This window comes from Mauremys reevesii, linkage group 3 (genome assembly GCF_016161935.1).
Source record: "Mauremys reevesii isolate NIE-2019 linkage group 3, ASM1616193v1, whole genome shotgun sequence".
Classification (NCBI taxonomy): Eukaryota; Metazoa; Chordata; order Testudines; family Geoemydidae; genus Mauremys; species Mauremys reevesii.
Window position 1 is genome coordinate 78,511,050 of NC_052625.1, and position 71,635 is coordinate 78,582,684.

The 71,635-nt window shown below is 43.8% G+C and overlaps 2 protein-coding genes and 1 non-coding gene across 4 annotated transcripts; all 3 read left to right on the top strand.

The window, feature by feature from the left end:
• Positions 1-3,017: 3,017 nt before the first annotated feature.
• RBM34 (RNA binding motif protein 34) lies at positions 3,018-29,357 on the top strand. 2 transcript variants are annotated; one of them, XM_039532104.1, is made up of 11 exons: positions 3,018-3,237; positions 8,087-8,261; positions 10,993-11,132; positions 12,292-12,523; positions 14,792-14,851; positions 15,710-15,753; positions 16,637-16,720; positions 16,986-17,049; positions 17,134-17,176; positions 28,216-28,334; positions 29,016-29,357. In XM_039532104.1, the coding sequence occupies exons 1-11, from the start codon at positions 3,185-3,187 to the stop codon at positions 29,286-29,288; spliced, it is 1,287 nt and encodes a 428-aa protein (XP_039388038.1). In that variant the 5' UTR covers positions 3,018-3,184; the 3' UTR covers positions 29,289-29,357. The 2 variants fall into 2 exon arrangements, with proteins under 2 accessions (XP_039388038.1, XP_039388039.1); XM_039532105.1 differs by having other exon boundaries at positions 8,090-8,261.
• An 8,677-nt stretch (positions 29,358-38,034) lies between these two features.
• TOMM20 (translocase of outer mitochondrial membrane 20) lies at positions 38,035-57,095 on the top strand. The gene is made up of 5 exons (XM_039532066.1): positions 38,035-38,320; positions 52,452-52,498; positions 53,326-53,407; positions 54,421-54,563; positions 56,686-57,095. The coding sequence occupies exons 1-5, from the start codon at positions 38,197-38,199 to the stop codon at positions 56,728-56,730; spliced, it is 441 nt and encodes a 146-aa protein (XP_039388000.1). The 5' UTR covers positions 38,035-38,196; the 3' UTR covers positions 56,731-57,095.
• On the top strand, positions 39,359-39,496 carry LOC120402483. The gene has a single exon (XR_005597264.1). It is a non-coding gene; the product is annotated as a small nucleolar RNA SNORA14 (small nucleolar RNA).
• Positions 57,096-71,635: the final 14,540 nt, after the last annotated feature.

Consider the following 71,635-nt stretch of genomic DNA (forward strand, 5'->3'; position numbering starts at 1 on the left):
GGGCCAACTGACCTGCAATTCCTTCTTACTGCCTGTGGCTGTGAGACAGAACTGAAAGTTGTGTCCCTGTCCTTCTCACATTTGTGATTCCAAAACAAAAATGTGAGTACACAGTTACCAATTTGATGTAGACTTGTACTTAGGTTAGGATTTGATCTGGGCACAGTTTTTCATCTGAAACTTGTTTTTTGCCAAAAAAAAAATTGCAGATTTGGATTGACCAAAACACTTCGTGAATTTGTATAGAATTTGGCAAATTGTCAGAAAAAAAAAATGGAGATGTCAAAATGATTGTTAGACTTTTTTTTTTAAACAAAATATTTTGATTTTTTGGGGATAGATTCCCAAACAGACTTAGAGTGCCAGTCATAAAACCGAGGAGGAGGAGCCCTGGTCTTATACAAATAGCCATGGGGTTAGGGTACTCACATGCGAAGTAGGAGGCCCAGATTTGAATCCCCATTCTGGAGAAGGAATTGGAACTCAGCTGTCCCAATCCCAGGTGAGTACTCAACAGCCAGGCTATAAGGTCACTCTCTCACTGTGACCAAAATAATGTTTAATTATTTAAACAAGTGGATCAGCTTCAACAGGAGAGGTTCCTCTTTGGCTTTGAGATCTGTGCCTAAGTCCTCTTGAGACTCTAGCTTTCCATTTCCAAATTTCCTTTGCTTTTGCTAAATAATGCCCAAAATCAAAATCAAACATTCTGTCCAACCCAAAACATTTTTGTAACTTACTGATTTGCCAAAAATTCCCCCCCAAAAAGTTTTTGGGTTTACCTTTTATTTTTATTTTCTAGCCAATGCCTGCTCCACATGTAATTTACACATAGCTGAATTTGGTCCAGAAACTTCCATGAGAATCCTGGCTGCTGAAGAAGGGCAACATCATCTCCCTATTTGGAGACTCAGAAGAAGTAGGGAGCAGAATTTTCAATTCATCTCATGGCAAAAAGTGAATCCTTGAGTCTTGTTATAACCCAGCAGTTCATGGATGTGAGAAAATTGAACAGGCAGTTCAATCCTTCTCATATCTAAAGGAAAACCAACATTCTGTCGTAAACCCCGCCCCCATCTCCCCCAAAACACTAATGTAGCAAACTTGTAATGAAAAGCTTTATAAAGAGAGAGCAGGTTGCCTTCATCTGGTAGTGGGATCCATATCAAAAGTTTATTCATTGGGTGCCAATAATTTAAAATAAATGTTTTGACATCTTAGGTTATTTGTAATAATGTGAATATTTTGTTTGAATTTCCAGGAACACCTCTTTTCTCACATGTCAGACACAGACATGAATATTCAAATACAATGATCAGAACAAGAAATTAACGTAAGTAGAGAACTCTCTCCAATCAAAACATGACCGAGGAAGGGAATTGTCCCTTGGTTCTGAAGACCTTAGATGTTAGTGACAGATTGTGATGTTTCCTTTTACAGTTCGTTCTTGAAGGACGCCTCATTACAATACTTTCTATTTTCCATTGTCTAGTAGGTATTTAGGTGAGAATTGTTTTGTTCCACATGCTACTACAGGGTCATCCTTCTTTACACAGACTCCAGTCCTAGAGTCACTTTCAGGCTGACAAAAGCGCTAGAAATACTGGAATAGATTTGTCCTAGGTCAGATGGCAAAAACAGTGAACCAGTGGCCAGCCCGAGATTATGCAGTAGTGCCTTTTGTTAAAGGTGCTCCTTTACCAGTCACACTGCTCCTGCGCATTTGTCAAAAGGGGCAGAAATTTAGCAAAGCCATCAGAAACCCAAATAAGAACATAAGAATAGCCATATTGGGTCAGACCAAAGACCCATCAAGCCCAGTATCCTGTCCTGATCCATGCTCTGTCACCCAATCCCAGCTTCTGGCAAACAAGAGGCTAGGGACACCACTCCTACCCATCCTGGCTAATAGCCAATGATGGACCTATCTTCCAATAATCTATCTAGCTCCCTTTTGAATCCCGTTATAGTACTGGCCTTCACCATACCCTGTGGCAAGGAGTTCCACAGGTTGACAGTGCATTGTGTGAAAAAATACTTTCTTGTGTTTGTTTTAAACCTGCTACCTATTAATTTCAATTGGTGGCCCCTTGTTCTTGTATTATGAGGTGTAAATAACACTATCTTATTTACTGTCTCTATACCACTAATGATTTTATAGACCTCTATCATATCCCCCTTTAGTCACCTCTTTTCCAAGTCGAAAAGTCTCAGTCTTACTAATCTCTCCTCATACGGAAACCATTCTATACCCCTAATCATTTTTGTTGCCCTTTTCTGAACCTTTTCCAACTCCAATATAACTTTTTTGAGATGGGGGGAGGACCACATCTGCTCGCAGTATTCAAGGTGTGGGTGTACCATGGCTTTATATTAAATAAACCCCAGCCACTAACAAGGGCAATAAAATGAACCCGCCCCTCCGCTGTGGCTATGGTGTTGGTACTGCACCTTCGGGGCGGAAGGAGACTGCTCCACTGATTCTTGCCACAGGCACGTTCCTTCGTTCCAGAGACTGGGAGTAAGGTGACCAGATGTCCCAATTTTATAGGGACAATCCCAACATTTGGGGCTTTTTCTTATATAGGCTCCTATTATCCCCCACCCCCGTCCTGATTTTTCACACTTGCTGCCTGGTCACCCTAACAGGGATCGAGAGGCAGGTCTCCCCGCCCTGTGGCCCTGCTCGGGCGAACGGCCCCTGACGGGCCGGGCGGGGAAACCCACGGACGCGCCAACGCTCCCCCCGGGCAGGGGCGCGCGCCCCGTGGCCGCCGCTCCCCACGGCAAGGGGGCGGCTAGCGGGGCCCAGCAGCGCCTGGGGATAGCCAGGCAGCCCCGCCCCCTGACAGCGCCGTGCCAAGGCGTCAGGCGGGCAGGGACTCGGAGCAGAACTAGCCCGGCTCGGTGCCCATGTACGCGCACGGCTCCACCCCCCGGGGCGGGGCCTTTGGGAAGCCTGTTGGCTCACGCCCGTAACGGCCTCGCTTTCCCTCTCCGCTAGGGGCGCGCGGCGCTTGAGCCTGACCCGGACCCCGTAGGAGCGGCGCCGCCGCCGGGCGCGCCGGAAGTGACGTAATATCGATGGGCTGGGGCTGGTCGTGTGCTCCGCTCTGCTGCTCGCTTGTCGCGGCGCTTCCTGGGGCGAGGTCGGGTCTAAACCGAGCTCCCCGCTCCCACCCAGATGAAACCTTCTAAAGCAGCGGGAGCTCCACGGCCCGCGCCGCGCGGAGCAGGGTGAGAGCGCGCGGCACACGCCCCTTCTCAAGCCTCAACCGTCGCCCCCCCGCGCGTGCGGTCCCGGTGCCTCCGTCCCGCCCAGCCTCGCCTGAGGGTGTTGGGTGAAGGGGCCTGGCCTCTGTCTGCTGCCGCCTGCCCAGTAGTGGGGGTGAGGGGATGGCGCGTCACCGCTCCCAGCCCCGCGGCGGAGAAATCCAAGGACCCGGGCGCTGCTCCTACCCGGGGGGAGGGGATCCCGCCTGCAGGGGGCGTCCCGAGTAACGTCGGGGCGAGGGTGAGTCCCGCGTTGGCACGAGGAGCCGGGCACTGCGCCGCAGCGTGCCCGGAGTGACACGTCTTCGCCCTGCGTTTGTCAGACAGGGCTTGATCACGTCAAAAGTACATAGCTGGTCCCCGCAGAGCCCCGGACTCCCTTTCGTGCCCCCCCCCCGTATTGTGCAGGGTGCTGTCACTCAGTATGTCTCAAAGCCCCACTATAATTTTGCACAACTGAAAATTTAAATTGGTCTGGGGGGGGGGGGGGAAACCTGACAATAAACGTGTCAAATTATTAGGGTGACCAGACAGCAAGTGTGAAAAATCGGGGTGGGGGTTAATAGGAGCCTATATAAGAAAAAGACCCAAAAATTGAAACTGTTCCTATAAAATTGGGACATCTGTTCACCCTACAAATTATGTATACGAAAAAAAATCAAATTCTGCTAAGCCTAACTATAGTATATGACTTGAACTGTCATCTAAAGATATAAAAATATAATCTGCCAGCTGTGTATAGAGGAGAGATAACAAGCAAAAAGGGAAAAGATGAGCCTTGGAAATTTAAACAATATAGCCTACATAAGCTACAAGAATGCAGAGTTGACTTCAAAGTGCTTTTACAGTCCCCTGATTATGGGGCTACCCAGATGTCAGTCTTGTTTCATGCCCTTGCTGCAAGTTAGAACAGATCTTAGAATGATTCTGTCTTGTGGCAGTTACCTATGGGACATTGCTGCTGCCAGGGATCCTCTGGCCATGTTCCCTGTGCTAGAGAGGCCAAGAGGAACCTCTACTGCAGCTCTGTGGCACGCAAGGTTTTCCATAGTAAAGGGCCATCATCAAGTAACTAAATCCACTGGATTTAGGGAGCTCTGTGCTACAAGATAGACTCTAGTGTGGATCGACTCCTTAGTATTTGCATGTTGTAGCTAATGTGGGTCCCAGAATAAGAGAGAAACAAGGTGGGTGAGGTAGAAGAGCTCTGCTAAGCTTGAAGGCTTGTCTCTCACTAACATAACAAAAACCATATCCACTCTGACAAGTTAGTGGAGATTTGTAGCTATACCCATAAGAACATAACAAAAGAATGGCCACAGTGAGACAGACCAATAGTCCATCTTGCCCAATATCCTGGCTTTCAACAGTGGCTGGTGCCAGATGCCAGAGTGAGTAGAACAGGGCTATGATTGAGTGATCCATCTACTGTTGTTCAGTTGACCTTCTGGCAGTCTGAGGTTTAGGGGATTGCATCCCTGATGATCTTGGCTAATAGCCATTGATGAACCTATCTGCCATGAATTTTTCTAATTCTTTTTTTTTAAATGCAGTTATGCTTTTGGCCTTGGCAACATCCCCTAGCAACCAGTTCCACAGATTGTCTATGCATTGTTTGAAGAAGTACTTCCTTATGTTTGTTTTAAATCTGTTGTTTTCATTAGGTGACTTCTGTTTTTTGTATTATGTGAAGAGAGGTAAATAACATTTTCCTATTGGCTTTCTGTACACCATTCATGATTTTATAGACCTCTGTCATATCCCCCCTTAGTCATCTAATTTCTAAGCTAAACAGTCTGAGTCATTTTAGTCTCGCCTCATATGGAAGTTGTTCCATACCCCTAATAATTTTTGTTGCCCTTCTTTGTACTTTTTCCAGTTCTTTACTCCATCTCAAAATAGATAAATCAGAACTACAAACAGTATTCAAGATGTGAGATTTATATAGTGGCATTATGATATTTTCTGTCTTATTATCTATCCCTTTTCTAATGGTTCTTAATTCTCTTCACTTTTTTGGCTGCTACTGCACATTGTCTGAAACCATCTGCTCAATTATCCACCTTAACTCCAGGATCTCTGTATTAAATGGTAACGGCTAATTTAGACCCCATCATTTTGTATGTAGAGTTGGGATTATGTTTTCCAATGAGCATTACTTTGTATTTATCAGCGTTGAATTTCATCTGCCATTTTTTGCCCCGTCACCCAGTTTAGTGAGATACCCTTGTAACTCTTTGCAGTCAGCTTTGGACTTGACTACTTGGAGTAATTTTGTATTGTCTGCAAACTTTGCCACCTCACTGTTCAACACCCTTTTCCAGATCATATATGAATGTGTTGAACAGCACGGGGGACCCCACTATTTACCTCCCTTCACTGTGAAAACTGACCACTTATTTCTATCCTTTGTTTCCTATCTTTGTAACCAGTTACTGATCCATGAAAGGACCTTCCCTCTTATCCCATGGCTGCTTGCTTTGCTTAAGAGGCTTTGGTGAGGGATCTAGTCAAAGCTTTCTGAAAGTAAACTATATCCATTGGATCACCCTTGTCCACATATTTGACTCTCTCAAAAAATTCTAATAGATTGGTGAGGCATGAGTTCCCTTTACAAAAGCCGTGTTGACTTTTCCCCAACACATTGTGTTTATCTATATGTGATAATTCTGTTCTTTACTGTAGTTTCAGACAAATTGCCTGGTACTGAAGTTAGGCTTACCAGCCTGTAATTGCCAGAATTACCTCTGGAAGTTTTTTTGAAAATTGGTGTTACATTAGCCAGTCATCTGGTACAGAGGCTGATTTAAGCGATAGGTAGCATATCACAGTTAGTAGTTTTTCAGTTTCATATTTGAGTTCCTTCAGAATTCTTGGGTGAATACTGTCTGGTCCTGGTGACTTATTACTGATTAATTTATTAATTTGTTTCAAAACCTCCTCTACTGACCCATCAGTCTGGGACAGTGTGACGTGTTGGATAACAGAAACCCCCTTGGGACTGCCAACTGATGTGCCAAGGCTACTTCTGCCACTGCTTTCCCTGCCAGCTGGGGACTCCAGAGCCCTGCCTGGATGTGCCAGACACGATTGCTGGCCACAAACACAGACCCAGGTCTGAACCATGTCCCACAAACAGCAGGCTTAACTGAAAGCATCTTAAGAAGTGTTCCTGTCTTTAACACTCAGATGTCCAACTCCCAATGGGATCCAAACCCCAAATAAATCCGTTTTACCTGTATAAAGCTTATACAGGGTAAACTCATAAATTGTTCACCCTTTATAACATTGATAGATATGCACACTGTTTGCCCCTTCTGCCACCCTGGTATCAGTGCATACTCTGGGTTAAATAATAAGTAAACTGTGATTGTATTAAATCCAGAAAGTAGGATTTAAGTGGTTCCAAGTAGTAACAGTCAGAACAAAGTGAATTACCAAGTAAAATAAAATAAAACATGCAAGTCTGTGCCTAATACAGTAAGAAAACTGAATACAGATAAAACCTCACCCTCAGAGGCATTCCAGTAAGCTTCCTTTTACAGACTAGTTTCCTTCTAGTCTGGGTCTAGCAATCACTCACAACTCCTGTGGTTACTGTCCTTTGTTCCAGTTTTTTCAGGTATCCTTTGGGGTGGAGCTGCTTTTCTGGGTGGATACACTTCCCTTCCCCTGTGTAGAATTCCAGCTACAAGATGGAGTTTTAGAGTCACATGGGCAAGTCACATGTCCATGCATGACTCCGAACTTACAGGTAGCAGCCATGTTTCACATGCTACCTTGAATGTCCTCATGTGGACTTCTTATGTGGATTGGAGCCTTCCAAGGTCCATTGTCTGTTAGGTGCTTCTTGATTGGGCACTTAACTTGCAAATTCCTTTCTAAAGAAGCTGACCAAATGCCTTACTATGGCTATTTAAAATTAAACAGGTATATAGCCAATATTCATAACTTCGAATACACTAATGACATGCATACATATAGGATGAATATATTCAGTAGATCATAACCTTTACATAGATATATCACGTGGGATATATAGCATAAAACATATTCCAGTTATGTCATATATACATTCATAAGCATATTTACATAAAGCCTTATGGGGTGCAACGTCACAGATAGTTCCTCAGATTTGTCTTCTAAAAAAGAATGGCTTAGGTATGAGAATCTCCCTCAGATCCTCTATGGAGAACACCAGTGCAAACAATTCATTTAGCTTCTCCACAATGGCCTTATCGTCTTTGAGTGCTCCTGTAGTTCCTTTATCCTTGGTCGCCCCTCCGATTGTTTGGCAGGTTTCTTGTTTCTGATGTTATTTGCAAATAACTTTTAAATGGAAGGTTTAGAGAAAAGTAAAGTATTTGTTAATACTTCCATTTCCTCTATTATTGATACAGCCACGTATTTATGAACAGTTATGCCCACTCTGCTCCCCTGTCATAATGTCATTCAAGATATAGTTGCTTAGCTCTTAATTTTTTTCTTCAGTTAATTTCTTCATCTACAAGATTGTTATTCATCGTAAGAAATTCAGCACTAAGTTTAATTTCTTTTACATTTTTGCAGCTTTTAACACACGGTACAGTGTGTTTGAGATAACTGATGGTTTAATTTACAAAATAGTTTCCCTTAAACTTTTGAACAGTTGGAAAGTGTTTTAGCCACATGACTCCCGTTAAAGTTATTGGCTATAGTGATTATTTCCTCATGCAACATTTTGAAAAATTTTGTCTTTATCTGTATTGTTTTAGGAGAGACCTTTAGCAGTATTGAATGACACCAGATGAACAATTTCTTCTCCTTTTTTTAATAGCCAGGAATGTGAGAGAAATGAAGCAGGTACATCATCTGAAGACTATGTCATTGGACAAGTGGTCAACAGTTTGTTTCAAAAGAAGTCCGCAACATGCAGACCACACCCCCTGGCACATCTTTTTAAGGCTTCTGAGTCTGAAACACAGCCAGTGTTTGTTGCTGTGCCAAGAGTAAGTAACTTTTTTTTAATATAGATATAGATATATATAGTTACTTCACTGTAAATGGATGATCCTTCTCATAAGAAATGGTTTTGGTTTTTCCTTTAGACCAGGCAGATTCTATTGAAAACTTCTTGGAACGCTAGGATCTAACTCCCAGTTTTCAAGTGTCTGACCAGTGCTCCTTGTCTGATGAGGACTGTGAATATAAATAAAATCCATATATCAGAAAACTAACTTGTCTGACAGTTGAAGGAAGTAGTGGCAGCTTTCCATATATATCTTCTGTTCCCACGGGGGAAGCAAGATGACTAAAAATGTCTTCTTCATCTTGAGTCCCAAAATAAAAACAAACAAAACAGTACACGTAAATGGGGAGAGGGAACAAATATTTTAAACATATAAATATAATAGTGATGAAGCACTCCTTACAGGTCCTTTGTCAGTTCATTAAAGACCAACAAGTGTCCTTGGCTTCACAGAGTTAACCATGTCTGATTTTAGATTAATAAAAGACAATATGTTGGGCTTTTGTATTTAAAACGAGCTAAGGGCCTGGCATATGATAGAGTGTAACTAATACACTGTTGTGGTTATTCTGCATGCCATCATATCACCTCATTTCATTGTCCCGAATGTTAGTATGTTTGGCAGGTGCAGGGGTAGTTGTGGTATCTTACCTCAGTAATTATTTACAAGCTGTTATAGAACTTGTATAGAAGATCAAATTTTATTTTATTTCCACAAAAAGAAGAAAATTTAATGAAAGAATTACAGAAAACTTCACTTGCTAAACAGCAATTTCTGCCCTTAATAGCGTTGTAAGACAACTCACATTCAGATGACTTGTACAAAGTAAGCAAACTGGCTTCTGATTTGTTGTCAGATGATTGATTTAAAAACTTTGACTTTTTTTTGACATTTATGTATTATGAGCTTTTGATTGGTGTATGATACATCCAGATTGTTGTCCATTGAAAAATTTTCCCTATTGAATCAAATCATTAAGGTTTAGAAGTTATATTAGACATAATGTCAATGGACAATATGATCAGTTTTGTTTGTTATCAGATCCTTTCTTAATTTAGCTTTTGCTACATATCTTTGGTTTCAGTTGAATTTGAAAATGGTGGTTATGCAATAAATAGAAGTTAAGTAATTTTTCAATTTTATAGTTTATTTTTAAAACAAAAAAATGGGAGTTGACAAATTGGTAGGAAAAACTTTTATCAAGTTTTTAAAAGGAAAATGAACATAAAATATAAAAATTAAAGTAGTCGGCAGCATTAAATTAATCAGAGGAGGTAAGAATCCTGCTTACGTATACAGTACAAGAAATTACAATGGCTATGTTCATTTCTTCTAGTGACTTTACCCCAAAACCAAGATGAATTATAAACTTTATGGGTTCTCCAATCCAATTGTAAGCTAATGTATAATCTAACCTTTGCAGTAATATTGGCACTATTACTACGTCTAGATTGAATTGTCACAGAAACAACAATACTTTATTAACATGACAAGCTGTAGAAGTGATGCCATTTTTACTTTTGTCTGCTCGTGCATGTATTACAGAGACTGAGCAATGACAGTTTAATGACTTTACTCTCATCTTAAGATAAAGCAATGTCTTTATTTCTGACATGGACTTTTTTTCTTTAAAACAATCATTTGGGGAATAATATGTAGATGCGCACAGCACATTAACATTCTTCCATGTTTGCCAGTATTATTTTTATTTATGGTCCTATGCAAATTGAGGGAAATCCAGTTAACATTAAAAAAGACATTTTAGTAAACAGCAGCTGTACAATAATGATAAGCCTTAAGTGTCATGTAATACATTAGCGATTGTTGTTTCATTGCAGACTTGCTGAACAAAAAGGCTTTTTAAAATACCTACGTCAGCTTCATCAGAACTGTTTAAGCGGTTTTGTGACAGACTTGGGCCAACATAGCACTTTTCTTCTCTTGTCTCCAAGAAGCATGAGATACAGTTTCTCAGTGATCTCTTATCCATGAATCTGCCCTGATTTATACTTTACAGTATGTAAAGGAAGGATTTGGCCCCACGAAAAGTATGGGTCACACATCATACTCTTAACAACTGAGCTTGGTCCCTTCATGAAATCACTGCCTCCAGTGGTCTGGGGTGTGGGAGTTTGAGACATCACTTTCAAACCTCATCTTGAGTATCTGTCAGAACTATCTACGTCTATGCCACCTGAAATGGCCAACTTAGAAAGATCTACCAGAAGTTCATGAAAACTTTTAAAAGTTTACTTAAATTTTATCTTGATTGAATAGTTTTGATCTTCACCTTTTTCTTGCTGGTAAAAACAGTTGTACTAAAGAGACCTTTGTACTCTAGAGGGTATTCTTGTTCTGAATTCATCTCTGTGCTGCAAGACTGCAGGCATTTTTATTTAAATTTAAGAACCCTTGATAACATCAACATTATGGATGTCCTCCAAGACCTCAGTAAAATAAAATAAAATAAAAATGAAGATTCTTCTGTGTACTTAAGTATTTTGTCGTTGAATGTACTTGGATGTCATATAAAATATTCTGTAGGCGTTGAAACTGAATTGGGTTTTTTGATCATATGATAGAAAACATTGGAATGGCTTTTCAGTGTGTCATATAAAATTAGGAGATTATTATGTAATAGCTTTTCTGTTTTGTAACAGGTCATATATTAAAAAAACGTTTATACACCATACAATTTATTTTTTTTAAGGAGAATAAGAAACGAAAGCATACAGACGTGGAAAGGGCAACAGAAGATCAGAGCTCATCTACTAAACGAGAACCTCCTGTAAAATTGAAGAAAGCCAAAAAGAACAAATTGTCTATAGCAGAGAAAAGGTTGGCAAACAGGTATGTAAACACATTTTTTAAATGCGATGCAGCCTAGCCTCACATAGATAGGTCAAAATCTTGCTGTTATAGTTACGTCAGAGAATAAAAGGCTTATTTGTTCTGTTTTACTATTTCTAATCTTGACTTTAAAGAGACTATGGATAATTTCATAAAGACTGTCCCAATAGGGAATAAAATCCCTCACCTTTTGGGAGTTAAGAGCAGAGACTGTCTGGAACATTAATCCCCTACCCTGAGAGGCATGGACTAAGGTGTCCTCTTGCAGGAGGTGAGTTCCCTAAGGTTACAGTCTGCTTTATACAAGAAAGAAGCCTAAATCTCAAAGAGGAGATGTGCTGGGAGATGAGCAGGCTGTCCATGACTTTCTTCTCTTAGCAATCCCATACCCGAGAGGCAGGTTAGAGCAACCCTCTGTTATGTTGTCTATTCCCTTAGAAATGTATGTGTGAGCGAGGTACTACCATTCCAGTGATGAAAAAGTTATTCTTTTTATTAGCCTGTTGACGATGAAATTCGCTCAGTTCCAGCATTGGGAAATAAGGTTACCGCTGTGTATGCTCTCTGACACATCTGTTGCATCTTTAACTGACAGCCTCCATATCCAAATCTGCAGTCTTACATTTGCTGTTTCTGCTTACATCATCCATAACATTTGAGAGCTGCTTTTAAAACTGAATAGATGTCAGTTATCGATCACATAACCTTTTTGGCATATGCCTTGGATAGACCGAGATCTAGTAGCATGTAGACAGAGAACTTCCCCAACGGATTGTGTGTGCCCTTAATGGTAGAAAGACAACAACTCGCTTTTAGTCTTAATTTAGGTAAAATAAATTGAATTTCTTTTAAAATTTTAATCTGTATCAAATTGATTTACTTTTGCCATCTACTCAGTCACACCTATTAAATGGCAATAATGACCACTCAGTACACCGGTAAATAATTCCTTTCAGTGTTATGGTCAGTTTTTTGCTTAATCTATATAACATTTCAACCCTTCCATTAAAAATGGAAGTTGTCTTGTTATTGCACCTGTACAATTTAATTCATAAATACAATTTAAGAACAATTACAATGAAGAACTTCCCTTTTGTGACTGAAAAAATCAAAGCTTTTCATAACAATCATCTGGTTGTGTTTTTCGCTTGTGCCAAAGAGAGTGTGCATTGGAACAGGCAGATGAAAAAGAGGAAGAAAGAAGGCTCAAGGTCAAACAGAAGCTAAAAAATAGAACATCTCAAGCTGTCACCAAAAGCCTTGCTAGTTCAGCTAATGAAATTGATGTAAAACAGTGCAAGAAGAAAAGTCAAATTAATGAAGCTGAGGAGATGCTGAAGAATCAGAGAACTGTGTTTGTTGGGAATTTACCTATCAGCTGTACTGTACAGGTAAGTGAATAGTTTTCTGTGGGTTAAAGGGAGCCACAGCAGGTCTCCGTTTAAAGGTGCTCTCTCAAGTTGAAAAGGACAGTTGTCTGAAAACTGACACTTATGACTGAAAGATGCTAGAGAGAAAATATCTTCATGTATTTTGTGCATTTGGCACCACTTTGTATATAATTACCCTGCTTCCCTGTATAGTTAATGAATTTCTCCCTTGCTGAAAAACTCTTTTTAAATGTTAATGAGGATCAGAAAGACCTACTGTTTTTGTAAGGAAATGTTAAAATCAGAGCATATCATTTACAGGATGCTTTATCAGAAACTAGACATTTAAAACAATTAGTCATTTTCAGAAAAACTTCAGATTGACGGTGTCTTTTTAATAAATGAAAGGTCTTGGTGATACTTTTACACTAGTTACTACGGGGAAAATTCTGTCCTTAGGTGCATACAAAGGGCTTCCTTTGAAGACTTTGTGATTGGTGAGCCTGCATCTAAGGGTAAAATTTGATCCTTAATTGTTCAAGTCTAATAAGGGAATAGTCCCAAAATAACTCTGGCAAGATGGGTTTCAGAGTAGCAGCCATGTTAGTCTGTATCCGCAAAAAGAACAGGAGTACTTGTGGCACCTTAGAGACTAACAAATTTATTTGAGCATAAATTCTGGCAAGATGGAAAATTTAAAGTTTTCTCTTCCTATTCAATCTAGTCTAAGCCAATTCCAGAGATAAGTGGATTATATTAATAACTCCAGATACTAGTTAGATATGAGTTTTAGCTTGCCCATGATTGTACAAGTGCCCCTCAATTAACCAAATGGCCATTTTCTGGACCATAGATACTTCTCTTACGGAAAAGACACAAAAGAAGAATATATATCTGCATTTTCCTATATATAGTTATACTCAGGGGCGGCTCTACAAAGTAGGCTGCCCCAAGCAGCGCGGAGCGCTGCGCCGCCCTTCCCCAGTCCCGCGGCGGGTCCCCTCTTCCCCGCCCGCCATCCTGGGGGGGGTTATTTCTGTGGAGAGGGAGCTCCCCATGCCTGCGCCTGCGGGGGGCCCACCGGGCGGCGCGGACCCGGCGACCTGCCGCCTGCGCGGGTCCCGCGGCCTCCCGCTCCTCCGCCGCCGCCTCCGCGCGCAGCGCGGCCGCTCGGGCGCGGCGGGCTCCGTGTGGCCTGCCCGCATGCGGGAGCTCAACAACGCCATGCTCCTCCTCCCCCCCGCCCTGCGCTTTCATGCCCCGCCGCCCCCTGCGCCCCCCTACCCTGGTTATACTGTATACTCATTGGTTGTCTAGATTTTTCCTAAATGTACAATCTTCCACTGTTACTTCTTACAGATTGTGGGTATTTTAAATTGATATATTTGCTTCTTTACTACCAGTAGCAGAGAAATAGGAGAAATTAGGATTAAATAGGTTGCTCTATTATGGGGATTGGCAACCTTTCAGAAGTGGTGTGCCGAGTCTTCATTTATTCACTCTAATTTAAGGCTTCACATGCCAGTAATACATTTTAACGTTTTTAGAAGGTCTCTTTCTATAAGTCTATAATATATAACTAAACTATTATTGTATGTAAAGTAAATAAGGTTTTTAAAATGTTTAAGAAGCTTCATTTAAAATTAAATTAAAATGCAGAGCCCCCCGGCCCAGTGGCCAGGACCTGGGCAGTGGAATGCCACTGAAAATCAGCTCACGTGCCGCAGGTTGCCTACCCCTGCTTTTTTTTTTATATATATATATATATATATATATATATATATATATAGCATTTGAATCTAGAAATTCCTGTTATATGATATGAAATGTGCAAATTTCAAATAAATACCAGGAGCATGGGGAAAGGCGGGTGAGAGAGGCTAAATTCAGACCAGCTTCTTTTTTTTCCATCAGCTGGAGTCTGCAGAGAATTTGGAACCCAACGAATAATTGTGATGGTTAAAGAAAATAAATAAGGATCATACTCTTACAATCTTATAGGTGTTTCTTGTATTTAAACATCCAGAGTGCTGAATTCAGTTTTTGCACTCAGTATTTTTCTTGCTTTTGACAGAGCAAAAGCACAACAAGATATTTTGACCTTTTTCCTTATCTATCTTATAGTAATAGTAATTCATAGAAATTATAGGGTTGGAAGGGACATTTTAATGGTCACCTAATTCCTCCTACCTTATATGAGTGACATAAAAATGCTTTCTTATTCAACAATAATAATTCATGTTACTGGGTTGAAAAAATGAACTGAAAATACATGCAATTTCTGTTTAGATGCTGAAGTCATTTTTTAAAGAATATGGACAGATAGAATCAATTCGATTCCGTTCTTTGGTATGTTCTTTCCTCTTACATTATATGATAAAAGTAGTTGTGTAATCTTAAAGGATAGCATTCATAAATCTTATATCTTTATTAGTTCACTAGCCATATTTCTTGACTTAGAAATTCTTAACTTGAGCCTTTTGAGAGCAGCGACTGGCTTCTGCAGTAGATCTTGCTGTCAACACAAATTATTCTTCCTATAATAACACTTGATTACAGTGTAACCACATTCTCTTTGGGAGAAAAATGTCTGAAATATTGTTGCTTGTTTTGCTAAAGATAATCTTTGACTGAAGTACCATAACACAGATTTAGAGGACATTTTACAGAGCTAGCAATTTCATTGTAAATCAGTGCTGTGTATAAATAAAAATCACCATGCTAGAATGCAAGAAACATAAACTAACCCAACTGAGGCTTTGGCTACACTTGCACTTCAAAGCGCTAAGTGTAGTCAAAGCGCCAGCGCTGGGAGAGAGCTCTCCCAGCGCTGTCCGTACTCCACCTCCCTGTGGGGAATAACGTACAGCGCTGGGAGCCGCGCTCCCAGCGCTGGGGCTTTGACCACACTGGCGCTTTGCAGCGCCACAATTTGCAGCGCTGGAGAGGGTGTGTTTTCACACCCTGCTGCAGCGCTGCAAATTTGCAAGTGTAGCCAAGGCCTGATTTTCATTCTTTATCATTTTAAGGTCTTCCTTGGAATTTCCCCTAATTGCTGTTTGATTAATTTTGCCTGATAGAGCAGCTATATTGCTTTGGGTGGAAATACTTGTTGAAAACTAAGGTGGAGGAAAGTTCAAGCATAAATATTTGAAATATTTTCATAAGCAGTCAGGCATTTCAGCTAATGCTTCTTTTGTCTTGAAGGTTCCAGCAGAGGATACTTTATCCAAAAAGTTAGCAGCCATAAAGTAGGTTTTCCTTTGAGTTTCAGATTTTATTGCTAAAGGGGAAACATTTTTTTTTGTTAGCTTTTTTTATGTTATATCACACACACTTACACTTGGTCATGATTGTTTCCTTCCTAACTTTTATTTTGTGTGGTTTTATCTTTAAAAATAATTATAATCAACTCTGTGTATATAAAATAGACAAGGTGGGTGAGGTAGTAACTTTTATTGAAACAACTTCTGTTGGTGTGAAAGACAAACTTTCAAGCCACAAAGAGCTCTTCTTCAGGTCTGGGAAAGGAACTCCCAGTGTCACAGCAAAATGCAAGGTGGAACAGATTGTTTAGTATAAGTCGTTAGCACATATTGTAAGGGACCATTCAAGGTAGAGTGACCTGTTAATAGCTTTGCAGTCATAGGACAAAAAGGAGGGCTATTGGGTTACAGATTGATGTAATAAACCAAAACTCAGTATAAAATAGGCATTCCATGATTTCTGTGATTAAAAACTTCTTAAATTCCTACAAGTAGTTTTACTGCTGTAGATAATCACTTGCCACTACACAAATTTTTCTCTTTACTAAAGACCAGATCCTGCAAGGTACTAAGAATTCTCAACTCTTGGGGATTTCATTAGGGGTTGAGGATGCCCAGCAAGTTGCAGAAACTGGCTCTGAAAAAGATGACTGTTAAAGGGGGTGGTAAAGGTCCTTTGGCTACTGTGGTAGATATTGCTATTTGGGGCACAATCCCCAGGCTAACTGTATATTTGAGAGAACTGAAGTCATTATCATGCAAGCCTTGATGTAATTTAAGATATGTGCACAAGACCATGGGGTGGGAGGTGTGGGGGAAAACCCTAAGAATTGCTTAAGTAGGATAAACTTTCTGTCTTTCTCTTCAGGCATAAGATCCATCCTAATATGAAATATATTAATGCTTATGTGGTTTTTAAGGAAGAAGGTGCTGCCACTAAAGCTCTTAAAAGGTATGTTTCATTTTAGTTCCTCATTAATGGCATTATATTTTGTGAGAATGGATTTACAGGATATCAGATTACAAGTATGAATTGTCTATTTTATTGTGTTTGACTCAAAATAAAAGCACTTTCGTCTAACTTTTTTTTAAACTGCCTTTGTTAAGAATGTTATGTTTGAAACCAGTGATAGGTTGTAAACCAAACATTTTAGTTATTCATTGGCCGTTTCTGTTTGCATTCTAATAGCCTTCCTTTTTCTCTTGTGCTACAATAGAAATGGAACTCAAATTGCCAATGGATTTCACATCAGAGTTGACCTTGCTTCAAAAGCCACTTCTGTGAGTAATATACATGATTTCAGAAGAACTTTTCTATATTTGCCTATAACCTAGTAGCTTATTGTTCTTTTTGTTGTTTTTTAGCATGACAATAAGAGGTCTATATTTGTGGGAAATCTCTCATATGGTAAGTTTAAATGGATGTTCACATTCAGTCAATATTCCATAATTTTATTTTTTCAGCAAATGTAAAATAATTGATGCTTATGTTGATAGTAATACTTCTTTACTTGTTAAGATTTAGGGTAATATATATAGATACCAAACTATTAAAAAAACCTTCAAAATTAGATCACCTATTCTAAAACTTAACTGTGAAATGGCAAAATTATTGGTGGTTATAAATTTCTAGCAATGTAAATACATTGTTTTTCACCTTTTTTTTTTTAGTAACGTCCCTGTGGGTTTTCCATTTCAGGTGCACATGCACCTTTTGTATCTTTGATCAGGGATTTGTGGTAGCAGTGCCCGTCTGGTCCACACGTGCACCCTCACTATCCTCATGCTCTGTATTGAGAGTATATAGGGCTGCGATGGACAAACCACCCTCAGTTCCTTCTCAACCATCTTGGCCTCAGACATAGTGTCTGGTGGTGCCTGTTTATTTAGCTAGCTACCTAGTTTGTACTTTATAGTGTAGTTAATCTTTAGTTTAATTAATACTAATAGATTAGATTTAACAGTTTATTTTTTTGGGGAGGGGGCTGGGGGGTGTCTGAGAGGCTTTTAGATTCTTCCTGTGCCCTCTCTTTCCTGGAGGAACTCTCCTTCCCTTTTTTCCATGGGGCATGCCTAAATCCCCAGGGTTTAAGTATTGCCTCACTTGCCAGTTAGTGACAGCCGTTCAAACTGAATCATAAAATCATAGACTTTAAGGTCAGAACGGACCATTATGATCATCTAGTCTGACCTCCTGCACAATGCAGGCCACAGAATCTCACCCACCCACTCCTGTATCAAATCTGTGTCTGAGCCATTGAAATCCTCAAATCATGATTTAAAGACTTCAAGGTGCAGAGAATCTTCCAGCAAGTGACCCGTGCCCCACGCTGCAGAGAAAGGCGAAACCCCCCCAGGGCTTCTGCCAATCTGCCCTGGAGGAAAATTCCTTCCCAATCCCAAATAGGGCGATCAGCTAAACCCTAAGCTTGTGGGCAAGACTCGCCAGCCAGACACCCAGGAAAGAATTCTCTGTAGCAACTCAGATCCCACCCCCTCTAACATCCCATCACACGTCATTGGGCATATTTACTGCTAGTAGTCAAAGACGAATTAATTGCCAAAATTAGGCTATCCCATTATATCATCCCCTCCATCAAGCTTAGTCTTGAAGCCAGATATGTCTTTTGCCCCCACTGCTCCCCTTGGAAGTCTGTTCCAGAACTTCACTCCTCAGATGGTTAGAAACCTTCGTCTAATATCAAGTCTAAACTTCCTGATAGCCAGTTTATATCCATTTGTTCTTGTTTCCACATTGGTACTGAGCTTAAATAATTCCTCTCCCTCCCTGGTATTTATTCCTCTGATATATTTATAGAGAGCAATCATATCTCCCCTCAGCCTTCTTTTGGTTAGGCTAAACAAGCCAAGCTCTTTGAGTCTCCTTTCATATGACAGGTTTTCCATTCCTCGGATCATCCTAGTAGCCCTTCTCTGAACCTTTTCCAGTTTGAATTTATCCTTCTTAAACATGGGAGACCAGAACTGCACACAGTATTCCAGATGAGGTCTCACCAGAACCTTGTATAACGGTACTAACACCTCCTTATCTCTACTGGAAATACCTCGCCTGATGCATCCCAAGACCGCATTAGCTTTTTTCACAGCCATATCACATTGGCGGCTCATAGTCATCCTGTAATCAACCAGTACTCCGAGGTCCTTCTCCTCCTCTGTTACTTCCAACTGATGCCTCCCCAGCTTATAACAATAGTTCTTGTTGTTAATCCCTAAATGCATGACCTTGCACTTTTCACTATTAAATTTCATCCTATTACTATTACTCCAGTTTACAAGGTCATCCAGATCTTCCTGTATGATATACTGGTCCTTCTCTGTATTGGCAATACCTCCAAGCTTTGTGTCATCCACAAATTTTATTAGCACATTCCCACTTTTTGTGCCAAGGTCAGTAATAAAAAGATTAAATAAGATTGGTCCCAAAACCGATCCGTGAGGACCTCCACTAGTAACCTCCCTCCAGCCTGACAATTCACCTTTCATTACGACCTGCTGTAGTCTTCCCCTTTAACCAGTTTCTTATCCACCTTTCAATTTTCATATTGATCCACATCTTTTCCAGTTTAACTAATAATTCCCCATATCAACTGCCTTACTGAAATTGAGGTAAGTTAGATCCACTGCATTTCCTTTGTCTAAAATACCTTCTCAAAGAAGGAAATCAGGTTGATTTGGCAGGATCTACCTTTTGTAAAACCATGTTGTATTTTGTTCCAATTACTATTGACTTCAATGTCCTTAACTACTTTTTCCTTCTAAAAATTTTCCAAGACCTTGCATACTAGAGATGTCAAACTGACAGGCCTGTAGTTGCCCGGATCACTTTTTTTCCCTTTCTTAAAGATGGGAACTATGTTAGCAATTCTCCAGTCATATGGTACAACCCCTGAGTTTACAGATTCATTAAAAATTCTTGCTAATGGGCTTGAAATTTCATGTGCCAGTTCCTTTAATATTATTGGATGAAGATTATCTGATTTCATCCCGTTAAGATGTTTGAGTTTGGCTTCTGCCTTGGATGTGGTAATATCTACCTCCATATCCCTCATTCCCATTTGTCAACCTACCATTATCCCTAAGCTCCTCATTAGCCTCATTAAAGACTGAGGAAAAGTTTGTTTAGATATTGGGCCATGCCTAGATTATCCTTAACCTCCACTCCATCCTCAGTCTTTAGCGGTCTCACTTCTTTCCTTGTTTTCTTCTTATTTATATGGCCATAGAACCTTTTACTATTGGTTTTAATTCCCTTTGCAAGGGAAAACTGTACATGGCTTTTGGCCTTTCTAACTTTATCCCTACATGTTCTGACCTCCATAAGGTAGCTTTCCTTGCTGATCACTCCCATCTTCCATTCCTTGTAGGCTTTCTGCTTTTTCTTAATCACCTCTCTGAGATGCTTGCTCATCCAGCTTGGTCTACAACTCCTGCCTATGGATTTTTTCCCCTTTCTTGGGATGCAGGCTTCTGATAGTTTCTGCAACTTTGACTTGAAATAATTTCAGGCTTCCTCCACCTTTAGATCCCCAAGTTCTTCAGTCCAATCCACTTTCCTAACTAATTTCCTTAATTCTTTAAAGTTAGCCCTTTTGAAATCAGAAACCCTAGTCACAGATCTGTTTTTATTTATCCTTCCATTTAGTTTAAACTGAATTAGCTCATGATCGCTCGAACCAAGGTTGCCCCTACAACCATTTTTTCTATGAGGTCCTCACTACTCACCAAAACCAAATCTAAAATGGCATCCCCTCATGTTGGTTCAGCAACTGCTTGGTGAAGGAATCCATCAGCTATCGCATCTAGGAAAATCTGAGCCCTATTATTATTACTAGCACTTGTCCTCCAGTCTATATCTGGGAAGTTAGTCTCCCATAATCACACAATTCCCATTAGCATTTACTTCATTAAAAACATTAGAAAGGTCTCTATCCATATCCAGATCATATCCCTGCCATCTATAGCATACCCTAAGCACTATCTCAGGGGAGGCTCTAGTAGCTTTCTTCCCCAGTGTGATTTTTGCCCAGACGGACTCTGTCTCATCCATTCTATCCCTTCTTATTTCTTTACAGTCTACCTCATCATTGATATACAATGCTACTCCACCACCTTTGTCTTTATTTCTGTCTTTCCTAAACAGCACATACCCTTCAATACCTGTACTCCAGTCATGACCACTATGCCACCACTCTCACAGGCCTTGGGTGGCAGGCCAGTCCTCGCTCACAGACAACCCGCCAACCTGAAGCATATTCTCACCAGTAACTACACACCACACCATAGTAACTCTAACTCAGGAACCAATCCATGCAACAAGCCTCGATGCCAACTCTGCCCACATATCTACACCAGCGACACCATCACAGGACCTAACCAGATCAGCCACACCATCACTGGTTCATTCACCTGCACATCCACCAATGTAATATATGCCATCATATGCGAGCAATGCCCCTCTGCTATGTACATCGGCCAAACTGGACAATCCCTACGGAAAAGGATAAATGGACACAAATCAGATATTAGGAATGGCAATATACAAAAACCTGTAGGAGAACACTTCAATCTTCCTGGACACACAATAGCAGATTTAAAGGTAGCCATCCTGCAGCAAAAAAAACTTCAGGACCAGACTTCAAAGAGAAACAGCTGCGCTTGAGTTCATCTGCAAATTTGACACCATCAGCTCAGGATTAAACAAAGACTGTGAATGGCTTGCCAACTACAAAAGCAGTTTCTCCTCCCTTGGTGTTCACACCTCAACTGCTAGAAGAGGGCCTCATCCTCCCTGATTGAACTAACCTCATTATTTCTAGCCTGATTCTGGCTTGCATATTTATACCTGCCTCTAGAAATTTCCACTACATGCATCCGACGAAGTGGGTATTCACCCACGAAAGCTCATGCTCCATCTGTTAGTCTATAAGGTGCCACAGGACTCTTTTCTGCTTTTACAGAGCCAGACTAACACAGCTACCCCTCTGATACTATTCCACCATGTTTGTTATCCCTATAATATCCAGTTTCATTTCCTGCACCAGTAACTCTAGTTCCTCCATTTTGTTACCTAGGCTCCTCACATTGGTGTACAAACATCTTAATTCTTGCTGTTTGGTTTCACTCACATTCTTTACCTGATTAGGCCCAGACATTCTACTGCCAGTATCACCTATTAGAATTGTATCTACAGTACCCTTCCTTCGTATGTCCATTCTCCTACCCACGACAGTATCCTTTCTTGCTTCGTTTTCTTCACTCTCAACTGCTTGGGGATACTCACATGCCATGTAAGTGCAAAATCAGCTCAGGATTGTAGAGTTCCAGGAAAGACAGAGAGAAAACTTAGATTTCTCATGATGGAAGGCCCCTGTGAACTGCATCAGGCCCAGGCACCCTCCCTCTACACTAGCCTCCAAGTGACTACAGCATCCCAACAACCTCTGCAGCTGAATCACCTTCCAGATCTTCACAAGAGAGATCTACAAGTTGTAGTGCCAAATCATCTGCCAAGTGGAGCTCCAAATCTCCTCAAAAAGAAGATGGCCCTAAGAGACTCGCTGTAGTAAAGACCTCCGGCCCCACAAAGAGTACCACTGAGGCTTCAAGTGGACTCCGAACCCAGGATCCCTCTACATCTAAACCCTTGAGTACAGCTAAACTACAGGGGTACTGAAGAATACCTTGATGCTATCTAATCATGATCCAGGTGCTAGGGACTCCCGAGACTCTGCACCAAGGAAGATGGTACTGACTGCGACCTCTGCTTCCTCATTACTGACTGACTGGATCTGGGTACCACAGTCAACTGGTACCAGCCATAGGCACTGACTTCTACTGGTATTGGTGGGTGTTTGACCCCCCTCTGGCCCCGCCCCCACTCCACCCCTGCCCTGCCCCCTCCCTGCCCCTATTCTGACTCCTTCCCCAAATCCCATTATCTCCCCCTCTCCACTCCCTGCCTCCTCTCCTGAGTGCGCCACATTCCCATTCCTCCCCCCTCCATCCCAGAGCTTGCTACAGCTGTTTGGCAGTGGCAAGTGCTGGAAGATAGGCGGAGGAGCGGAGAGGCGGTGCACTCGGGGGGAGGAGGTGAGGTGGGGTGGGGAGTTTGGCTGCTGGTGGGTGCAGAGCACCCACTAATTTTTCCCCGTGTGCACTCCAGCCCCGGAGCACCCACGGAGTCAGCGCCTATGGTACCAGCACAATCTGCACCACCCTCGGTACTGCAGGTTTTCACTGCTGAGACTCATCAAGTTTCTACACAGATCCACGTGGTACTGCAGGAATTCAGATTCTTCAGAGACCTATTAGTCTCCAGTGAACCTGAGTCTCCACTGTTGAGCGCAGAAAGACTCTCCCAGTAGCACAGCCTACTTTATCCCTAGTAAGAAATTACTCATCGGAACCAACTGATTTCCTTGTGCCCATGGGAATCGGCAGACAACCTACTACTCCACCATAATCTCCCCCTCTCCTCTCCCCCATCCACATCACCCCTGCGGACTGTGGAAACAACTGTGTTCTTCTGACTCACAAATTTCTATCCAAGGTTCCTTCTATGATCAATCCAGGCCTGACTCTCTTGGAACCTTCTCTTCAAGGGACCCTTCAGACACAGACAGCCTCAAGCTGTTCCATTACCCTTGGTATCACCAACCTTGGGTGCCTCATCCCTTTATTTATGACCCTCCCTAATAGCCATATTGGATCCTTGGGTAGCCTACCATCAACATTTCTCCAGAGCACCTAGCTCTCAAATTGAGGATCAGAAAGAGCACTCTTCTGTCCCTTACCTCACCTCACATAATCCCCACCACAGGAGGAGGAGTTTGAAGAGCAAGCAAAAAGAACTGATACGGAGACTATCCCTCAAACGGATCTTTCTTCGTACTTCCCAGATGAAGCAGTTATGCCCTCCTTTCCCCCTGGTCTCTCACACATGATTTCAAGCAATTTCAAGATTTGATGAAGAGAGTCACTGACATTCTCCATATCCCCTTGGAAGAAGTCCAAGAGACCCAGCATAGACACTTAGGCATTCTTCATACACCATCTTCCAATCAAGTAGCTTTGCCCATAAAGGAGGTATTGCTGGAGCCTGCCAACATAATTTGGCAAACCCCAGCTTCTGCACCTCCAATTTCAAAGAGATCAAATAAAAAGTACTACTTTCCCACTGGGGGCTTAGAGTTTTTGGTTGTGGTGGTGATTGGTTATTCAAAGGAAGCTCTTACACCCAAGTCAAGCTACTGTCAAAAAAGCTACAGCTCTATTTGGCATGCTAGGATTTCAGCTCAGTACCAAGAAGTCCTCTTTCTTATCTGTTTAGCGAATAGAGTTCATGCTTCAATGTGCAGAGCTTGCCTACCCAAGGACAGATTTCTTACTGTGACAGATTTGATTATGCAAGTCCATGTGAGCTCTCAGGTAACTGCCAAGTCTTGTCCGCAGCTCATCAATCACATGACAGCATGCATCTTTGTCCCATTAAATGCCTGGTTACATCTGTGCTGCTTCCGGGGTCTGGCTCAGAATGGTTTATACTCCCAACAGACACAGTTTGAACAAGCTCTTCCTATATGCTAGTCTCTCTTGACTGGTGGAAGAATCCAGGTAAAGTCTGCTTGGGAATCCTCTTTGCCCCTCTACCTCCCACCATCACCATAGTTTTTGGTGCATGCCTTTTATGCCTTATCTTCAGGGCTCATCTTCAGGAACATACTATTGAGGGTAGGTGGACTGCCCAGGAATCTTCTCTCCATATAAACTTTCTGGAGCTCAGGGCCATCAAGTATGTCTGCCAACACTTTCTTCCTGTGATCAAAGGACCATCTGTACTAATAACGGCAGACAACAGGGCCAGTATGTACTACATACATTGTCAGGGGCTAGCAAGACCCCTTCCCTTTGTGCAGAAACTATACTTATGGAACTGGTGGACAGCCCACCGGATTTTCAAGCTTTTTACTTACTTGGCCTCCAAAGCACCGTAGCTGGAGGTCTCAGGAGGAACTACTTTCAGAATCGAGTGAGAACACAATAACTCTATACTAGAACAGATATTTCTCATTTGGGGTTTCCCAGACATAGATCTCTGCACACTTCCTGTTGGTGGTAGTGGCAAAAAGTTTTGCTCAAGAGGAGGTCAAGGTCACCATTCCTTGAGAGATGCCTTTCTCATGTCCTGGTCAAAGAACCTAATGTATGCCTATCTTCTGACATCTCTCATCCTCAGAGTTTTAAACAAAATCAAGCAAGACGGAGCCAAGATCATCTTAATTGCACCAACTTGGCAGGGACAGGTATGGTTAGTATACCTAATTCGTCTCTGCTCTCACTCTTCTATCAGTCTTGCATTAACACCCAACCCTTTCATTCAGGACTCAGGAAACATTTTTCACCCCAACTTGAACACTGTATTACTCAAGGCTTGTTACCTGGTTGGCTTCTGGGGATAGAACTCTCCTGTTCCAGAGAGGTTCAAGAGGTTCTGTTGAATAGTAGGAAAGAATTAACTAGAAAAACTTACCTGCAGAAATGGAAGAGATGTTACACCTGTGTTCAACTGACTCTCCCCCTCTTGGAGATCCTAGAGCAAGTGCCTTTTTGATTTGAAGAAAGCAGGCCTTTCTCTGAGTTCCATTAAGTTCTCCTACTGGACGTTGTGGCATTCCATTCTCCAGTGTTTGCTAACCCTTTCCACAAATCAGTGAGCCCACCCCAGCTGGGATTTGAACTTAGTCCTTATTTCTCTGATGAAACCTCCTTTTGAACCTTTGGCCACAGGTTCACCCTTACACTTAGCCATGAAGATGGTTTTCTTGGTGGCTATCACCTCGGCTTGGAGAGATGGTGAGTTTTAGGGGCTTTGATGACTGACACTCTTCCCCTAAGTTTTCCTTAAACACAAGGTATCCACCCACCCACATTCCCCCTGGTTTTATGTAAGATCATTTTGGATTTTCATATCAGGCTGTTCATCTGCCAGTTTTTTCACACACCATTTCATTGGTCTAGGGAGGATGCCATCCTAAGTTTCCTCTAAGCTGCACGGCCGCACAGCTACCTATTAAGCCCCAAGCCCTCATCCCTCTGCATCCCAACCCTCTGCCCCAGCCCTGAGCCCCCTCCCACACTCTGAACCCCTTGGCCCCACCCCCACCACATGGATTTTGTTATGTGCACCAATATGAAGGTAATGTGTCACACACCACTTCCGTATTGGTGCACATAACAAAATTCATTCCATACATGGCCATAAAAAATTAGAGGGAACACTTTACATCTTGGACATTAGGCAGGTGTTAGTAGTCTATTTGAACAGGACTAGACCCTTTTGGGTCTCTCCTCAATTATTTGTTTCTGTTGCAGACAGAGTTAAAGGAACACCTTCATCCACCCACAGATTTTTCCAAAGGGGTTGCAGGTTGTATGTTCTCCTGCCATAAAACTGCTGATATCCTATGCCCTCCTAGGATTATAGTCTGTTCCACCAGATCACAGTCCACCTTTGTTTCCATATTAAAGAACATTCCTATTGCAGAAATCTTCAGAGCTGCCACGTGGGCCTCAATCCACGCATTCTCAAAGCCCTGTGCTCTAGTGCATGCATCCTAGGCAGATATTTTATTTGGGACTGCCAACCTCCAATCAATTTTGGATCCTATTTCAAAGCACCCAGCTCCTCTACGGAATATTGCTTGGGAGTCAGCTGAAGTGTAGCACCAATAGGGACGTTATTTGAAGAAGGAGAAGTTACTTACCTTGCACAGTAACTGGAGTTCTTTGAGATTTTTATCCTTATGGGTGCTCCACTACCTTCTGCTCTGCTTTGGAGTCTCCTGTCTGTGGGACTTTGCAGTAGAGAATGAACCAAGGGCGGTTTGTCCGTTACAGTCCTATATGTCCTAAGTACAGGGCACAAGGATGGCTAAGGTGCTTCTGCAGACCGAACGGTGCACCTGAAGTGGGACATCCATCGGGACAGACACCTTGAACTCCAGTTACTGTAACCGTATATACTCGTTCATAAGATGAACTTTTTTACTAAAAATATAACACGCATCAAAGAGCGGGGGTCGGCTTATAAACGGGACTATACCAAAATTTGATGATTTTAAACTCAATGGAATCATTTAATTGAATATCTAATACATTGTCATTTTGTTTACCTGGAGCGTCTGCAGGCATGGAGCTCCTTAGCTCCCTGTGGCCGCGGTTCGCCGTTCCCAGCCAATGGGAGCTGCGGGAAGTTGCGCGTCAAACTGCGGACACTGGGAGCTGAGGGGCTCTGTGCCTGTGAACCCTCCAAGTAAACAAAACGTCCTGACCCGCCAGCAACTTATCCTGACGGGCCAAGAGCCAAAGTTTGCCAACCCCTGAAATATAGGGTCGGCTTATGAAAGGGTCATACAGTTTTTGCTATTTTTACCTAACCATCTTAGGGGCTCAGCTTATAAACGAACAGGCTAATGAACAATTATATACAGTAATCTCTCCTTTAGTGCTGCTAAAACGTCATCATTTTCAGTTCTGGTAGTTGAGTGAATTTTTTTGAGAAGTACAATCAAGTTATTTAGATCTAAAAGTTGACCTGCCTTAAAATCTAGATTGCAAATTATGTTGTGGTAACTATTTTTAAAGTTTGTTTAGTAAGATTTACAAAAATATTTTTTCGTTTGCTTCTGCAGAAGAACTTGTTTTTCCAGAGTGCACTGACATTGGGCTTTAAGCCTTGTCTACATAGGCAAATTTTATATCCCTTTAGGTTTTCTTATATTGTTAAAGCAGTACAATTCCCATTAGTGTGAATGGATTTATACTAGTATAAACAGCTTAGAACAATATAGTTTATTCCTCTACAGGAAGAGGAATAACCTGTACTAATTGAACTGCATCCACACTAGTGATTGTATAACTAACTATATCAATTCAAAAATCTCTCATCTCACTGGCATCATTATACCAAGAGCATCTTCAGTCAAGTATATTATGTTTGTAAGAAGTGTCGCATCAGGCCTATTATCATTTAGACTGATTATCCCTTAAGCACAAGTCAGAGCTATAGGTGGTGAAATAGCTGTTTCAGGTTTTAAAAAATATTAATTTTAGCTCCATTCAAACCACAGATGTAAATTGTTTGATAAGCTGACATTTTAACCTAGCCTTTGTTTCTGCCTAATGATGTATTCTATTGTTTCTTAAAGCTTAATCTGCATTTTTCAAAGTAAATGTCCTAGTTTATGTATTCTCTGTTGTTAATGTATAGATAATTTCCTGTCAGATCAAATTTATTTGCTTAACTAAAGCATCTAAAATATGTGTATATGAATTTTAAACTATAGCAGAGTTTTTGGTAATACTCCTAAAGCTGTGTCTATTTCATTAACATAACCCTAACCCCACAGTGATTCCTCTTGCCTGCAGAAATTGAAGACGATACTGTGCGAGAACACTTTTCTGAATGTGGAAATGTAGTAGCAGTGCGAATTGTGAGAGACAAAAACACTGGCATTGGCAAAGGGTTTGGCTATGTTCTGTTTGAGGTATGGAAAGATAATGTTTTGGGGAGACCAGGAGTTCTCCAAATACTAAATGAAGATCTGCCCGAATCTTTTTATGTTTTTGACTTTTACACAGTAATGGTAGTATACACTGCACTCTACAGACAGGTAGGAAGACGTGTCTCTTCTCTGAGCCATTTAATGTAAATTAAGCAGATACAACACAAACTGCTAAGTGTTGTGCACAAGAGGAGTTGTGGACTACTGAGTTTTAAGGAGTGATTTGAAGGTGGAAAAGGGGAGGTCATCTGGCACATGGAAAGGGAAGTCTTCTCCATTTACAGTTACCAAAGGAAATGTTCCCTGTACTCAGAACTGGGCTCTTGGTTCCCCTTGCATGGGGCCATCTCGTGCTATCAGATTTTTAAGTGGAACTCTCTGTTGGTTTCAATGGTTTCAAAGTTCTGTTTAATACTATCTTGGAATATAAGTGTCTATGTTTTGGTGAATCAGGCTTTCAAAGCTAGTATTTGTCAGAGAGTAACTATGTATTGCACAGAGGTCTGCTCGTGTTCCTAAACACAATACATATGCTCTATTATCCAGACTCATTTCTATTTTACAATTTTCCATAGGCAGAATGTATACAAAATAATTCTGGTTTTATAGGTAATGTCTCTGTCCAATTGTTAACCTTCAAACCTAATGTGTTTGGTTTAATAGAATACAGATGCTGTACATCTTGCTCTGAAACTAAACAACTCTGAACTGAAGGGAAGAAAGCTTAGAGTGAAACGCTGCGTCGAGAAGGAGAAAAACAAGAACAGTTCAGACAACGTAAAGAACTCTGGTCCAAAGCACAGATTTGGTACTTCATTAAAAAATACAGAAAAATATACCAACAATTCATTTGCTGGTGAAAAAGCAACCCCATTGAAAAAGAAAACAAAGAGACCAAAAAGTGTGACTAGAACAAAAGGTGGGAAACACAAATAATATTGCCACATTGCTAATTTTGGAATTTGTAAAAATGTTTGTTTTTTAATAAACTCGAATGGAAAGGTGGTCTGTCACTACTGTTTCTTACCTATAAAGTTGTACAGCTGTGTGTGTGTTTTCACCTGCAGCGCCTGATGGCAATATAACTCGCTGGAAGGACACTTGTGTCCATACCCCTTGACTGAAACAGTAAGATGGTATAGGTTCCAGACACACTTTACTCTTCAGCCACTTTCCTTTTTAGAGGTGGTTCTTCCTTGGAAATGTCTGTGTGAAATTACTCATACAACAGTTATCTTAATACAAACAAGATTTATTATAAGCAGGAAAAAGGAAATTATTTGCTTATCTTCCAGGTTTACACTTCTTGTAAATTAAGGTAGTCTCACTCACTTAGGCTGTGGCTACACTTAGCACTTCAAAGCGCTAAGTGTAGTCAAAGCGCCAGCGCTGGGAGAGAGCTCCCAGCGCTGTCCGTACTCCACCTCCCTGTGGGGAATAACGGACAGCGCTGGGAGCCGCGCTCCCAGCACTGTGGCTTTGACCACACTGGCGCTTTGCAGCGCCGCAGTTTGCAGCGCTGGAGAGGGTGTGTTTTCACACCCTGCTGCAGCGCTGCAAATTTGTAAGTGTAGCCAAGCCCTCAGTTGGATGTGGGATAAAGAGAGATCTTGTATAACTAAAAAGCAAGTTCCTGTTCTGATATTATCAGTCAAACGTTTTTCTGGCCAGAGGGAAGTATCTCTGCTGCTTAACTAGCACATCAGACCCTCAATCAAGGCTCGGCACCACAACCTTTCAAACCACTTTTCTTATCTACAGTAGAACAGAGTTATGAGCACCTTGGGAACAGAGTTATTCATAACTTTGAACAAAACATTATAGTGGTTCTTTCAAAGATTCACAGCTGAACACTGACTTAATACAGCTTTGAAACTTTACTATGCAGAAGAAAAATGCTGCTTTCCCTTTATTTTTTTTAGTAATTTACATTTAATAGTACTGTACTGTATTTGCCTCCTCCCGCTCCCCTTTTGATTCTGTACTCCGGTTTCCAAATGAGGTGTGGTGTTAACTGGTCAGTTCGTAACTCTGGTGTTCATAACTCTGACGTTCTGCTATATATGCATAACAGGGTTTTCAGAACTCCTTGTATTCTCTAACAGCCACTGATGTACAGTGGAACCTCAGAGTTATGAACAGCAGAGTTACAAACTGACCAGTCAACTATACACCTCATTTGGAACCAGAAGTACACAATCAGGCAGCAGCAGAGACAAAGACCAGGAAAAAATAAATATATATACTGTACAGTACTGTGTTAGATGTAAACTACTAAAAAAAAAATGTTTAAAGTAAAAAGATCTGACAAGATAAGGAAACCTTGGGCCTGAACGCCACAGTATATCTTGTCTATTTAGATCAGGGGTGGGCAAACTTTGGCCCAAGGGCCACATCTGGGTGGGGAAATTGCATGCAGGGCCCTGAATGTAGGGCTGGGGTGCTGGATGTGGGAGGGGGTGCAGTGTGCAGAGCAAGGGGTTGGTGTGCAGGAGGGGTGTGGGGTGTACAAGGGGGCTCAGGGCAGGGGTTTGGGGCGCAGGAGGAGGTGTGGAGTGTGGGAGGGGGCTCAAGGTAGGGATTGGGGTGCAGGAGGGGTGTGGGGTATACGAGGGGGCTCACGGCAGGGGGTTGTGGTGTACAAGGGGGTGTGGAATGTGGGAGGAGGCTCAGGGTTGGGGTTTGGCAGTGGGTGTGGGGTGCAGGAAGGGGTTCAGTTGCAGGCTCCAGCCTGGCACCGCTTACCTTGAACAGCTCTGGGGTGGCAGCAGCCCACAGCAGGCTCCCTGATTGCCCTGACCCTGTGCTGCTCCAGGAAGTGGCTGGCACCATGTCCCTGCAGCCTTGGGGGGGCGGCAGAGGTCTCTATGTGCTGCCCTCGCCTGCGGGTACCTTCCCCCAAAGCTCCCATTGGCTGCTGTTCCCCGTTCCTGGCCAATGGCAGCTGTGGGGGACCGTGCCTGCAGGCGAGGGCAGCACGTGGAGGCCCTCTGCCTCCCCCAGGAGCCGCAGGGACGTCGTGCCGACCGCTTCTGGGAGCGTGCCTTAGTCCCACGGTGCCATGAGGGTGACAATCCCTCAGGCTAGATCCAAAGCCCTCCCCTCATTTAGATAGTCCCTGCCCTGAAGGGTTTACAGCAGTGGTGGGCAACCTGTGGCCCATCAGGGTAATCTGTTGGCGGGCTGTGAGACAGTTTTGTTTACATTGACCATCCGCAGGTTAACCCTAACCCAGCCTCCCCTCAGTCCCTGGAAAAATCATGGAGCAGGTCCTCAAGGAATCCACTTTGAAGCACTTGGAGGAGAGGAAGGTGATCAGGAACAGTCAACATGGATTCACCAAGGGCAAGTCATGCCTGACCAACCTGATTGCCTTCTATGATGAGATAAGTGGCTCTGTGGATATGGTGAAAGCGGTGGACTGAAAAACCTTGATTTTAGCAAAGCTTTTGATATGCTCTCCTACAGTATTCTTGCCAAGAAGTTAAAGTATGGATTTGATGAATGGACTATAAGGTGGATAGAAAGCTGGCTAGACTGTGGGGCTCAATAGATAGTGATCAGCAGTTCAATGTCAAGATAGTAGTTATCAAGCGGAGTGCCCCAGGGGTCAGTATTGGGGCCAGTTTTGTTCAACGTCTTCATTAATGATCTGGATGATGGGATGGCTTGCACCCTCAGCAAGTTTGCAGATGACAATAAGCTGGGGGGAGAGGTAGATACATTTGAGGGTAGGGATAGGGTCCAGAGTGACCTAAATAAACTAGAGGATTGGGCCAAAAGAAATCTGATGAGGTTCAACAGGGACAAGTGCAGAGTCCTGCACTTAGGACAGAAGAATCCCGTGCACTGCTACAGGCTGGCTAAGCAGCAGTTCTGCAGAAACTTCAGTATATTGGGCTGCATTAGTAGGAGCATTGCCAGCAAATTGAGGGAAGTAATTATTCCCCTCTATTTGGCACTGATGAGGCCACATCTGGAGTATTGCATCCAGTTTTGGGGCCCCCACTACAGAAAGGATGTGGACAAATTGGAGAGAGTCCAATGGAGGGCAATGAAAATGATGAGGGGGCTGGGGCAAATGATTTATGAGGAGAGGCTGAGGGAACTGGGCTTATTTAGTCTGCAGAAGAGAAGAGTGAGAGGAGATTTGATTGCCCTTCAGGTAGTTGAAGGCTGCTGTTCCAAAGAGGATGGAACTAGGTTGTTCTCAGTGGTGGCAGATGACAGAACAAGGAGCAATGGTCTCAAGTTGCAGTGTGGGAGGTCTAGGTTGAATATCAGGAAAAACTATTTCACTAGGAGGGTGGTGAAGCAGTGGAATGGGTTACCTAGGGAGGTGGTGGAATCTCCTTCCTTAGAGGTTTTTAGGCCGGGCTTGACAAAGCCCTGGCTGGGATGATTTAGTTGGGGTTGGTCCTGCTTTGAGCAGGGGGGTTGGACTAGATGACCTCCTGAGGTCTCTTCCAACCTTAATCTTCTATGATTCTATAAACCTCAGGCTTTTCACTTTCATATTAGATAAAATCTCTTTTCTGATAAGAGTTACCTACTGCCACAGCATATCACTTACGTATACGAGGGATCCACCATTCACAGCCAGCCTCCTGCTTCAAGACTGTCATCCAAGTTTTGGATAAAAAAAAAAAAAAACTCTACTTTTTTTCTCTCAAAGTTCACAGTGAATCATGGTTAATCAGGGTGGGGAAATTCTCTCCTTATTTCATGTCCTGGAGCCAGGGTGTTCTTTTCAATTACCAGTTGCTTAGCCAATGTCTTTCCATTAACTCTAATCATCCATCATTCTCCTTTCCTGGGCTGGACAATGGAGTTACTTGAAGACAATTTTGTGTAAACATCTGTTTTGGGAGGTTCCCTCCCCATCCACCCCCCTCATCTGACTGCTCACTGCCCTGCTGTTAGATGGAGCTGAAGTTTATAAGCACAGTTTTCAATATACACAAATACCCTAATTCATAACCAAGGTCTGTATACATATCTCATAGTGACTATCAAGTTCAGAACATTATAAGCTTTCATAACAGACCTTAATATATTTTTAGAATGCAATGACATAGTATGCAATCGGTTTAATTACTTATTTTGGGGGGTTAAACCTGTTCTTCAGTCTGGACCCTGATTGTCACAGTAACCGCTTTTTACAACTCAGCATCTGTAATAGTGGAAGTGCTGTATCAGAACTGAATTATAATTGAGAGAGATCAGAATATTTTTTCCAGTTTGTTTAGTTTGTGCATTGGCAGAGATTTGTATTGTCCATTTTCAGAGTTTTCTCTTGTAAAATCAGTTTATTTTGTTTTGTGGTCTTTCACAGAGCAAATGGGGAGAGGAAACATTTAGAAAAACTAGGAAAGTGAATATTTTAAAATCACAAAGTGGGTATGTGGGTTTAGAAGTGTTCAGTATTGGCCGGCCTACTCCTCTTGGTAACATTTCTATTGACTTCAATGGCAGCAATTTTGTCAATTCAGTGCTTTTGAAATCCAACCCAACATAGTACAGTAGAATCTCAGAGTTATGAACACTTAGAAATGGAGGTTGTTTATAACTCTGAAATGTTCTTAACTCTGAACAAAACATTATGGTTGTTCTTTCAAAAGTTTACAACTGAGCATTTACTTAATACAGCTTTGAAACTTTACTATGCCGAAGAAAAATGCTGCTGGCCCTTATCTTTTTAGTAGTTTACATTTAAATCAGTACTGTAGAGTATTTACTTTTTTTTTTTTTTTTTGGTCTCTGCTGCTGCCTGATTGCGTACTTCTGGTTCCCAAAGAGGTGTAACGCTGGTGTTCGTAACTCAGAGGTTCTGCTGTATCTGAAACTATTTTTTAATGCATGTGTGAAGGGGACTATATTTCAAGTTGACATTGTTCCTTTAACTTGCAGCAAGTGTGTTCTGTAGTTATATATCAGACTAAAGAGAGGTGTTGGAGAAAACACATACATGGGATCTTTATACAGCAGTGTACTACCAGTTGAGTCATATATTGCTTATGGAAAATTATATCATTTTGAGCTTGTCTTTACATCAAGGCCATGTCTACACCACCACTTATGTCAGCAAATGTATGTTGCTCAAGGGTTTGAAAAAAACACCCCCGAGTGACAGATTTCCTTTATGGGGGGAGGGATAGCTCAGTGGTTTGAGCATTGGTCTGCTAAACCCAGGGTTGTGAGTTCAATCCCTGAGGGGGCTATTTAGGGAAAAAATCTGTCTGGGGATTGGTCCTGCTTTGAGCAGGGGGTTGGACTAGATGACCTCCTGAGGTCCCTTCCAACCCTGATAGTCTATGGTTCTATGGTGACAGAGGTTTCAGCCACATAAGTGGTATGGTGGTAGGAGACACTCTTCCACCAACATAGCTACTGCCGCTTGTTGAGCTGGTTTTATTATGTTGACAGGAGAGCTCTCTCCCATCGGCATAATGTGGCTACACAAATGATCTTACAGTGGCATAGCTGTGACACTGTAAGCTTGTAAATGTAGACATGGCTTAAACATTTTCTCTGTTATAGGTATGCCCGCCAAGGCTGAGCCCAGAGACCTCCTATCAATGAAAAATCATGTGAGATGCTGAGAGACAGGGCCGGTGCAAGGATATTTTGCACCCTAGGCGAAACTTCCACCTTGCGCCCCCCTCCCCTCCCAGAGCATCACATTATAAACTTTCAAAAATGAATACTGCATAATGTGGCATTGTTCATTAGAATTAATACACATTCGACTTGAAAAATTATTAATTTCATTATTTAGCCTACCTATTTAATGAAAATAAATGACCTTGGGTCTCCTGCACGTGGCTAGAGTCCCTCCTGCTTCCCCTCCACCCCCCCATGGATCTGGAAAGGGCTGTTTTGGGGATCATAGCACAGAGTTGGGAGTCAGGATCTGGCTTCTATTCTCCACCCTGGCACCAACTCACTGGATGACTTCAGGCAAGTTACTTCCCCGTTCTGGACTTCAGCTCCCCCCAGCACTAAGGTGTGAAATGGTTCCTTGCTCCTGGGCTGGACAGTGCAATGCAGGCGGGAGGGGGTGTCTGAAGGCCTGTCTTCCCCACAGGTGTGAGGGAAGTACAGAGTTCCAGCTGCTGTTATGACCGTCCTGGTTGCTTTCTGCCTCACGCCAATCACTGCTGAAGCCCCTTACTCAGAGAGCTCTGGCCCAGGCAGAGGGGTCAGTCATTCTGGGACTGATTTTCAGAAATGCTGAGCACCTGCAGTTCCCCCGATGTCTGTGGGAACTCCAGGGTTCTCAGTACTTCTGAAACTCAGGGCAATTTATTTCGAATGCTGGGCTAGGACTGAGCGTGCAAAGGCAGGTCCATATACACTCCTCAATCCACAGCAGATCTCCCATCAATAACAATACAAGCAGTCAGGAGAATGATGAGGGGCAGCTGGCCCAATGCTGGGAGTGGGGAGGATATGGCACTAATGTGGTCACTAAACTTCTACCTAGTAAAGTTACTGGTGCATCTGCTGTAATTCAGTGGGAGAACAAAAATCTTTTGGGTGCTGCAGCCTACCCAGGGTTCAGCTGCACTTAACCTGAGTTGCTCGCACACTTGCAGTGGTTGTGCACTACACAACTAGTCACCAATGTTACATGAAAATCTGGCTCTGATGGTGTCATAATTAGACTTAACAGTTACTGCCGCATTTCCTAGAGCTGTTGTCCCAGGCTGGCTGCAGACTCAGGCAGACAGAACTGTGTTGGCTAGACACCCATCACCTTTGGAAGATTTTCCTTGTAGCCCTAAGGGCTCGAGATAGCCGTATTTCTTCACTGAAAACTTGCAGTGTGCTTCCCCTGAATCCCAGATTAATACCTTGTGTGGGCAGGTGCGCAAGGTGCAGGGCTTGAAGGTTTCTGGTCTAATGGTCTGAGCCAGTGCAGATCTCCTGTGTTCAAAGCAGGACTCCAACAATGACTCCCCGGGTGACCTTGGGTAAGTCATGTCCCTGTTCTCTGCTTCAGTTTCCCAAAAAAATGGGGCTCTATTTACCTGCTCCACAGGGCTGTGGGGATGGATAGGGATGAAGCCTTGGAAGGTGGCACGTGCTGAGGATGGTTACACTTTTGCAGCTCTTTAACGCTGTATCCTCTGGCAGGACCATGATCCACCCCCGCAGGTGGACCGGTGACCACGGTCTCCTCTTCCTTTCCCCCACCCTGTAGTTCACCCCTAGTGGTTACACCGGCCCTGCTGGGAGCCCTTAATCCCCAATGCTTTTAGTGTAAATTGAGGGTGCTCATCACTTTGCAAGATTGGCTTCTAAATGACAACTCCCTTCTTTTTTAGCAGCTGAATTGTAGTGCTGGGTGTAAGACTGCAAAAATTGCCTTGAGTTTTGGTCAGAAAAGGCAGACATTGTATGACAGAGTGGCATTGGGGACACAAAAAACCCTGTGGGAAGATTGGGGGGAATATCAAGTAGTCCCTAAAATAGCGGGGAATGGGAAAGGGGCAGAAAGGGAGCTTCTGGTGGCAGAACCACAATGTAAGGCTAAAGGTGCAACTACTGCTAAAATGTAGCATGTATCTGATTAGAAACATGCTGTTTTTAAAATCAATCAGATGACAGGTCTAAAAGTTGGGGCATGGAAGATCAGGGATTAGGCTAGCTAGTTTGAGACAGATCGTAAACTCAGGGCAGGGACCGACTGACTTGTAAAATGCCTACAACAATGGGGCTTCCTTTTTTGGTTGTGCCCAAGATGCTAATGTAATAGACATGATTAATAATGTCCTGTGGAAAAAGCTGGCACTGCAGCTCTATCCTGGGAAGATCATGGGTCAAAAAGTAATTCTATCACCCTATCAAGCATTTTCGGATCTTCAGACTTAGTGAGCGGCTCTCATTTTTGTTTTCTAAATGTTATGTGGCTGTTGAAATGCTTGTGCAGTAACTACATGCTGGGAGGAACGGGGGTAGTGGGAAATGGCCCATAAGGTCAGTCTCCACTGCTCACCTGGGAGCACCTTCTAATATTGATCTCCTTCTAATCCAACTGTAGAACTCTCCTTTGCTGGGCCTGAGACACTGACAAAAAATGCCAAGCCGGGTCCGTGGTGAGCTGAGAGCAGGGCCCAGCATGCTAGCCTTGGCTCAGTGCTTCCTTGTGCTCCTGTCTTGTCAGTATCCACCTTCTGTCTCCTAACTTGCACGGGGAGGCCCGTGACTCCCTGAAGCAAGGGCTGTCCCTGGTCTGTTTGTGCAGCACCTGGCACACTGGGCTCTCGGCCTGGACCATGCCTCTCTCCCAGATACACCTGCTGGAGTATCGGAGGCGCACGGTGGGCTGCTCAGCCCTGCCGGAGCGGCGGGGGGGGGGGGGCAAGCGCCGCTCCCGCTCCTCGCTATGAAACGCCCCTTAGCGCAGTGCCCGGGGACGGGGAGCTCAGGGCGGCAGCTGTCCTGGCCCCGGGGTCACGCCGCAGCAGCAGCCTGGGCACGTGCGCGAACAGCTTCCCCCAGCCCCGACCGAACCCAGGCTCCAGCACGCGCGCCTCGCGCCGATACGAGGACTGGGCGCCATCATTCGCACATGCGCAGAGGGACGAACGCGGTCACAGGCTGCGGTCAAGCCCGGCGGTGAAAATTGGAGCGAGGTCCCCACGCATGCGCCGTCGGGGTGTTTCGTTCAGGCACGTAGACGGTCAGCTATCCCTGGCGCGGATCGATGACGTTACACCCGGAAGCGAGGGCCTTTTCTCTCTCCGCCCGCTCCAAGGTGGTGGCTGGGTAGCGCGCTGTGCCGCGTAAGGCGGAGCAGAGCCCGGCTTCGGGGGTTGGCGCAGCGGGGCCAGCCAGGATGATGGTGGGTAAAACCAGCGCCATCGCCGCGGGCCTCTGCGGGGCCCTCTTCATCGGCTACTGCATTTACTTCGACCGCAAGAGACGGAGCGACCCCAATTTCAGGAACCGGCTGCGGGAGCGTGAGTGTCCGGGATCCCCCGCCCCTCCCCCGCGAGGCCTCGCGCGCGCCCTCCCAACCGGCCCCACCGCCTCGCGCTGGCGAGTCCGCCCCAGGCGCGTGCTGGGGTTCCCGCGGGAGGGGGACACGGGCACACACACGCACGTGGTTTCTGGTGTCGGCTCTTCCCCCCCTCCCCCATGGAGTCTCTGCTCCGCCCCCATCCCGCACTGCGGGGCTCCCTCCCTGCCTCTGTCTCCGCCCCCCCCCGGCCCTCGCTGGGCTCTGATGCATTGCAGCGGGCCCCCTCCGCGGCCCCTCCCCACCCCCGTGGAAGCTGACCCTCCCCCCAGCACGTGCGAGTTGATCGATCGGCCCAGAACGCGTTCTAGGCTGTCCGAAGGTCCTGCGCGCAATATATTGCTGGAGGGGCTGAGGAGCGGCGTCTTGTCCCGGATTGATTGTCTTTCCTCAATCCACCCCACTTTCCTTGAGGCCTCCCTGCGTGGGACCCTGTTTCCTTGGTTACTAGATGTGCGCAGCAAAGTAGGCCAAGCAACTTGTAAAATGTAAGGGGTGGGAAGTCTTCAGATGCAAAACCGGTGTAGGGGTGTCTCACTCATGGGAGAGGACCAAAAAGAATAGGCTGGGGCAGTTGCCTTTGCTCATGGTTACTTGTGTGTTCTCCTGAGGTGCACAGTGATTTGTGTGAAAGAGATGGGGAGTTTATCCTTTTCTCTTAAGTTTAGCTGGATCTAAATGGTTATTTTTTTAATAGCACTAAATAATCCATTTTTATCTAACTATATTTCTGTGGTTTGCATAAGTTATTTGTTAAATAAATTTAAATCCTTGAATTGGAATCTTGCCTTTGACATAGCACCTCCTTTTTTCCAAATTTGGCTGTCTGTAATATTTCATATTGCATTATCTGGTTGCAGTTTCAATGTTTTTGTGAGGGAGAAAAACCATACCATTGGATTTGAAAAATTGCTAAGAGTTGAATGAGGAAAGTAGCAACACCCAAGGTCTCTGCGCCAGCTCATTTTGCTGTTACCTACTGCATTCTCAAACCCCTCTGGTAGCTTTATTGCCATAGCGTCCAGAATAAGAACGAATGCAAGAAAAAACTGAAGATCTATCCAAAATGTGGAGCTAATTTCCTGTGGCTCTTTGTTATTTCACATCTTCAACAGTAGCTCAAATGCTCTAATGTAATTGTTATGTCTTTAAAGGAAAGATTGTAGTTTTCTGTAAATTTGAGTTCTGGAAGTTACTTATAAACCACTCCTCAGAGCTGATACCGTTATGTGCCAGTCAAGAGGCAGAGAATCCCTGTACAGAATCTTGAATATATAGAATTGCTAAGCTGAAGAGAATTTTTTGCCAAAGAGGAGTACATCCATAGCTTGCTATGCTAAAAATAGGTATACTTTACATTCTTCTGTCAAGGTAGTCATGCGTACTCAACAACCTAAATCTTGGATTTTAAATATCCTTAAAGATTTAACACTCATATATGGACTGTAATAATCAATAAGTAGCCCTGACTGGATTCTCACATGTAACTTATAAAACACTAATTTACAGCAAAAGCATGCTTTCCTTGATTTCACAGACAAGCTTTCACAGACGACAAGCCAGATAAACAGCATGTATTAAGCTGTATCTATACAATGTATGGGCAGGTAACTTCATTTCTCTGTGCAAGGACCACCTGCACTATTGCTACAATAGTGCACTTTTGCAAATCTGGCTTTGAAAATTGGGAATAAAAGAAATGAGTACAATCTAATTTTATAACATTGAGTTCTTTCTGGGTGTTTAAGTTTACTGTTTACTTCTAAAATAACTTGGTCTATTTCCAAGTATACTTGTACCATGTATGGTCATATTTCTGATGTACTGAGATGTTATATAAATTTGTTCATAATGCAAATGTCAGATAGCTATTATATCATTGATGAGAGAGTTTGGGCCTGATTATCCCATCTGCCATCATTTTGTTATTACTAAGGGCAGGTCTACACTGAAAACGCTGCTGTAGCGCTTCACTGGTGACACTACTAGGCCGAAGGGAGAGCTTCTCCCTCTGTTGTCTACACCAGGGGTTAGGTCAGTATAACTGCGTCACTCAGGATTGTGGATTTTTCAGTTATGCTAATGTAAATTTATAGGGTAGATCTGTCGTTAGTTCCAAACTACCGTTGACTGAAATCGTGAAAACTGGATATTTACTTGATATTATTAAAAATGTATAGTTTCATGCAGTAGCCTTAGTCTTATTTTTTTTTAATCTTAACTTTCTGTGTTGAATGAGCCTTTCACTCCAGGTCCAATAGGAATATTTCTTCCCTTTGATTTGACTACTAAAAATGCCAGCTCTCAAGTAATGAAGCTGATAGTGGCTTGACAAGGGTCTCTAATGGAGCTTTCAAGACAAATTTAAAGTCATAATAGAGATTGTTTTATTAGGTCAACTGCCTTAAAGTTCCTTAAAAAAACAGGAGTACTTGTGGCACCTTAAAGACTAACAAATTTATTGTAGCATGAGCTTTCGTGAGCTAAAGCTCACTTGAGATTCTCTAATGAAACTTGTCTACATAAGTCTAAATTATTAATCCTGTGTAAAAAGTCTGGTACATTCCATTGCATTTGACCCATCTGTGTATTCAATTTCAATGTCATGTGACGTGCATCAGAATACAGAACCTCTTCTGGTTCTTTGCATGTATTGATGTGACTGGCTCTTGACTGTAAGGCCTTATTGATAGTGAGGTTTTTCTGAAATTCTCCATTGTGGCTTCCACTGTTTCTCTAGTACCTGGGCAGCTCAACAGGTGCTAGTAACGGTGTGTGTTAGTGTAGACAGGTTAGTGGTGTCTTTACCACTGTTGACTAGGCCTGCTCTGAGAAGAGTTAGACAAAATAGTGGTCAAAATGCAGTAGCTGGTCTGCGTTGGTGCTCCCACCGTGTGGAACTGCACTAGTAGTAGAGAAACAGAAGGAAAATTTCGTGACTACTTCATGTAGACAGTAGACACAACTTAGGCATTAGATCTTAACAATTAATACAATTCAAAGATAACAAATATAACCTTTTTAGGTTTCCATGATACTAGAGATTGATGAAATGTATCCGTTTGGAAGCACCATACAGAGTGGATTGTCTATCATAGGATATACATAGCAATGAATAGTCTAATACTGAGTGGTGAGGGGGACAGGACACCAAGACTATACTGTTATATCTTTTGTTTTCTGACATGTATTTAGGAAACTATCTGGGAATCAAAGGTCACAGCAAAAATAAATAGGCCAGATTCATGTTCCAAGCATTAAAAAAATGATTACTGCCCATGGATGCTGAAAGTGACTGACAAACTAAACTCTTGTGCAGTGTTTGAAAGTGAGTCTCTTGATCTTGCTTAGATTAATTTCTATTGGAAGCTGCAGTGTCAGATCTATTCTCTGTTTCAATTACTGAAGTGAGATTATAATATAGGTATATTTGGTGTTTAGTTGACTTCAGTGTTTCTTGTCCCAAATATTGGTTGGCATAGAAATGTTGTCTACGCTTTCATTTTCAGGGTTACTTCACTAATTTTATGCAGTAAGCATTCGGAGCATTAGTCCCCGAAGCTATATTTTAGGAAATGGTTCTTGGATGCTGTGATGTACCTTGGTACCACCTGTCCTTAGTGTGTGGAAGTCTTGTGGTGTGCTTGCTGTGGATCAGCTCCCCAATTCCACCAGCCTCTGAAAATGCAAACATGCCTTGCTCTCTCTGTACAGGGTAGCAATAGGCACACACCAACCTCCAAGCATCCCTAAAGTGTCCAGACCCTGTTCCCCTGAACACTCTCAGAACTCTCTCAGGCATTGTCTACACTGGAACCCGAACGAAGAAACTTTTGTCATTCTGCGGTGTGAAAAAAACCACACGTGCACCCCAAATGACAAAAGTTTTGCCGATTGAAAAGTGTTGGTGTGAACAGCACTTTGTCAGCGGGAGAGCTCCTGCTGACAAACAGCAGCTACACGTCTCACCTTTTAGCAGCACAGCTGTGTTGCTAAAAGGTGCGTAGTGTGGATATAGCCTAATTCTCCAAAAGGAATATCACACATCTGCTAACAACAGGCCTGCACAAGATGTGGCCCGGGGGCTGCATGCCTACTCACCCCCCGCGGGCCGCACAATGAGCCCACACGGGCTGCAAACAGTGGGTAAGGGAGGGGGCTGAAGAGGCGGGGGGTGAGGAGGCAAGCTGGAGGGCGGGGGGGTTGTGGAGGTGAGCGGGCAGTGGTGGTGAGCGGGCAGGCAGTGGCGCGGGGGGGCAGGTGAGCTGGCAGCAGGGGGGGGGCTGAGGAGAGTGAGTGGCCGGGCAGTGGTGGGGAGGCGGGGGGCTGAGGATGCGAGCGGGCGGGCAGTGGTGGGGGGTGAGTAGGCAAGCCGGGGCAGGGTGGGGCTGAGGAGGCGAGGGAGGAGTCAGTGGCTGACCTGTTCTGCTGATCTGGTCTGGCTCCCATCCCCTCTCCAAGGGCTGCAGCTGTCTGGAGGTACTGCCTTCCACACCTTCCTCAGTCACACCTCATTCATTCAACAGGGCAATTGGTTACAAAGTTGGGGGAAGATCTTATTCTACTTCTAGCAAAAAGACAGTTTTCTTGTACCTTAATTATACTACCTTAGGGGCCCGCTATAACATATTACCAAGGTTCAATACCGCTGTTTCGGTGAGGCAGCGCTGGGGAAGGAGGGTTTGTTTCCGTGGGGTGGGCGGTGCTGGGGGGGGAGTATTTCAGGGGGGCTGGGAGGGGTTGTGTTTCGGGGGGGCTTGGTGGCACTGGGGGGGATTCAGCGGGGCAGGGGGATTTGGCCCTCAGCTGTTTTCTTTGGAGTAATATGGCCCTCGACGCTTTACGAGTTGTGCAGGCCTGGCTATCAAGATTCACCACTCCACTTAACACAGCACTCAGGGCTTGGCTACACTTGAAAGTTGCAGCGCTGGGAGTTACAGCGCTGGTCATGCAGCTGTGTAGGGCCAGCGCTGGAGTGTGGCCACACTGACAGCTACCAGCGCTGCAGTGTGGCCACACTTGCAGCACTTTCCAGTGCTGTATTGAGAGGTGCATTGTGGGCAGCTATCCCACAGAGCACCTCATCCCATTTTGGCGCTGAGTATTGTGGGAAGGGGAAGGAAGTGTGTGGGTCATTCCGCTTCCTGTGCCAACGCCCCGTGGTGCATCACATCCCAGCATTCAGTCTTTCCGGCAACGTTTGGCGCCATTGTGAGTGTCTTTCTGTTTTACTCTCTGTGTGTGAATCGCGATTTCTGTGGGAAATGGAGCCCGAGCTGCTGAGGACTGTGCTGATGAGTGTTGCCAGCACAACACGTTTGGCAGTCGAGCTATTCCTTCAGCTCCAAAGTGACAGTGAGGAGTCTGACGATGATATCGATATCAATTCGCCTGCCGCGTGTGACACTACAGTGCTTGTGGCATTCACGGAAATGCTCAGCACCGTTGAACGCCGCTTTTGGGCTCGGGAAACAAGCACTGAGTGGTGGGATCACATCGTCATGGAAGTCTGGGATGACGAGCAGTGGCTGCAGAACTTTCGTATGAGAAAAGCCACTTTCATGGGACTGTGTGCTGAGCTCGCTCCCACTCTGTGGCGCAAGGACACAAGATTGAGAGCTGCCCTGACGGTGGAAAAGCGGGTGGCTATTGCGATCTGGAAGCTGGCAACTCCAGACAGCTACCGGTCGGTCGGGAACCAGTTTGGAGTGGGAAAGTCGACCGTTGGAATCGTGTTGATGCAAGTTTGCAAGGCAATTAATCGCATCCTGCTAAGAAAGACCATGACTCTGGGGAACGTGCAGGACATTGTGGATGGCTTTGCACAAATGGGTTTCCCTAACTGTGGAGGGGCGATAGATGGGACGCATATTCCTATTCTGGCACCCCCCCACCTAGCATCAGAGTATGTTAATCGGAAGGGGTATTTCTCTATGGTTCTCCAGGCGCTTGTGGATCACCGTGGGCGTTTCATTGACATTTACACAGGCTGGCCTGGAAAGGTGCATGATGCACGCATCTTTCGGAACAGTGGCCTGTTCAGGAAGATGCAGGCAGGGACTTTTTTCCCAGACAGGAAGATCACAGTAGGGGACGTCGAAATGCCCATTGTGATCCTTGGAGACCCCGCTTACCCGTTACTGCCTTGGCTCATGAAACCCTATACAGGGACGCTTGACAGGAGCAAGGATCGTTTCAACTACAGGCTGAGCCGGTGCCGAATGACTGTGGAGTGTGCTTTCGGCCGTTTAAAGGCCCGCTGGAGATCCTTGTATGGGAAGCTAGACTTGGGGGAAAGCAGCATCCCCGCGGTTATATGCGCTTGCTGTACCCTCCATAATATTTGTGAAGGGAAGGGTGAAACATTCAGTCAGGCATGGACCACCGAGGTTCAAGTCCTGGAGGCTGAATATGCACAGCCAGAGAGCAGGGCTAATAGAGAGGCCCAGCACAGGGCTTCAAGGATTAGGGATGCCTTGAGGGAACAATTTGAGGCTGAAAGCCAACAGTAATGTTTGCTGCCTTGCATGGGAGTGAAGTGGAGTTTTTACACTGTTGTTCTATTATCCCTAAAATGATTTGCAGTGCCTCTTTCTTTACTGGGCTAAGGTATCTTTCACTATCTGCTATAATAAAGACTGTTTTCAAAGCCAAGAATTGTTTTATTGAAAAGAAAAAAACTTCCTTGACAGACAGACACACAACATTTCATGAACACAAGAGGGCAGGGGTGTGGGTTGGTGAACTGTACAGTCACAAGTTTGCATATGTCCTGTCTGGAGTGCTGTTTAATGAATCCTGCACTTCAGGGTGCATATACTGCATGGTGATGGGGGTTGAGTGCAGAGGGTAAGGGTTGTAGTTATCAGGGCTGGTTGGTGAACGTACAGGTGTTGGAGGCAGCTGGTGGTGGTAAGAACCTGGATGCTGGGGAAGGGGGGTTTGAGCTGACTTTGGGGCAAAAAGCTTTGGGGCGGGGGGGTGGGGGAGTAGCACGGTAGTGCTCTGCTTGCATGGCTATGAGTGACTCGATAGAGTCCGCTTGGCGCGACAGGATGCTTAGCAGCTGCTCTGTGCTTTTCCTCTTGGCCACTGCATTTCTCTGGCGGGTCCTGCTTTCCCTCTGGCGGATCCTGCTTTCCTTTTCTCTCCACTCCTGCAAGTTTTTACTCTCTCTAGCAGAGTGATCAATAACAGTTTTCAGCATGTCCTCCTTGCTCTTTCAGGGATTTTTCCTCAAATTCTGCAGTCTCTGTGCTGTGGTAGATCTGGTCAGTCCAGCAGTCAAGGTCACTTTAGAAAGGCAGAAATGGCAACATTTTACAGGGTAGCATTGTTTTCATTATCTCATCCAGACAGTAATTCCCACACACTGAAGGAGTTCTTAGTCCTCACTTTAGCATTCTTTTACCACACACATAACACAACAGAAGCCACGAAATGGTGAGTGAGGGGTGCTGCATAGAGGGAGAAGTGGGGTTTGAGTGATAGAGGGGTGCTGGTTGCTTCGGGGAAGTGCACCGAACAGCTGCAGTGATAGAGGGGTTGAGTGAAGATGCAGCTGCAGGGGTGATCTTCACTGTCTCCCTATCTCTATCACTATCTTCACTAAAGAGTCTCCCAACATTTTTCACAGGAGTTACTCCTGGAAGATATCTCCCTGCTGCGGGTCACTAGGGAAGAGCGGGAGGCTCTTCTACAGCAATGTGGATTCTGCCCTGGACCCTATGCGGGTTGCCTGGGTGCAGCAATGGTCCCCCCACCCCTCGTGGCGCGGACGCGTTAGCCTGACTGGGACAAAGACCACAGTGGCTCTCCCTATAAACCTGTGCAGGCACATTGCCCACGCTCTGGCTGAAACTTTTGAGGAGATTTCTGCAGCTGATTACCGCGACGTGATAGACCACATCAATGGGCTATTCCACATCTAGGCTGGCATGCATGCAGCCCTAACCCCCCTTCCTCTCCAGAAACATTTCCACCCAGAAAATAAAAGCCGCTTACCGGTAACCCGCTGCTCTGCTTGTCCTTCTGCAACTGCTGGCTGCTGCGATTGGGTACTTTCCTCCTGGCTTGAGAAGAGCTCCTGGCTGCATGCCTCCTGGGACTCTGGGGTGTCTTCCCCCATCCCAGTAGCTTCACTCGCGTTTTCCTCCCGCCGCCGCCGCCTCCTCCTCCTCCTCCTGTCCCCCACCCTGCTCAGAAGTGTCCATCATGGTCCTGGGATTGGCAGTGGGGTCACCCCCAAGTATCGCGTCCATCTCCCTGTAAAAACGGCAGGTCGTGGGGGCAGCTCCGGATCGGCGGTTTCCCTCGCGGGCTTTGTAATAGGCACTCCGCAGCTCTTTTAATTTAACCCTGCATTGCAGCGCGTCCCGATCATGGCCCCTATCCCGCATGGACCTTGATACCTGCTCAAAGATATCGTAATTCCTAAGGCTGGAGCGCAGCTGGGACTGCACAGCTTCCTCCCCCCAAACACTAATGAGGTCCTGCAATTCGCCAGTGCTCCATGCTGGGGCTCGTTTGCCGCGTGGAGGCATGGTCACCTGTAAAGATTAACTGATTGCACTCCACACCTGGCTGAGCAAACAGGAAGGAGATTTTTAAATTTCCCTGGGGCATTTAAAGGGCGGGTCACCTGAGGCCAGAGCAGTAGAGTGCAAACTGATGAGCAGAGTGGCTGAACAGGAATTCTGGGATAACTCCTTATTCCCTGGAGGACAATTAAAGCGCTGGTGAGTGTCCACACCTGATGAGGGCTTGGCTACACTTGCAAGTTGCAGCGCTGGTAGAGGCTTTCCAGCGCTGCAATTACACCCCGTCCACACTTGCAGGGCACAACCAGCGCTGCAACTCCCTGGCTGCAGCGCTGGCCGTACACCCAGGTCTGCTTGGGGTATAAGGGTTGCAGCGCTGGTTCTGCAGCGCTGGTCATCAAGTGTGGACACTCACCAGCGCTGTTATTGGCCTCCAGGGTATAAGGAGTATCCCAGAATGCTTTTAACTAAATTATTCCCTTTGTTTTGTTATGCAGCCTCTCTTTGTTTTGTTGTCAATTCGGAGCTCTGGGCCCGGGAGCTGCTTCAAACATAGCTCCTGTTTGCTGTCATTAATCTGTAACTACTGTCAACAATGAAATGAGATAACCCCTGCAGGGGTTGAGTGTTTGCTTTGCTTGAGAGAAACGGGGGGAGGGGGCAGAGGGGGGAAAGAGTATGTTGGATGCAGGTTGTTTGCAGTTAACAGTAAGGGGGTGGGAAAATTTTCTGATTTTGCCCAGTGTCGGTTCCAAAAATCCACTCTCTCTCTCTCCCCCCCCCCGGCCCGGTCACACAGCCCCACACCCCCCACATTTGAAAAGCACGTTGCTGCCACTTGAATGCTGGGATAGCTGCCCATAATTCATCACTCCCAACAGCGCTGCAAATGCTACAAATGTGGCCACACTGCAGCGCTGGTAGCTGTGAGTGTGGCCACACACCAGCGCTGGCCCTGCACAGCTGGACGACCAGCGCTGCAACTACCAGCGCTGCAGATTTGTAAGTGTAGCCATACCCTGAGCAGCGCTGGATCACCAGCGTTGCACTCCTTATACCCCAACCCGGACGGGTTTTCAGCCAGCGCTGCAACCAGGGAGTTGCAGCGCTGGTTGTGCCCTGCAAGTGTGGACGGGGTGTAATTGCAGCGCTGGAAAGCCTCCACCAGCGCTGCAACTTGTAAGTGTAGCCAAGCCCTTAGATATGTTTATAGGGAAAACCAGAATAAATGTATTGTCAAAGAAGATATTCAAATGATAGTAAGAAAGAATGTTGGAAACAAATGGTTACATATAAAATAAAATCATAACATGCTTTCTAGACCCTAATTTAATTCACAAGACCATCTGTTTCTTATAGGATAGTTCACCCCAAGTCCTTTTCCCAGTGTTTTCAGCCAGGATGGCTGATTGAAGGAATACCAGTATGTCTCTGGACCCCCAGATATACCAGACCTTTTGATATTTACTTCAAAATAGTTGTCCCTCCCCCCCCCCATCCCCTGCTGTTTACCTCTTCCTGTCAATTTCCTTCTGAAGTCTAAGCTCTTCTTTATCATGTGAGGCTGTATGCTGACAGACTTCTATTGTAAGATACAAAATGCTCCACCAGGAAGATAAATGTCTCCCACCTCCTGTCTGTACAAGTTTGCCTCAAGGTATGCTGCCTTTTAATGACCTTTTACTACAAGAAGATAATTTTCAGCATATATACATTTTTCACACATTGTGATGACTAATGTGACACAGGCTTTCATTAGAATCCTTACATAAGTGTTCTTTTTGTGAATCCAAGGATCTGTATAACCCAGTGCCCTTTGGCAGTTGGCACCCAGAAGTCCTTGGGTCACAAATGCTGATTACAAAACAACAGTTCTATATGAAAGTATACAATGTTGTGTAGTCATGTTCGTCCCTGGATATTGGAGAGACAAGGTGGGTGAGGTAATGTCTTTTATTAGATCAATGTCTGTTGGTGAGAGACACAAGCTTTCAGGTCGGGTAAATGTACTCAGAGTCTCACAGCTAAGTGGCCTTGAATGGTGCCTTGAAATGTTTTGACTAGTTATGCTAAATAATCTATTCTACCTTGTACCTGTAGTCTACCTGTGACTCTGAGTACATTTCCCACACCTGAAGATTAGATTTACCGGTGTAAAGCTTGTCTTTCTTGCGAGTAGAAGTCGGTCCTCCCTCACCTTGTCTCTGTACGAAAGTAGACAATCAAGATGAGCATTTGGGTTTCTATGTTAACCCAAAGCCCTTTTATAAACCTTAACGTCATATAGTAAAATATACCATTTTGGTTTTTTTAGAATGGATGGAAACTTTAATTTCTCTTTAGGTTTGCATGGAAGAGTTCTTAGTTTTTTCCAAAGCCTAGTTTTCTAATTACTTTGCTCCTTGCTATCACGGCTGAAGCCATACTGCTGTCTGCTGCTCCAAGAATATTTTAAGCTTGCTGCTGCAAACAGGTGTGGAAGGAATTCACAAATATTCTCTAGAAGCATTTGTTAGCGTTCTCTACAATTGTTGTAACCAGTGAATTTATGCTGTAGATCTGTAAGCATTCTAGGTTGTGGCTCTGAACTGTCAGATGCTTCAAAGTGCCGCTGCAAGGGTGTGTGTAATGTATTTAAAAACATTTGTTTGGCTAGCTGATGCTTGTTCTTTTTTTATCAACTTGAAGCAAAATCTTTTAGAAGAAATGATGTCATTAACTTTTGGAACTGACCTGAACAATTCTAGGTCCCAGTGGCTTTTTATCTTAGGACTACTTGTGCAGTATAATTTAGAGCTGTAGTACTGGAAAATATCTCTGCATCCCAAGAATAGGCTAAAAATGTAATCTTATTTTTAAAATGGCATAATCAGACAATAGCAACCTAGAGTTACCTTTTGCATCTTCTCTATATTCCTTTTTTAAAGACTGTTCTTCTCCAGGCTCAGATTAAAATGCATCTCTCCTACTTATGATTAATCATGAAACATCTACATTTTTAAATGTCTGTTCCTGTTCTGACAGGAGATTCTAAAACCAAAGTTTTTTTCCTTAAGAGCAGATCTCTGAATGCTGAATTTACGAAGTGATTAGCCCTGGAAATAGTTGTTTTGTAGTAGCTGCTGTACTCATGCTGAATGCACTTCAACTGCTGCATTCAGCATGAATTCTGTATTCTCATGGAGGGTAGGGACATGTTAAATGTTTTTCTTGATCCTTTTAAATTTGTCTTTTAAAATTGCTTTAAATCAAGTCTCAGGCTAACACTACTTAAACTTGCATATGCAAAACAAGGAAACTGGGGGTTAACTGAGAGAGAACATTAATTTCTCAAGCATAAATTGTTTTGACTGGTAGATTTAGAGACAATGTTCTTTATAATGCACTGCAGTTTAATATTGCAAATATATTTTCTTCTTGTATTTCTCCATCTGCAATATTGCATAGTAGTCTAAAATGTGTTATGGAAATTTAGGGATCAGGATAATACTGCAGGTGTCATTTTGATAGAAGTTGAAATTTATAAATGTCTCCCATAAACAGTGTTGATTGTACATCTCCTGTTTTTCTTACATTAAATTGTCAACTGGTGCAGGGGTTTGCAGATGTTTTCATAGTGTGGTAATATAAAAGGTAATAATTGGAGATATACCAATCTCCTAGAACTGGAAGGGACCTTGAAAGGTCATTGAGTCCAGCCCCCTGCCTTCACTAGCAGGACCAATTCTTTGTCCCAGATTCCTAAGTGGCCTCCTCAAGGATTGAACTCACAACCCTGAGTTTAGCAGGCCAATGCTCAAACCACTAAGCTATTCCTCCCCCCCGACCATTTATTATTTAGTAAGTGTGGACCATTTACTATTCCAAACATCCGTTTGGCCATTAGAGCAATTGCTTACGTGTATTCTAATGGGCCACATGATCAGCAATTTTTGTCAAACCCTAATTGTTCACTGCCCAGTGATCTAATACACTTAAGACCTGGTCTCCACTTGTAAAAACTTTTTTCAGCATAACTGTTTCAGTTAAGGGTGGGAACACAATGACAGTTATTTCTCTTCCTATAGAGGAATAGCTGTACTAGTATAAAGCACATGCATACCCCTAACTGCATTGACCACAACAGGAGTTGTGATATTTTGAACTGTCTATGCCATACTGGTATAGTGGTACAGTTTCTTAGTGCAGACAAGCCCTAAATCAACTTCTGTATTCCTGTGCTACCTGATGATCCTGTAAATGTCATTTCTTTCCCAACAGTTTTGTATTTGCTCAGACTCTGTTCACTTTAACATTATTTGGGGATTTTGTTGTTTTCTGCTCACTTGAACCTATTTTACCAGGTGCCAACCCTTAACTCGTATCTATTAGAGAGGGCTTGTGGCTAGTCATGTTTCTCCAGTGGGCCCTCTTCAGCCCTTAAGCTACCTGAGAGGCAGAATGCCCCAAAGGATATGTAAATGGCTGTTCATTGAGGTAACTTGACTCAATGTTAGGTTGGCTTGATTTGAAGACCAAACTTTTCAGCTGCTCATGAAGGCAAAGGCATATGTAAAGGAATCCTGTACTACTCATTCTTTGCTCGCTTCTCTCTTCTTTGGCCAGGCATGCACGGAGCAGGAGTAACCAACAGTACAGTTTCTGTAGTACATAGTACAGTCTGTGGGAGAAGAACCCATTCTTCCTGAGACTGTATGCGCAGGGCTTTCCTTACTGCAGGGGTGGGCAAACTTTTTGGCCTGAGGGCCGCATTGGGTTTCGTAAATTGTATGGAGGGCCAGTTAGGGGAGGGGGCCATGCCCCCGTTCCCTGACGACCCCTCTGGGACCCCTGCCACATCCACCCCACCCACCCCCCCGCTCCCGATCCCCACCGCCCCATCCAACCCCTCCCCTCATTCCTGATGGCCCCCCTGGGACCCCTGCCCCATCCAACCACCCCTTCTCCCTGTCCCCTGCCACCCCATCTAACCTCCCCCTCCTTCTTGACTGCCCCCCCCGACTCCTGTCCCCATTCAACCCCCGGTTCTTCCCCCCAACCCCTGTCCACTCCCCTGACCACCAGGCCGGGCTCTGCAGCTGCGCTGCCCCGGGAGCTCACAGCCCTGCCGCCCAGAGCATTGCGCCGGTGGCCAAGCGAGCTGAGGCTGGGGGCTTGCATCTCGGGCCAGGAGCTCGGGGACCAGGCAGGACAGTCCCACAGGCTGTAGTTTGCCCACCTCTGCCTTAATGCCTCTGATTGGGGTAGGGGATGGATGGTCGTGAAAACATATCATCTCCAAAGAGAGAGAACTGCACAGGATATAATTCATCCTTTGCTAAAGGATTTTTCAGTTGCCACCTGTGTAGTGTGTTCTTTGATATTCTGCTGTGGGCCTGGGTTGCATCCTTCAGCCTTCATTCATAAGTGTTTAGTACATGTAATTATCAGTTCCTTATTTTGAAAATAACTTTGGACCATTCACTGTTTTAAAATAAAAACAGAAGATTATTTTATAATTAAAAATTAAACCCATGATATTTTTATCTACAGGAAGGAAGAAACAGAAGCTTGCCAAAGAGAGAGCAGGGCTTTCCAAGGTAATACTGTGTTCATTTCTGTAGTCCTATTTTGAAAAATGTCTTGTTTATACCAGGATTAATTGTAAGCAGGATCTGTTGAAAGGGTGCTGTGTCCTTGCTTCCAGTGCTAACAACCCTCTTGCAATATGCACTGGGTTTTTTTGGCTTCCATAAATAACCATCTGGGGGGGTTGTATTCTCTTGTGTGTAACAGATGAGGGGCCAATACTGGGAGGTATTGTGTTCTTCCAGTTCTCTGAGCTCAGTGGGAACTGAGGGTGCTCAGCTTCTCAGAGGATTATCTGTTTAGGAATTTGTAGGGTGTAAAGGTTACGCTCAGTCAGATGCATTCTGAATACCTGAAGTGTTAAGTTTCTAGCTGAAGCTTTGGATTTGATAACATCTTTACTTACTGTTAGTGAGTCCCCTAATGAGCAATGTGGAAAATAGTTTGTCTTGCCCAAAATGAGAAACATTGTTAGGCTTACTTAGACATTGAGTGTATCTGTTACAAAGCATCTTAGAATTTAAACTCTTTTTTTTAAAAACCCAGAAGTTTCCTTCAAATTATTTGAATATAAAAGTTTAAAAAACACCATCGCAAAGAGTGGTAAATGCAATGATGTACTGAAGTTGTTCATGCCTGATCTTTAGAAACATTCATCTAAATCTCTAACTTAGCAGGCTATTCTAAGATACTGCTTTTTAAACCCCCTTTTGCAGTTTTCCTCTACAAATGTGTAGCTATTCAATTTTGTTTTAAGTTGCGGCTCTTTTGTGGTTTATGTATTAATTGATGCTTTTTGAGACCTTGCCAATTTTTTGTTGTTGTTGTTGTATTACAGTTACCTGATTTAAAAGATGCTGAAGCTGTACAAAAGTTCTTCCTTGAAGAGATACAGCTTGGCGAGGAATTACTAGCACAAGGTGGTTGTTGCAAAAGTCTCTAAGATGGGAAGCTATAAAAGGAATTCTTCTCCAGTCTGGCAGGGAGAAGAGTGTTGTGGCCTGACATAGAAGCATTAACTAAATGTTTTGCAGAGCTTTAATATGCCATGTTTTTAAACTGTGCAAAGATTGTTTTTACAGATGTAGGTCAAAGTGCCATTTTAATATTCTCTGCTATTGTCACCTTTTGTAATTTCTCATGCAGTTCTCTTGACACTTCTCCCATCTATCCTGCAGCTATGTACAAGTTAAACTAGACTTGCAGTCTTTTCTTTGGGAATAAACACTTTCCCACACAATACTGAATATTTCAGATAAACAATCACTAAGCATCTCACCTAATGTGATAATAATTTGTTTTATATTACATAAGAGGCTACCATTTTGATGCATAACAATGGAAGAATCTGCTTCCCTTTAGAAACCAGTTTTCAAATTGTTACTTATGAAAGATACATATTTTTCAATTTACATCAGACAAAACGTTACTTTAAAATACAATAATCCTGAAACTGATTTTCAGTGCTTCCTTGTGGGAAATGTAGCAGTTCAATTCCTCTTTGCATCAATACGCGAAGCTTCCTCTGGGATAGTGTCATTAGGATGTGAACCCCCTCTGAGACAAACCCCTTTCACTTAATGGAGGCACTGAAATGATAGGTATGTCTGAAAACTGCAGTGAAAATTCTTGACAAATTTCTTTCTGTATTTAGTATATATGTAGTTAGACTTAGGAATCATAGTTGGATGATATTTTAGGTTAGCAGAAATTAGTGGAGTTAAACTTTTAAAGAAATTAGCCATCAGAAATGAAAATGTAAGGTTACTTTATCTGACTGGATAGAGACAGTTTTTAGTTTAAAAGATACAACATGGTCGTGAGGGGGTAACATTTGCAGTCTCCTTTGTTGATGTAGTGAGGTAGCTTAAGTCAAACAATGTAACATAATGCACCAAAGGCAAAATTTGAAGTGAAACCTTATGTCTCATAGGTGACTATGAGAAGGGTGTGGACCACTTGACAAATGCCATTGCTGTGTGTGGACAGCCACAGCAGTTATTACAAGTCCTACAGCAGACTCTTCCACCACCAGTGTTCCAGATGCTTCTGACTAAGCTCCCAACAATTAGCCAGGTATGTAAAGCTTCTCTCTCTCTTTCTCCCCCCTCCCCCCCTGTTTTTGGGGATTGGAAATAATGGAACTACTCTTCACCAAGGTTATCTGGTCTTTATGGAGGGTGGATATTTTACTGGTTCCACTGGGAAGACAAAAAATCATTTGGAGGATAAATGTGCTTTTCCATTGACGCTTTCAAAATGAGTATGAGAAAAGTACTGTGTGTTCATAGATTAAAAATTAATTGCAAAGTTGTAATGGAAAAGTTAACTCTGTAGTTACCTACTGAATCCCCTTTTCTTTGTGTGTCAGCAACTCTGAATCTGTAGAATCTGCTCCAGTTCTGATGCCTTTAAGCAAATCATCTCTTTCCAGATACCTGTGGGGCGGGGGGTAAAGCTAGTAGGTAAGCGGTGGGTGCTTTTATTGTGATGTGGTTTTAAATTGTATATTCTAGGTAATATAAAATGAGAGAAAAAAATTTCTACACCACATCAAAGTAATGGAAGCCACTACTACTTGTAGTCTTTCTAGGTCATCTCTGCAAGTCGTTGCAGAATTATGCAGTCCAGGTGCATCACTCTGATACTGAAGTTGACAGTTGTCTTTTGAAGACCTGTTCCTAAACAATGTTTTAAAATGTTTTCTAGAACACTTGCTGGTCATTTTTAATACACATACACCATTAATAATACAGTGCTGAAAATACATCTGAATGTTTTATCACGTGACATAACAGTCCTGTGGTGGTCAGAAAAATGGAAATATTTGCTTATCGTATTAGAAGGATATCGCTGCTCTCTGCAATAGAACATACTTATTTAAATAACTTGCAAGTCAGAGCAGTACTGAGTTGTGGACATTGCTCATTGTAAGTTCTGCAAAACTCACACACATTGTAAGTTCTGTATAAATTTTAAACATTGCACTTTGAGTAGCTATGACTAGTGGTGTCAAATGTGCCTATTCCCAACACCTAAAAGAGGAATAAATCTTAATTACCACCTTAACCCTTCCTAATCACTGTCCAATCTAGTCAAACTCCCTACAAGTATAGAACCTGGCATTTCAAGTTTAATCCTGAAGGGAATTTTGATTCTACATGTTTAAGCCCCTGAAAAATACAGATTAATAAGGGAAATACTCAGAAATTAAATTCAGTGTATATTTCTATAATACACAGTCTGTATGAGCTGAACTACGTGAACATCAGGCCTGAAGGCCATAAAAGAAGGTGTCATGATCAAGAATTTTAACACCTTTTGTTTTTCAGTTTATACAACTGAAAACAAACTGTCCCCTCAAACTTAGAAGGTGATTGGTATATGAACGGAACTTCTTGTATCTTGCAGGGGAGGGATAGCTCAGTGGTTTGACCATTGGCCTGCTAAACCCAGGGTTGTGAGCTCAATCCTTGAGGGGGCTATTTAGGGAACTGGGGTAAAAATCTGTCTGGGGATTGGTCCTGCTTTGAGCAGGGGGTTGGACTAGATGACCTCCTGAGGTCCCTTCCAATGCTGATATTCTGTGATTCTATCTTGGATGGCTAAATAGCTAAAACTCCTTGTAGCTCTAGTTTCAAAATATCCTTCTTGGATTGAGAACCATGTGGGTTCTTTTGGATAATGTGTTCAGAACAGAGTCCTGTCTGCCCTAGGTGGATGCTAAAAATCACATGGCGCTCCCTTGGACGAGTAAGGGTTTGGCTGCGTATCCTTAATGACAAGCTCTCCTTCTCCTAGTGTTGTGCCATGTTGTATGTGTTAGTTGGTTGCCACCTTCCAGACCATGCATGACTGCATTTCAGTGCTGTATGTATGTAATTCCTAAAGCAGTTGGGGATAAGAGGTGGCATAAACATGGGAAATACAGACTGTCTCAATGATCAGGAACAGCAGTCACTGTTTCATTAGAGAACAATGACAGTACACACAAGTGATTACTGCATCACTAATAAGAAGTGCGATTTATATGACATTGACTTTGTCAGGTATTGCACAATACTTCGATTTTCCAGTTATAATCTCCAAAAATCCCTGTCAAATGTATGCCAAGCATACATTGTTTATGTATGTTCAGTCATTGGATTTCTTAGTGACAGTTTTATAATTAAGTTTGTTTGTTTTTGTTTTTTAACAGAGAATTGTAAATGCACAATGCTTGGCTGAAGATGATGTGGAATGAGAAATCGCACCACAGTGGGGGAAAATAAGTGTTTTCTTAACCCAGAAGATGAGCATCAGTGATGGGATAAAAGGGGCGAATATGGTAGTTAAAGAACTATGTACCACACTGAAATCTACCAGAGTTAATTTTAACTTTGTGTAGGTGGGTTTGGCTGGATTTTATTTATTATCCTAGTGAAAAGTGTATTTTGATAAAAAAAAATCATTTTATAAATACACTGAGTTATCAAAGTATCACTATGTTCATTTAATACTAATATGCAGTTGTAATGTTGTACATATAAAGACATAAAGCTACTACATATTAAATACCCAATGCTCATTTTTGAAAATCAACGTTAAGGCAATAAAGATTTATCTGTGCTTGTGTGTCCATGTGCTACCCCTGACTGCCAAGAAGCCGTATCTGTATAGATGCAAATACAGTGCAAAGCTGCCACACTTGAAAATCCAGTTAACTGTGGGAATGACAGTTTGAAGTGGAGTCATGAACAGGCTGTAAGGACATAAGAATTTTTAGAAGTTAGAACGCACTGTGCTGGGAAGGAGGATAACCATTTAGTCACACTTGTATGGCTTTGAAGACTAGTATAGTCATTAACACTTCATGGAAACCAGACTAATTCTGTTGTTGGTGCAAGTAACAAAGAACATGAATAGGCGAGATAATGATGTTCATAGGCTCAATTAGCTAAAGATGAATACATCTATAAAGAGTTTGAATGACATTCGTGCAGGGGAAGCGATCACACAATAGGGTTTAAATGGATTTTGTTTTTCTTTCCTTGTTTGTGAAAAGGAAACGGACATGCCAGAGCACAATCCAGACCAGTGAGGGGCTATGTCACCTGTGCCTGGCAATCTTAAGTGCCATACAATGCCTTGCTTTCATAGCTCCCAGCTGGGCCGCTCACAAACAACCTTCCAGCATGCAAACCACACCCGAGTGTCTGTGTGTAACTGCAGCCTGCCAGCTACACCCTGATTCTCACCCACCTTGGTTATGCTGCAGATATAACACATTCCCAGTTGCAGATCTTTCCCCAGAAATGTATGTCCTGTACTGTCCAGCCCTCTTTGACAGTACAAATATATTAAGTCCCTTATTCTCTAGAGGAAATATACCAGCTTATTACCTTAGTTATCCAGACTCTACAATTTAAACACACTGGATTAGATAGAGTACTACAAAGAAATTAAGTACATGTGATCATTTCTGTCTTTTATGCCTGAAGAGAAAAAGGTAAAACTTTTACTAGTATCTGCTTAAACTATCTTAGTTGCAAAGCAAACTTTTTCACCACCTGCTCCAGCAGATTACTGACCAAGCTTTCAGGCCAGGATCACCCCCCCACTCCAATGGCTGGGTTTTTGTTGTCGTCTTAGGTGCAATACCAGAGACAGGGGAGAGAGAAGGGGTGTCTGCTCTTTTTTTTTTTAAATATAGTCCTGCTCCCCATGCCCCTTTGGGAAGCATTTCCAGGTGGGAGCAAGGTGACAGGTAGTCTAGTAAAGAAAGGAAGCTTCATACTGTTTCTTTGCTAAGATAGGGGTGTTTGTCCCTGTCCCTTTCCTTGCTAAAGAATGGCCATTTAGCAGGTAATGGTCCATCAGCCTTGTTGCCAGGAATATATATCACATACACAACTCTACCTCCACCCCGATATAACACCACCCAATATAACATGGTAAAGCAGTGCTCCGGGGGGGCGGGGCTGCGCACTCCAGTGGCTCAAAGCAAGTTTGATATAATGCAGTTTCACCTATAATGCTGTAAGATTTTTTGGCTCCCGAGGACAGCGTTCTATCGGGGTAGAGGTGTACAGCATAGTTGTCCTTTGCAGGGCTTTCTACTTCTGGTTGCATTTCGCTCCAGACCAAACTACCAGCTGTCTGAAGAGTGATATGTTTGATTTGTGGGACTTTGGGCATCCTGCTGTCCTAAGCAGGATGTAAGGTACTTAATGGGAATGGCTCATTTCAACAAAAATAGCCTTTTATAAAGAAGCAAGTAGATTTTGGAGATGCATTTGTAGGAGTGAGCTAATGCGATGGCAAGGTTAGTTGCTTTGAGCAATCACTTTGTGAATTGTGCACAATGTAATACATAGTTCAAAGTATCCTTACATAGTGTTTCAGCCACAGATCTCAAGAACTTTATAAAAGTGGGTAGACTGAAGCACTGACAGGTTAAGATACTTGCCTAAGATTACTCAGTAAGCCGCCAGTTACCACAGCTGGAAATAGCAATAGGTCTGATGCCTAGTCATCTGCTTTAGCCAGTAGCCTTGCCATTCTGCTGTAGTTTTCACCTTAAATTCATGGGTATCCCTTTTCCCAGTACAGTTTGCTAATCTTGTTATTGCTCAAACCGTAGCTACCGCATGTAATTGTTTCTCTGTAAAATGGGGGGCAAAACCTCTCGAATAGGAAGACTGATGTAGCTTGCTCTCCATTTATCCTGACTTTTGACTTGCCCAATTATTGTAGGGTAAAAATATTCTAGTGGATAAAATCCAGTATCCATATTGCAAATGCGTTGGTCAAAGCCAGCTGGTCTGTGCTCTTCCTTTAATTTGACTTGGATGTAGGTTACTTTTCTTTGCATAGTATTTACTTGCTCTTGAAATGTGAATTTCAAACAAGTGTTCATATGAATTGACTGGTATAATTATCAATTTAAATTCACACTTTAGGTTACACTGAGGAGGGAAAAAACCCCAAAAACAAAACAAAAAACCACTTTCCCAGGTAGCCATGGCTTTAAAAATCTTGACATCCACTCTAACCTTCCCTAGTTTTGTTAGAGGACTTTGGTGGCCTCTGGGCTTGGCCATGCACACCTGAACTATTAAACTGGTGCAAACATTGGTGTAGACATTTTTATCCATTTAAACCTGATTATGTTGTATTTGTTTCTATAAATTTACAGAATAAAATAAATTGATGTTAGCCAGGTTTACATGTATTTAAAAATTATCAGACAAAGTTGCATTGATTTAAACTAACTCTTTAAAATCATACCTTCAGTTAAACCAGTGCCACCTAGTGTGTGGATGGAGCTTGAGAACAAAAGAATAGGCATAGGAGGCAGATCAATGATTCGTATAGCCCAGCATCCTGTCTTCCAACAGGGAATGAACAGAACAGGATAATTATCAAATGATCCATCCCCTGTTGTCCACTCCCAGCTTCTGACTGTCAGAGGCTAGGGACACTCAGAGCATAGGATTGCGTGCCTGACCATTTGGGTTAATAGCCATTGTTGGACCTATCCTCCACAAACTTGCCTAATTATTTTTTGAACCTCATTATAGTTTTGGCCTTCATGACATCTCCTGGCAACGAGTTCCACAGAGATGGCTCATGTGAGCTCTGATGCGGTCATTGAAGGGATGGGGATGACAAAACTTTAAGAAGGGCTTGTTTTTTCTAGACTATCCAATGCCTGATCAAGTTAACACCTACCTAACACCACCAGGGTTTAAGGTAGTCTACTGCCCAGTAGTGCAGTGCCTGGTCAGTTACACCTAAGCAGTTTGTTAGTGCAGATGGATCCTTGACTTTACAAGGCAAGGAGCCCTCACGCTCCCTTTTCTGTTTGGTGATCACATAACAGCATATGTGTAAGACCTGTGCCACTGGCTATCAGGAGGAAAGCAAAGGCTGCATTCCTATGTAGAAGGCCTCTGTCATCTCCAATATCAAGCTTGCCAAACCGCATTATGATTGTAGTTAGGAAAAGGGTGGTCTCTGGGGAGAAAGAATCACATGCTCCCGGCTTCTCATCAATATGGTTTCTAAGTAAGAGGGTCAAATCCAGGACTAACTGATCAGACATGCTAAATATTCTGACACTAGTCTTCCAATGTGAGGGCTAGAAGAATGCTACTTCCCTCCCATTAATAATTTGGGGAAACGAGTCCTGGGCCCCTCTGTAAAAGGCCAGCCTTCTCCAACATAATGTATAAACTACTTAAGTACCTGGAAGACTCTTTTTGCGAGGCCTGAGTTGCACACTCCAGGAGGGGCTCTGTTGTGATGACTAGTGTCGAAAGGGCCCTATATAATACAGAGGCCTTAAATGACCAGTATAACAAGAATTAACCATATTTAAATTTCAAGGGACCTTATGATGAGGTGACTAAGTATATTCAGTCAGTGAAGGCATATGTTAGTCGGCTCTGGCCACCTGCATCATTGAGCTGGAGAAAGTTTTTTCCCCAAAGGCTTCACTACAGTAGGGTCTTGGGTTAGTTTCCATTTTTTTACATTTCCTTAGACCTGTCCAACTTACCTTTGGCCCTTTCAACCCAGTGAGCAAAAGGGCCTGTGGATTTGGTCATGGCAGCCAGGCTTGCAGACTGATAGCAAGGGTTTTTTTTTAAATGGGGCATAGTTCTCCCCGGGAGACTTGGGTCAGTGCTGACTGGAGAGCCTTCCTCTGCAAGAACAAACATCATAATTGTTTCACAGAGACTGGTCTAGCGTTCTGTGTGTGCCCCATAAGTCCAGGTTCTGTGCCAAGTAACATCACTTTTTTCTAAAGTTTCTGGCAGTTGCACTAAGTCAACCTAGCCTTCCAAAAAGAGCTGGACTTCTGCTGCCAGAACAGCAATCATAACTCCTCTCTCAAGGTGCAGAATTTGCCATGTCAGAAGAGAGGAGTGAGGTGGGCCCCAGAGAAGAACTGGCTTCTTACAGTCACCTCAACTACATACTAAAGCCAATTCCAGAACTACCAATCTATAAGTGAGTGATGTGCCCTCTTCCATCCAAATAACATTCTCAAAAGCAGCTTGGTCCCATTGACTTTCTATGGGACATACGCAGTGATGAAGATCTTACCCACTGTACTTAGGAAGCAAAACCCATATTTCCTACCTCCTTCCCAGCTCTATGGGATTGGGGTTTTGGTTTTTGTTTATCTCAGATTTTAAAGGCAATTGTTTTCCTTGAAGAATTGTTTGGCACCTTTCATGAATAATAAGGTACTATTCTTTCAGTCTCCCCACCCCTGCCAAAACCCGCTACCGATAAGGAAACCTGGACCCACCTGCTACCTGAACTGTAGCCTCTGCTCCTGGAAGTGAGGGAGAATCGATGTTAGCTGTTGGGGATTAAGCCATATCACTAGTTCTCCACTCTACTTTGGCAGAGCTCCTGCCCTCTTGCAATCATTTGGCAGATGGGTGCTCCCCAGCAGCCCCATTCACAGTTTCTACTGTCTCTTTTACAGTGTCTCGTCTTCCTCGTTTCTGCCTCTGTTACCTGTTGCTCCTCTTAACTTGGTGTCCTTACAATTTTTGTCCTTTTCCTTGGCTTGTGGCTCGCGTATTTTCCAGACCCGTCAAATGGCCACATGCTGGAGCAGCACTGAGTTCACGTAACTTTGCCCACTCCAAGTGCGCTGTATCCACCACACAACCCTCCCTCTCCCCCCTACTCCCCCAGGGTGTGAAATGCTGGCTTAGATTTGTCAGCCGCCAGCTAACTACAAACACATGCTTGAGTAGGGCTGAGTCTAAGCAGCAGAGGGCACTCATGTACATGCATGTGTGTAATGTAGTGACTTACATTGCAAAAATCCTATATTTAAAAGCCTCTTGTGTTGTGCTATGGTTAAGGTGACCAGATGTCCCAATTTTATAGGGACAGTCCCGATATTGGGGGCTTTGTGTTCTCTAGGTGCCAATTACCCCCCACCCCATCCTGATTTTTCATCCTTGCTATCTCGTCACTCTAGCTATGGTGCAACACAATTTTACATCCTGACACAAATTTGTGCCAGTGCTGCACATGTCCCACGGAATGGATTTGCAGAGGTGAGGGCAATACCATGGATCCCCCCTTACTGGAGTTAGTGCGGAGTTTAACTCTGATGGGGTGTAGTTTTGGTTCTTCAGCCCCCTGCCTATTGGGTTCGTCTACATTTTCATGAATCAAAAAGCTGCTTTTCTGGCAAAACTAAACAAAACTCTTGTTACCAAATGATTGCAAGGGGGCAGGAGCTCTGCCAAAGTAGAGTTGAGAACTAGTGATATGGCTTAATCCCCAACAGCTGAGATTCTCCCTCACTTCCAGGAGCAGAGGCTACAGTTCAGGTAGCAGGCAGGCCCAGGTTTCCCTAATGAGAGCGTTTTTTGGCAGGGGTGGGGAGACTGAAAGGATAGTACCTTATTGTTCATGAAAGGTGTCGAACAGTCCTTAAAGGAAAACAATTGAACTCAGCAGCTCCTCTTTCCCTATGTGTACGTGTGAAACTGGTGAGGAGGGGAGGCACTGGATGGTGCGTGTGCCAAAGTGGTGAAACGTGAAGGAGGGGGATGGTGTTGGATTAGTAATGGGATACAGTGGCTGGTTTAAATCCAAACTAAACTGCTAGTGAAAGCGAGGTCTTGGCTCTCGGGCCCTGTTCAGGGGCCAATGTGAAATGAGTTGGTAGCTGTGAACTTCCAAAAACTTCCGCCACAATGGCACCCAGTCTTGGCAGTGGGGAAGGAAGTGGAGGTGGGTTCTCTGCATGAGTCCTGAGGCATATTTGCTGGGGCATTAACCACAAGCACTAAACTAATTAGTAGAAAACAAAAGAGACAAGGAGGGGGGAGCTGTTTAAAAAGTGACATTTGCCTGTGTGAAAGTCAAGTTGTTTGCTGGAGCTCCAGCACTGTGTGGTTTACAGCTTTTGCTATATTTTATACTGTTCCACTGGGAAGACTGTACTTTTCATCTGGGCTGACTAAGTCTACAGAATTATTGTACAGCTCCACTAATTCTAATGCAGTGGCCAGTTTAAATCTAGAAGTGGAGGAAAGGGAATCATGAGCAACCATGTTCTCAATGAAAGCTGCTAACTCTCCTCTAACATGTTGAATTGACTACTCAGCTCCTGGCAGTAGCTCGTCATGGGTAGGTACAGCACTCCTTTCAGGCTCAAATTTACCTTCACCACACACAGACCTGGGACTCTCTCATTGTTTGTTCCTGTAAACTATTGCCATCAGCATTCTGAATGCCTGAAACAGAGGTGATAGAAATCTAATAATAAAGAAAAGCAGCTCTATCGCCCCGCCCCAGCTGCCTTCTTTGTTCCTGTTTGGGTCTCTGCTAGGTAATACAAAAGCCAGTGTTTTGTATCTAGGTCCCTGCGGTGGAGAAAAGCAATATATTAAATTTACATAACCAGTAGGGGTCAGCCGCTGATTCACATTTCATTTGCTTTTCTCTGTTTTTGCAGTGTTATCAGCTTACCCACCCCCTGCACATCACAATTCAGTTGCCAGAACCAATGACCAGCTTTTATTTGTTTGCCAGGTATGTGAACTACTGGCCTTCAACCTTGGTAGATTTTTTTTTTTAACTTGTGTCCCACCACAGCTGTGGATTCCCTCTAAAGAGCAGATTGACATGAACTCCCTGTCCCCAGGAGCTAACAGCTGCTGGCCCTGAGCCTGTAACTTATTCTGCATGGCTGCAGCCATGTGATGTTCTGCAGTGCTGGCTTCAGGAACAGGAGGATGGGATAGTAACACAGGGAGGTTGCAGGTAAGGGTGAGGCCAATGTGATTATACTATGAACGGGGCCATTGTTTGATGGCTATCATTTCTATAAGTTAGGTGTTAACCCTCTGAGGCCTGCTTCTCCTCTGTTGCTCCAGTTTTATATCGATGAAACCTGTTGATTTCAGTGGGGCGTGAGGCCAGGATGATGCCAACTCCCAATGTTCCAAAATCATCAGGTTCCAACAAATCATGAGGTTGGCTTAAAAATCATGAGACTTTTAAAAATGATAAAATGTCGGGTTCTTTTTATTGAGCATGTAGGGGGCACTCAAGTCACAGCTCCTCGATTTTCTACACAAGGATAGTGGCCAGAATCTTGCTTTTAAATAAAAAAAAATAAAAGCTGAGATTCTCCCTGAATCCCTTGTCCCCAGAAGCTGGGACTTTCTGTTAAACATCAAACACTATGAGATGCAATTAAAAATCACAATTACCCTGCTGTAAAACTTCAGTAATACAGTGGAGAACAGTTTATAAGCAACCAGACAATTGCAACACTGTGTACATGATTTTTATAACCAGTGTGCTTTCAAAAACATCTAACAGTATTTTGCAGCTTGATAGCACCTTTCATCCCACAGGAACACCAGTGAGTCTATAAAGATTTATTAATTAGGCTTCATAGCATCCCTGTAAAGTGGGGTACCCATTATACAGATAGGTAAGGGCGACACGGAGTTTAGGGGGAGATTTTCAAAGGCACATATAGGAGCTAGGCACCCAACTCCCAAAGCAACATAGTAAGTCAGTGGTTGAGCCTGGCACTGGATTGCAGAAATCCTCACACCCATTGACCTGCCCTCATCACTAGGCAACACTTCCTCAAAAATAATGCAGCCCTCCAAAGCTTATTTTTTATTCCAGCGGGTTCAGTGGTTAGGGTAGGGGATTCTGGGTTCTATTCCCAGCTCAGCCATGCTGATTGCAGAAGTAGCACTATACTATATAAACCCAGCCCTGGTTAAATGGTTTGAGAACTGGTTCGCTTACCAATCTTAAAAGTAGTTGTCAATGGAGAATCAACATCGAACGAGGTGTTTCTCATGGGGTTCCACTGGGATCAGTGCTAGGTCTGACGCTATTCAACACGTTCAACAATGATCTGGAAATAAATATAAAATCACTGCTGATAAAATTGGTGGATGACACAAAGATTGGCCACATGGTATATCATAGTGAGGACAGGGCCGTTATACAGAGTGATCTGGACCACTTAGTCAGCTGGGCCTATTCAAACAACATGCACTTTAATATAGCTAAATGCAGTGTTACACAGCTGGGAACAAAGAATGCAAGCCAGACCTATGTAATGGGGGACTGTATCCTGGAAAGAAGTGACTCTGAAAGGGAGTTAGGGGTCATAAAGGACAAACAACTCCGCATGAGCTCCTGCTGTGCAAGGAGGGCTAATGTGATCCTTGGCTGTATAAACAGGGAATTAGTGAGGAGGAGGAGTGAGGTGATTTTACCTCTATATATGGCACCAGTGAGACCGATAATAGAATACTGAGTACAGGTCTTCTGTCTACATTTTGAAAAGGATCTTGAAATTGGAGAGGATGCAGAGAAGAGCCACAAAAATGATTTGAAGGCTGGAGTAAATGTCTCATGGTGAGACACTTAATGAGCTCAAGCTGTTTAGTTTATCCAAAGAAAAAGATCAAGGTGACTTGATTACAGCGTGTAAGTACCTTCACAGGTGACTAACCACTGGAAGTGGTGGATTCTCTTGATGCCTTTGAATTAAGATTGAAAGACGATATGCTTGGGTCAAGGACAAGTTTCTGGGCTGAAACCAGTGGCGCTCAACCTTTCCAGAGTACTGTACCCCTTTCAGGAGTCTGATTTGTCTTACGTATCCCCCCGGTTTCACCTCACTTTAAAACTGTTTGCTTACACAATCAGATATAAAAATACAAAAGCGTCACAGCACCGTGTTACTGAACAAACACTCCCTTTCTCATTTTTACCATATAATTGTTACAAAAGAAAAAGTCAATTGGAATATAAATATTGTACTTACATGTCAGGGTATAGTATATAGAGCAGTGTAAACAAGTCATTGTCTGTATGAAATTATAGTTTGTACTGACTTTGCTTGTGCTTTTTATGTAGCCTGGCAAATATCCAGATGAGTTGCCGTACCCCTGGTTGAGAACCAGTGGCTTAGACAGCACAGGTGTAACTGAGTGAAAGTTAATTGTCTGTGATACACAGGAGGTCAGACTAGATGATCTAATGGTCCCTTCTGGCCTTCAACTCTGTGAATTGACTCACTGCATGAGCCTGGATAAACCACTGTGTGGCTCAGTTTCTCCATCTATATATGAGTGTAATAATTCACCACACAGACTAAAATACATTAAGATCCTTGGAGGCAAGGGGCTCTGGAAGTGGAATTTATTATCATCTTATTTCCTTCCCCTTGCTCTGGGTCATAAAATGGTGTGCAGGAAAAACAACTGGCTTCTTTATAGTTAATTTCTCTCTTCGTTTTGGTTGCTTCCAAGATCTTATTGGTTACGAGACTCTGCAGAAGTGTCCCCTCTGCTGCATTGCCCCCAGAAGTTTTTCAGCAGGACTGATAACATCTTTCATTACGCTGCATGGTGATAATCCTTTTGCAGATCAATATTTATCACCTTGGGCAGCAGATTTTCAATAAAATTGGTGACAGCGACTCCTGCTTGGACCTTATTAATCTGTGTTTGTTATGTCCCTGGGTCTCTAATAGCTGAAGGTGTCTTTTGGGTTTACCACTAAACCTTTATTAAAAAAGTGTTGGTGCCTTAGGCCTCTGCTGTCACACCCCCCCCCCATTCCCTTTTTTTCACCATTCTTTTCAAATTCTCTCCGCCCAGACCTGCTGACATGGAATGTGGCCAAACAGAAAGCATGCACCTTGTTATTTGCTTGTCTTTTGGCAGCCAGGGAAGCTGGCAATGCTCACCCAGGGTCAGCACGGCCCATGCACCAGAGGCGTATGGGTTAAAGCAGCGTTTCCCAAACGGTGGGTCCTGACCCAGGTTCTAGATGGGTCGCAGGGCCCTAGGCAAACATACAATTGGGGAGGGGTTGTTGGAGAGCGAGCCCACCCTGTACTTGCCCTGCAGCAGCAGCTTGGCTGGGCCTGGCTCCCCACTCTGGACGCTGTGACCTGGTGCCCAGGGTCACGGTGCCACTCAGATTTGGCCCAGCCACCCTCACTCCCAGTGCAGAGTGAGCTTGCAGAGGCAGGTTTCGGCGGCTCTCCTGGCCCCACTGCCACTAGGTGGCAATATGACACTCTGCTAGTTGGGAGTCTCTTTTTCCTGTAAAATTCTTGCTTTTCCTGTATTTATCTCACCCAAACTGATGATTCCACCCACCACCCCATCAAGAGAACAGAACAAAATCATTTAATAGAACATTACAGCTGTTGTGCTTCTCCCCCCTTTTCGTTCTCTGTCCCACGGCAGGGTGCAGAGGTTTAAAAACCTTTTCTTAATCACTCTCCTTCTAAAAACAGAGAAAATGCAGCCTCCTGGGAGCAATTAGCTGTGAGAAAAGCTTTTCTCAAACAATTGCCAGGAAATATTGTCTTGACCGATATTCCTGATGTAACACCGTCATTCTCAGCTCTGAGACATTTGACTGCAAAAAGCAGCAGGGTACAGCAATCTAATGTGCAATCTGCAGTTCACCACCTCCCTTACCCTTTTATCTCCATTTACTTTGTTTTTTCCCCCCCCAAATAGCTTGATGTCTGTCAGAAATTTCAGGCGACTGTGCTAGTGAATCAGGCAGGCTATGGTGGTGGCAAGCCAGTGCATGAATGTAAGGTTATGCCCACCGTCCAGATCTCTGGTTGAAATTGGAGGGGCTTCATTATGCAGGAAGTCAGACTAGATGATCATAATGGCCCCCTCCACTGTTACATCCAGCAATCCCAGAGCGCCTGAGCCTGGGGTTTGGGGCAGCCTGAACTCCACTGAGGACAGAGTGTGCACAGCTAATGGGAAGTGGGGCTTAAGCTCTGTACTGAGCCCCACTGCCATTGCCCAAGTTCAGTATAAGGGTCTGACCCTGCAAGCCTGCTCCACGTGAAGAACTACCAGTGTATTGGCTTAATGTGGACTGGGGCCGTGAGGTGGGGAGGCCAAGCTAGCCTAATATTGGTGCTAGAAGCCAGAATAAGCAGCGGCTGGGCACCACTGCTACGTACACACACAAAACAATATTTGTTTTCATTGTGAGATTGTGTGGCGGGGTGAGAAATTCATGGAGGTTTAAGAAATCAGCCTGGCTTTCTGGGACAGGGTGTGAACTGAAGCACCTTCTGGAAGACAGCAATGTAATCCCTTCATTCAACCCTGTCTGCAGCTGCTTTTTATAAACTTGGCATAAATATGTACTCAGTGAGGCCAGGCCTGTGTATCTGGAAAATATTTTCCACAATCCGAAAAAAACAGAAGATTGGAAAAAGAGCCCAGAAATTGTGCATAACACGGAATGGCCTCGCTTGTGGGTTTTTTCCATGACTTCCTCAGCTCATTTTTCTGCTGCCAATTTTAGAAGCCCATAAGTCATACTTGTTAAACCTTCTCAGTTAAAATGTAACTCTAAGAACAAAGTCATACGATATGTTGCAGCCAAATAATCGCTCTCTGGCCTGAGAAAACTACACTGGTTTGGCCGGCTTGCAAACCTGTGTGCACTCATCCTAGGACAGACAGACCCGGATGGTACATTAGAAATATGGGGCCCTTGCAGATGAACAGTTCCCATTGACTTTGGTGGCCATTCCTCCCCCGCTTTGCCAGGATAATCAGGGCCTTGCTGTGCCGTGCTGCATGCAGTAATATTAGAAGTGCAAGAGTTCTAGCCTCACCTCTTGAAATATTTTACACAAGAGGTGGAGCTGGAGAGGGTGTGACAGCAGCTCAGAGCCCAGCGAGGTCCGGAAGCAGCTCTAATTAGACAGCAGCGTGAAACAGTGGAGGAGCAAGAGGAAAATTAGTTGCCAAGAGGGGAAGTGAATTTGCTGGAAGTTTTGAGTAATGGGCATCCTCCCTAAGCACATTTTAAACAGCGACTCAGTGTGGAATGTCAGAAGCAATGTTTTTGTCAGGTTTCTCTACCTGTTATAGGCTGATGCCACCTACCCCAATGCCCAAATGGGTTTGTCTTGAGGCACCACCTCCTTGTCCTGCTTCCGTTCTGTAACCCCCGAGGGACTCCTGAGTGGCTGTGGAAGCTGATGGAGTTGCTCTAAATTTACACCTCAGTAACCGAGAGCAGAATTTGGCTCTGTCTGTCATAACTGCCAATGGCCCTGTTCTAGACAGTTCTGTCCTGGTCTTGACATAGGCATTCCTGGTGCTGACTGCCCAAGCCAGTATCCCTGAACTGTAGCAGCACTAGGGTCCCTGTGCTGAGAGGGCAGAAGGCTGGCAACTGGCTGGCTCTCCATTCTCTCTGCTTCAGCTGATCCCTCTGCTGGGTGCAGAGCAGAGACAGAGAGAGCAGCAATGAGTCACCAGTTGCCTCCTGCCTAGCACAGTAGCTGAACCCCCCCCCCTCCTTTCCCCACTACATTGGAGGAAGCTTATTTGGAGAACTGCCCCTAGAAATATTTCTGCTAAATATTGGCAGCTGCAGACTTGATGCGACTGCCACTTACCCTGGTGCAAGTCAGGAGTAACACCAGGGACCTCAGCAGAGTTACTCTAGCATGAAACTGATTTGAGGGAGAGAAGGAGAATCAGGCCCCAGAGAAGAGCCCCTTTGTTCTGCCACAACGAAACATCTTTTCAAACTCTGTATGGTCTTCCTGGATGGAGAAGGAAATAAACAAACCCTGTGAAAATCATCTAGGGTGTTGCAATGTTCTTTGGAACATCAGTTTCAAAACCCAGTTTACTGCATCTCACCTGGCTGCCAGCTCCTGTGCCCAGACATCCTGGGAGTGGGGGTGGCTGATGCAACTCTTGAGTGGGTAGGGTCACTTGCCCAACATGTAGAAGCTGGCAGGCAGCCAAGGAAACTTGCTAAGACAGGGTTTTCTCACAGTAAGTTCACTATCCCTGTGTAAACATACGTACATATAGGTCAGTCATCTAGCACCCATACATTCCAATCAGATTAAATGAGGTGGCAGAATTACCTGGCAAAGAAAAAGACTTTGTTCTTGTCCCACATGAATGCGGATCTGACACATCGCTAGGCGTGCTTTGTTTGTGTAACAATATTGTAATTAATAATGATGTCTGTTCATTTAAGCCATCTGCTCTTCATATTAATGGAGGGGGAAAGGGAGGGGGATGGGATCTTGTTGCATTTCTGCCAGATTGTCGCCTTTAAGTTAATGTGCCAGACTTTTAAAAGGATCTCTTCATATGAACTGGAATATTAGGCTCAGCTGGACTCTGAAACTCTGGCTTCATTGAGGAGCAAGATTCTTTCATATTGATTGCTGTTTTGTATGCAGTACAGGCACTAACTTGTAGAAAATCTGGGCCAGAAGAGATATCGTTAGGGATTTATGGGGGTTTGGCTTGGCTCAGCAGTCAGTTTTTCCACTGTCATGCCGTGACAGTAGTGCATCACACGCACCCTCAGGAGACAGCCTTCTGCTTCCATAACAACAAAGGACTTTTCTCTCTCTCTTTTTCTGACTCATCTTAAGTTTAAAAAAACCCCAGTAAATATAATTAGTAACAGGCAGACACACTGTACGTAGCCTTCTCAGGCTGGTGGGGTAGATCTCATTCAGATACATGCTGGTTGTTGCTCAGTCACTCAGTGTCTACTGTGCTAAAGCTGCCCTCATGTTACACTCCTGGAGTTTTCAGAAATGTTTGAATGCAGCCCTGTGTGTGAGGTTGACAGTGTTGTCAGAGGAGCCATTTTCATTTGGAATGGAGATCAGGAATGGCTTGAGTCAGGATTGCCTTCAGGACAAGCAGTGAAGCCCTGAGCAGACTCACCACTCACAAGCCAGCCCAATCTTCCCCTCTGGCAATAGGATGGATGAGGAAGAACACTCAGCTCTGATCCCCTCTTCCGCAGCCTGAGGCGCTCCCAGACAATGGGAGGTGTGGAGCTGGAGGCAGGGCGGCATCTGCGGGCAGGAGCTGCATACGGAGCCCCTCTGGCTGCCCCTCCGCCTAGGAGATGGAGAGACATGCTGCTGCGGGGCACAGAGCCTGCCTGCTCCACTTGGCTGGCAAGTTCCCTTTTCAATTGGGTGTTCTGGTCGAAAACCAGACGTCTGGCAACCCTATGGTGTAGACATGGCTATGTTCTTTGCCAGCCAGAGATTCCACCACATTGTGGTCCTCAGCTCCCGTGTTAGGGCT

Bases quoted from the DNA above. Each gene is read 5' to 3' on its own strand.
- RBM34 (XM_039532104.1), top strand. From the start codon at position 3,185: ATGAAACCTTCTAAAGCAGCGGGAGCTCCACGGCCCGCGCCGCGCGGA. The intron at 12,524-14,791 runs GTAAGTGAATAG...ATTTCTGTTTAG, and splicing joins CTATCAGCTGTACTGTACAG to ATGCTGAAGTCATTTTTTAA. The intron at 16,721-16,985 runs GTATGTTTCATT...GTGCTACAATAG, and splicing joins GCCACTAAAGCTCTTAAAAG to AAATGGAACTCAAATTGCCA.
- TOMM20 (XM_039532066.1), top strand. From the start codon at position 38,197: ATGATGGTGGGTAAAACCAGCGCCATCGCCGCGGGCCTCTGCGGGGCC. The intron at 52,499-53,325 runs GTAATACTGTGT...GTTGTATTACAG, and splicing joins AGAGAGCAGGGCTTTCCAAG to TTACCTGATTTAAAAGATGC. The intron at 54,564-56,685 runs GTATGTAAAGCT...GTTTTTTAACAG, and splicing joins AGCTCCCAACAATTAGCCAG to AGAATTGTAAATGCACAATG.